Genomic DNA, 60,571 nt, shown 5'->3' with positions numbered 1-60,571 from the left:
TTTCCTCCTGGTTGTCGCAGGGATGAAAGATTCATGTCTTCCTCACATCATGTACTCTTTGTCTTCATGAGCCCCCCTCCCCTCCTCCAAGTCTTTTTCACATCCTACTTTGTTTGCATAACCTGACCTTTGCAGTTTTAGCCTTGCTCGCTCAACAGGATGCTGGCTATCTTGCAACAGCAGGTTCAGCAATTGCCTTTTTGTAAAACAATGTAAGAATGTAAGTTTCTAGGTTTGGTGAACAAACAGCGCTGAGCTTATCACAAAGGGACAGAGTGTACCCTCAGCAAATTTGCTGATGACCCAACACTGGCAGGGGTGGCTGACACACCAGAAGGCTGTGCTGTATTTCAGCGAGACCTGGAAAGGCTGGAGAGTTGGATGCAGAGGAACATAATGAAGTTCAACAAGAGCAAGTGTAGGGTTCTACACCTGGGGACGAATAACCCCATGCACCGGTACAGGTTACGGGTTCCCCTGCTTGAAAGACGCTCTGCTGAGAGGGATCTGGGAGTCCTGGTGGACAACAAGTTGACAGTGATCCAACAACATGCCTTTGTGGCAAAGGCGGCCAATGGTATCCTGGGGTATAATGTAATATAATATAATGGGGTGCATTCAAGAAAGACAGGGATCTACTGGAGAGAGTCCCGCAGAGGGCTACAGAGATGATCAGGGGACTGGAGAAACTCTCTTGTGAGGAATGGCTGAGAGAGCTGGGTCTGTTTATCCTGGAGAAGAGAAGGCTGAGAGGGGGTCTCCTCAATTCCTCAATGCTTATCAATATCTAAAGTGTGGGTGTCAAGAGGATGGGGAGAGACTCCTTTTTGGTGGTGCCCAGTGACAGGACAAGGGGCAACGGGCATTACTGGAAGACAGGAAAGTCCATCTCCACATGAGGAAAAACTTGTTTACTTTGATGGTGCCAGAGCACTGGAAGAGGCTGCCCAGAGAGGCTCTGGAGACTCCTTTTCCAGCAAAACTCAAAATCCACCTGGATGCGTTCGAGTCCAACCTGCTCTAGGTGACCCTGCTTTGGCAGGGGGGTTGGACTAGATGATCTCCAAAGGTTCCATCCATTCTCTTCCGTTCTATGATTCTGGGATCCTTTGATCTTCTATCATTTCAGTTGGCCAAAAGGATTCCCCACCAGCATCCAGGACAATGCCCCCAGATGCTGCCCTGTCTTTCACAATTGCTCTGTTAGAGCTTGCAGTTCCTGGCGCATGTCCTGAACCACCTCTGGCACCTCAAATGTCACCCGGTGCTTGCATCGGACAAGCTCCTTCCTGGCCTCTGTCTCCGTTACTCACAGAGCAGCTCAGATAAGGAGCTCACACGGATTTTGGGCAGCTGAGCTGAGGCAAGAGGAATCCACCTCCGGTGGGTCTGTGGGGTGCCCTGCAGAAGCTGAATGTCCATCTGGCCTCAGGAATACTGCTGAGAGCTGAGGTGCCTCCATTGACTTGGCTCCATCCCTGCCCTGCACCGGTGGGAATGATCCCTGGCCTGTCACTGCCTCCGTGCCCTGCCTGACAATGGGGCAGCAATGGGGTTTTTCCAGAGGGGAATATGGACACCTCCTGTAGGTCCGCACACCCTGGCAGAGCAATTCCCACTGCAGGAATCACTCTGTCCAGGGGTCAGAGAGGGACGGTCGGTGATGACTTCCTTCTGCTTCAAACTTTGCTCCCCAGGAGAGACCCCGCTGCCTTTGAGGAGCTGTCAGCCCTGGAGGCACAGGGACACCTTGAGGGATTGGGGCACGGCGGGGAGGAGGCTTCATTGACTTAAACATAGGAATGTGCTGACATTTCAGCTGGCCAAAGGCATGACCGACCAGCCTCCAAAATGATGACCCCAGACGCTGCCATTTCCCTCTGAATTGCTCCATCAGTTACCTGCAAGTGCCTTGGAGCACCTCTGGCACAAGAAATGTCACCTGTGCTTTGCATGGCTACAGGAGGAACATGAAATTCCTGCCTTCACTACCTGGGTGTGCTGTCTCCTAGTGGGACAAGAAGAGGGGATTCTTGGATCTAACTCTGTCTCTCACAGGGGAAATGACACTGCTGGAAAGAAGTGTCTCGCCCCACCTGAGGGAGAAAACATCAGTGCTGACTTCAGCTTGTTACCCAGCAGGTTCCCCTGGAGCCCCAGGGACATCTCTGAGGGAGCCCAGAGGGGACAGAGACATTGCCACCGTGTGCTGGTCCTCTGCTTCTGATCTGGGCCGGGCTGCTGGAACGGAGGGAGCTCCTGGCAAGCGGGCAGCTCTGCAGAGAGACAGCTCTGCCCAGGAGCAGCTCCTCCGTACAGCGCAGCAGGGCTGAGGGCACTGCCTGCAGGCAGCGAGGGCAGAGCAGGGAGGCAGAGAGAGGTAAAGGAGGTCTGGGGTGGGAGGACAGGAGAGAGCGCATCGGGGGAGAACCCTTCGCAGCCTTTCCCATGGTAAGTCTCTGGCTGTGGGGCAATGCGGATGAGTTCCTGGCAGTGCCTCCTACACCTGGCACATGCCATGGCTGATAGGAGCTGTCAGGATGGCTCTCCTGGCTTTTCTGGTGTGGAGGACGACATTGTGCTTCAGAGCAGGGATGCCCCACTGCACTTTCAGAGGGACAATGAAGGTCAGCTGCCTTTTCCCAGGGATGGCTCTGGGGTTTGAAGATAGGTGTGCAGGCAGGGGTGGGCAGGGCTGTCCTTGCCAGCAGGGTCCCTGCACCCCGGGGGCTGTGTGCCGGGGCAGGGACTCTGCCGCCTGCCAGGGTAAGCTCTGCGCCTGCCCGGGGAGCTCCCACAGTGCTGTGGGGAGAAGCTGTGGGTGGAAAGAGCAACTCCTTGCATGGCAGGGTTGTGCTTCTGCGAGGGAGAACTGCGTGGGTCAGGGCTGCTCACAGCTCAAGGACAGTGGCAGAGGACACTTTTCAAGAAGAACATCAAGGCAAGGGTACCTGAAAGGGAAGGATTTAGTGCTTTCAGTCTTCTGCTTTTCCTTTTCTGTGTGAGGAGTGAGACATGGACATTCATCTTCCCATTCTTGAGAAAGCACTGAGTCTCCAAATTTGGGAGGGGAATAATTCTGGGATTAAGAAAAATCAATGCCCTACAGCTTACAGATAGCACCCAGCATCACCTTTCCAGCCTTATCAGGGTCGGTCAGATGTTCCTGTTAGAGCCTGCACCCACAGGGATGCTCCTGGGCAGTCTTCTGCTGCCAGGAGGTGTCTGCGGGGCAGAGCTGAGCACACAGCATCTATGATGGGTTCTGTGTGCACTGCCGGGGAGGAGACGTGCTGCCAGAGAAGGATCTCCCAGCAGGGACAGCTCCAGGCAGCAGAGCCCTGGGCAGGGAGAGAGAGAGCAGCTCCCATGTGCCCTGGGAGGGTCATTCGGGCACCTTCCTGCCATCTCCTGTAATGAGGGCGCCTTCTACTGAAACCCCCCCGGTCTCCTCTCTGGCCCAGCAGAGCTTCTGACATCAAGGCTGTGGGGTTTCTGGCTGAGGTGCCTCCTCAGCCGCCACACACCAAGGAGGAGAAACTCCTGAGCACTGTCTATAGGTCCCTTTCCTCCCTCAGCAGGAGCGTTTCTCCATCTTCCCCTCCTGTCCATGCTGCTCTTCTTCTTACCCTCGTACTCTCTGGGGACAAGGGGGTTCAGGTGTGGCTCACACACCAACACTGCCATGCAGCTGTGTCCATGGGACCAAAGTCCTTCAAACCACCCAAACCTGTGGGGCTGTGGAAAATGCAGTGTGGAGCTGGGGGGTGAGCTGCCTCTAATTAGATCGGTAAAATTTTTGCACTTCTGAGAGTTTCCCTGGCATTCTCCTGCTCGAAATGCTGACCGGATTCTATTCATGGATTACTTATGAGAGAAATGGTGATGTTTAGAAGCAACCATGTCTTTAAAAGATGCCCACTGCTGTTGAGCAGGGGTGACTGCTTGGGAGCCCATGGGCAGAAGCCTCCTGCTTGTGTCTTGTTTCACCAGTACAAAGCAGAGCTCGGAACCTGGGGGAGTAAAAAGGTCCTGAAAGGAAGGAGGAAGGTCATGTGTGTTTGGGAAGAACAGAGGTAATGGGACACAGGGAATGTGAAGAGATTTGCTCAGAGCAGTTCTTACTTGTGAGTGTGGTTTCCTCCTTTGGCAGAACATCATGAGCAAAGGAATCAGATGTCCAACAGCAGCTCCATCACCCACTTCCTCCTCCTGGCATTCGCAGACACACGGGAGCTGCAGCTCTTGACCTTCTGGCTCTTCCTGGGCATCTACCTGGCTGCCCTCCTGGGAAAGGGCCTCATCATCACCGCCATCGCCTGCGACCACCGCCTCCACACCCCCATGTACTTCTTCCTCCTCAACCTCTCTTTTCTTGACCTGGGCTCCATCTCCACCACTGTGCCCAAAGCCATGTCCAATTCCCTCTGGAACACCAGGGTCATTTCCTATGCAGGATGTGCTGCACAGGTCTTTTTCTTTTTCATGTCAGCAGAGTTTTATCTTCTTGCTGTTATGGCCTATGACCGCTATGTTGCCATCTGCCATCCCCTGCACTACGGGACCCTCCTGGGCAGCAGAGCTTGTGTCCGCATAGCAGCAGCTGTCTGGGGCAGTGTTTTTCCCTATGCTGTGCTGCATACGGCCAATATATTTTCACTGCCCCTCTGCCAGGGCAATGCCCTGGAACAGTTCTTCTGTGAAGTCCCCCAGATCCTAAAGATCTCCTGCTCACATTCAGACTATCTCAGGGAAATGGGGCTTCTTGTGGTTAGTGTCTTAATAGCATTTGGGGGTTTTGTTTTCATTCTGGTGTCCTATGTGCAGATCTTGAGGGCTGTGCTGAAAATCCCCTCGGAGCAGGGACGGCACAAAGCCTTTTCCACGTGCCTCCCTCACCTGGTCGTGATCTCCCTCTTTATGAGCACTGGCATGGTTGCCTACCTGAAGCCCCCCTCCATCTCCTCAAAATCTATGAACCTGTTGGTGTCATTTTTCTACTCGGTGGTGCCTCCAGCAGTGAACCCCCTCATCTACAGCATGAGGAACCAGGAGCTCAAGGATGCCTTAAGGAAACTCATGACTGGTTTCTTTTCAGAAGCAGCAATGAACTGCCCATCTGGTTCTGCATATCACTCATGACATACCTCATTTCAGTCCGAGACTTACTTTTGGTATATTTTTCTTTTTGTTTCTTTGGTTTTTAGCTTTTCTGGGTTGTATTAATGCTGTGAACAAAAGAGAAGAGTCACCCTTTATACTATATCTATGTCAGCATCTGCCTGTCTTGTGTGAGCCAGAGACTTTGTGTAAATAAGAAGCTGCTCTCTGTGTGTTTAAACAAAATAAAAGACCCTCTGATGATTATTTTGTCTGGTATCCTTTCTCCGAGATCTTCTCTGGACCTGCAGGGGCAGCGTCTGTGTGCTGAGGTGGAAGGGGAAGGAGCCACCTGAGCTGGGTCTGCCTCCCAGCCTGACCAGCATGGCCCTGGGCACCTCAGCCCCTGGCTCTGCAGAGCCGCACCACCAGCTCAGGGGCTGTGGGACACCTGGGGAGGGGGTGCAGGAATGGCTGGCCTGGCCATCACAGATGAGCTCTCTTGGGAAAGTCTCTGAGGGGGATGGGCTGTGCTGGGAGCATAGCAGGCCAAATATGGACAGAGAAACCCTTTGCTGTGGTGGGGCAGCTCAGGGCAGGCTGCCCTGTCCCTGGGGCAAAAGGACCTTCCTGAGGATGCCCTGGGCCAATTCTCTCATGCCACTCTGGGCAGGAATGTTGTCATCTGGGGCTGCAAGCTGCCTGGGGAGGAGATCGCCTCAGCATGCCGGCTGGGTGGACATTCTCAGTGGCCTCCATGTGCTGCTGTGGGACCAGTCCCAATGGGGCTTCTCTGCTGGGCTGCGCTGGGGAGAGGGCAGGAGGTGGCCAGATTCAAGGAGGGTCTGGCTGGTGGGGCTAGCAATTGGCCCGGAGAGGAAAACCCCAGGGAAGAGCTGAAGTGTGGGAGTGTGCAGGCTGGGGTCACACAGCAGTGTCCTGGCACAGTCAGGCTCCTGCGAGAGACATGACGGAGCAGCAGAGCAGTGTCTGTGCTGTGCCTGTGCCCTCTGGACACCCTGGGGAAGTTGCCCTAGGGTCACCATCATGGGCCAGCCAAGAACAACCTCCATTTCCAGCATTGGATATCATCCCAACTCAGAGACGTTCTTTGTCCCTTCAGATAGAGGGACACCAAATGAGGAGGTCTAACTTTGCATTCTACAGATGAGACTTAAGCATGCACAGCGTGTGCATGTGGGGAGATGGACCCAAGTGAACACAAAAGCCATCAGCTATTCCTGGGGGTGCCATGAAGGCGAGTGCGACAGATGAGGTCACTTCACTTGGAGAGTAACATCCACTGGGAAAACACCTGGATGCAGCACTGGGATGTGCTTCCTTGAACCGAGGTCCCCATGTCCATTCCTCAGGAGGAGAGCAGAGCAGGGCGACACACCGCAGGGCTGTGGTGCCTCCCAGACTCTGGGGGTGGCGGCAGGAGGTCAGGAAGACACTGTAACCGCTGCCGTGCACTGCCTCTGCATGGGCAAGGGAAGGACTTGTGTCTCTGATCAGCCATGTGTGTATGAGGAGTGCCCGAGGTCAGCTGAGGTGTGGGTACCCGACAGAGATCTGACATTTCTCTGTGTGACTGCAGGAACAAATCCCCACCATCCCAGGGACGTTCACCTCCACTGCCGTGGACAGGCTCACTGCAACTGCTCATGTCTGCTATGCCACCCTGTCCTGTGATTCTGGATTATGCCCTCAAATGTGCCAGAGCAGCCAGACACGTTCAGAGGTCTATGGAGAAGGCAGATGTCAAACCCATCTTCAAGAAGGGCAGGGGTGAGGATTCGGGTAATTACAAACTGGTCAGCCTACCTCAGTCCCTTGGAGGGTGATGGGGTCCGTCCTCCTGCAGCCACCTCCAGGCAGTGGAAGGACAAGAAAGGCTTTGCTGGACCAGAATGGTTAGGGGAAACAGGGGCATGTTGTGTACCCGGCATTGTGCATGGCCTTTGACATCATCTCCTTATAGCAATATTGATGCTCTCTGGGCTGAAACAGTGGATGGTGTGGTGGGTGGGAAGTTGGCTAGATGATCAGGCCCAAATGTCCACAGTGGTACAAAGTCCTCCCAGAAGCCAGTCGTAACCAGAATCCCTCAGTGATCAGCATTTGGGCCAACACTGTTGAATGTCCTTATTACTGCCCTGTATGGTGGAGCCCCATCCAGGAAGAGGACATGGGTATGGGTTGGCATGTCCCTTCTGCCTGAGTATCTGAAGGGACAGCAGCAGGCAGATGGCTTGCCTACATCTACCCACAAAGCTGAAAGGCCAGCAGCAGCAGCCAGGGGGTTTAGAAGATCACAGTGAGGTCACTTCTATCTGGTCAGCTGAAAGGCCTGATGATGTAAGTCGCTGATGAGTGAGGTCACCTGCCTGGAGAGTGCTTTCTGAGATTTTTTTGTGCTTTCGTTGGAAGTGGGAAAATGCAGGAGAGAGAAAAATGCTGTATAATGCAGCTGGGAAAGTGGAGACTGGACAGGAGGAAGAAGAAATGTCCCTGCAAGGGTAGAGCTGTAGTGCAAGAGGACACCCAGAGAGAGTTGGTGACGATCCCATGGCTTTGTGTTCCAAGAAACAACCTGTTAGGGCACAGCGACATCAGTGAAGGTACAGAAATTCCCAGGGGAGAGCAAGGTGGGGAAGCAAGATGGGTGTCTACAGCCTGGAGGAAAACAGGGGCAGGAGCGGGACAACCTGCACTGGAAATGGCCAAGGCCGCTGGCAAAGCTGGAAGGCACAAACAGAACCCAGGTCTTTACCGTCTGGGGGATTGCATTTCTCTTGGCTACCAAGGGCTATGACATCATCCAGGTCTTAGCTCAAGTCCCCCATGAGGACCAGGACTCGCAGAAGGCCTCGTCTAATTCTTTCTCCTCCCCTGCAGATCAGCAGGTCTGTAGCAGACACCCACCATAGCATTGCCCATGTTGGTCTGCATGATAATCCTCAGCCATCAACTCTCAGCTGACTCATTGTCCATCCCCAAGCAGAGCTCCATGTGTTCCCGCTGCTCTCTCATACAGTCCCTTACTCTCCTGGTCCAGGCCTATAACCTTACCAGTACCAGAGTCCCAAGACCCCAAAGTTTCTCTTGCAGAAGCTTTGGACCACCTGCTCCCTCCACTAGCCAGCTCCCAGAGCCTATGGTCTCTCCGGTATCCAGTCATGGTCTCTCACATAACTGGCTCCCAGGTCTTGGTCCTACTGGCTGGCTTCTCCAGCCTCATGTTTGCCAGCAGTTACACACACTGACCCACCCAGCAACACGATAAGGATGCACGCTGGGCTCTCCATTTCTGCCCCCTCAGGTGCACAAGCCCCTGTGACTTGTCATCCCCACTCCAGTGGCTGGTGCTCATAGCTCCATACCTACCAAGAGCAGAGAGCCCCCTCACCCCAGCAGCACTTTGGTGGAATCTGAGAAGAAGACAGGAGAGGCTGGGCTGATCACTTTCAGGCCATGGCCACAAAAGGGGCTTTACCAGCAACCTCTTTAAACATAATGGGCTACTTTTAGCCCCTTTTCTTGAGGTTTTCTCAAACTTGTCCATTCCCAAACAACCTTCATTCCTCCTTTGGCATTTCCATGACACCTAATAGTAAGTCTTGAACAAGCCCCAAGTGCTGTTTCTGTCAACACGCAATGAGCGTCACACTCCCAGAGGCAGTAACCCTCACCCTCAGTCTGGAAGGTCACCCCTGGAAGCTCTCCCATTGACCTGTGTCACTTGGCCTGTCTGGAGTGCAAGTTCATTTTCCTCACAGCAGTCTGTGTGGTGTTGTATTTTGGGTTTCTGAGCCAAACACACCCAAACACACTGCTGGTTTTGTTGTTGTGTAGCAGTGCTTACACAGTGTTGAGGTTGGGGTGTTTTTGTTGGCTTGTTGATTTTTCAGATTTTTTTCCCTGGTCATGATGAGGCCGTTTCCCAGGAGGGCAGCCACGTAGATGCCCAGGAAGAGCCAGAAGGTGAAGAGCTGCAGCTCCAGTGTGTCTGTGAAGGCCGGGACGAGGACCTGTGTGATAGAGTTGCCACTGAACATTTATTTATTGGACTCTGAGCATGGAGCACTGTTGTAAAAGAAGAAAACAGTGACAAGACACAGCAGACTTCTTTGAGCCTCCATTGACTCAGCTGAATCCCTTCCCTCCAAACAGGAAAAGGAGATTGCTCACTGGCATTGTCTGCATGTCCTTTTTAATAAGAAATGAAAAAAGATATTCTTGTCCCTCCATCTGTCTCTGATTGAGAAATGAACTGCTGGACAGAAGTGTCCCTCCCAAGATGAGGGAGGGAACATCAGGGATGACTTCAGGCTGTTTCCCAGCAGATTGCCCTGGATCCCCAAGGACACCCCCAGGGAGCCCAGAGGGGGCAGAAATGCTGCAGTGCTACAGCCCAAATATGTGCTCTTGCCCTCAGGCAATGGCATAGCCAGGATGAGCTGGAACATGTGCTTTTTGACATCCATGGCATAACTGCCAAGGCATGGTGAGACAAGGCAGACCCTTGGGCGAATGGGATGGGAACTGGCTTTTCAAGAGAGACAGGCTGGAAGGATCTAGAGTGGGGTACCCCCAAAGCAATGAAGTTTCTTTGATGTATGGATCTCCTTCATGGTTAAGGCTACAAGTTGGGTGAGCCCTTGTGAATGAGGGTCAGAGGAAGGGACAGTCAAGGTGACATGGTGGTGGGAGACGAGGAACCTGCAGTGAAAGTGAGGAAGCTGTCACAGTCTTGTTTAAGGAACCCAATGGAAGTGTCTGGATGTAGGAGCCTGGGCCTCACTGGGGACGTTAAAGGCCCTGGCATTTCCTGGAATGGGAACACAGCAGTGTGAAAGAGTCCAGGAGGGTTCTGGAGTGTCTTGGGAGAGCTTCTCAGCACAGCTGCCAGACGGGCCAACAAGGGCAATGAAGCCTGGATGTGATCCTTGCCAGCGTGGAAGAGATGCTCAGGGACTTGAAGGTCCTTGTAAGCCTTGGCTCTCGTGACACTGAAACAGTTGCAACGCAGCTCCCAAGGAGAGTGAGGAAGGAAAGACAAATGCCAGACATCAGAGGAGCAGACTTCAGCCTGGTCCTGGGAGTTTGAGTGGGGATCTCATGGGTGGCAGCATTGAAAGGCAGCCGAGCTCACTACAGCTGGTCTTCAAGGACAGCATCTTCCAAGCACAGAAATGGTCTATATCAAAACTCAGCTGAAACTTCAGAGTCAATTCAAGGGCACCATAACGACCTGGTAGTACTTCAGGGACAGTGGAAAAAGAAGCACAGATAAGACGCTATCACTGCTAAAAAGTGGGCATAGATAGACCTGAGATACGTTGTGTGCTCTCTGACTGCATTATCCCCAGCAAGGTCTCCCAGGCCTCTGTGCCTCAAGGCAGGACTCTAGAGGAAAACAGCCAATGGTGGATAGGAATCAAAGCAGGGGCTACTTGAGCAAAGTCAAATGTTACCAGTCAGAAAGGAGCAGATGCATAATTCTGTACTTCCAGAGAGGGAGAGAAAGGGCCATCAGCTTGCTGGTGCATGTCCATGGCCTATGAACCAATAATGACAATTTACAGACCAGCATCAAAGTTGAGAATATGAAGACTTCTTACACAGTTCTAACACCAAGTTGTTTCAGCTTCTGCCTAACATCTTCCTTGATGCAGGTACCCACACAGAGGCGTCCACTGCCTCAGAGATACCCGTGGGTAGGTGATGCCCCCACATGGCCCTGGGAAAGGTGTCTCAGGGCAGCTGGGAGACTTTCTGGAGCAGGAGCTGGTGGACAGCTGTGGTAGGCCAAGGCATCTCACTTGAGACAACTCATTTCTCTCCCTTTGAGTAAAGGGAGTTCTTCACAATGAGGGGAATGAGAAACGAGTGCGTCTAGATGCTGGAGAGTCTCCTAAAGGTGCTCACTGTGAGCCAAGATTGAATATGGAGAAACAGAGGCCATTACAGGGAGGGCTTTGGGGTCTTCAGATCTGGGCTTGGCAGGCAAATGTGTTTTCTGTTGGTCTAAGGCCATCTGCTGTGAACAGTGGACTAGAGAGTAGGTAATGTAGAGTTCATTTTAAGCAGAAGAGTGTTTTTTATTTTTTATTGAACCATCTCCTCCTTTGTTGTTGTTTTTTTTTTTTTTGTATGACATTTAAGAAACATCCCTCTCTGTTGTGTGCAGCTTGTTCTCTAGGTAAAACAGGTGGATACTTGTGCCAATGGACTGCAGTGGAGGAAGCTTTCAGTAGCGTTTGGAGATTGCCAATATCACTTAATGTGTAAGAAGACAAATGAAGACAAGTGGGGAAAAAAGGAAGTCCTTCCTTATAGTTTTGTTTTATTAATGAAATATTGTCACGGTTGACATCTCTCACGTTAAGCAGATAAGAACTGAGGACTGAAGGAAATCATGGTCAGAGACCTGGCTTGAGAGCTGTGCATGTGAATGAGCCCTCTGGTGCCACGTTCCTGAACTGCAGATCCTGACAGACTGACCATGCCTCTGGAGAAGTAAAAGGCAGCAGCAAAGCTGCAAGTTTCTGAGGGTGGTAGTGAGCCCCACTGAGGGCCATCACTGGAGAGACCATGGAGGGAATGACCAGGAAAGGGACCATCCGTGGGGGCTGGTGAAGCAGGAAGTAAGAGGCACTGGTTACAGGTTGAAAATCCAATGTGTATGCGACTGTGAAAGCCCTGGATGTGTTTCATCAAGCTGGATGTTCGAGCCCTGACCCACTTCCCCTAGCAATGGGGATCCTTGCCCTCAGGAATGGGATTTCTTTCCCTCATGGGACACTCAGGGCTCCTCCTGGGGGCAGTGAGATGTGGGGGTGTGTAATGCCCAGTGTAGGACAATGCGAGGGATCCTCCTTGGCTCTATGGAGTAAGTGGGTGAGTGAAGTGGCAGGAAAGCACTGGTGCTGTAGGGACCTGGTGTCCTCTCGGGGTCCTGAGGGGAAGAGACAGCAGCCATAGTCAGTTGCACGAGGATTTCAGTTCTGTTGGGCAGTCCCAGCCCCCACAAAGGGGCCATCCCCATCACAGGCTGTCCTACACTGTCCTATGCCAGTGACTATTTTTCAGCAGATACTGACCAGCACCCCTGCGTCCCAACCTAACTCTGACCCGATGACATGCCAAGCTCTACTGATGACTCTCTGTCCTCACCGAGTATTGCACAGAGAAAATCACCATGTTTTGTGTCTCTGCTGCCCTGAGGGCCTGTGGTGGAGGTGAAGCTGATCTCAGGAAGGAAGAGATGATGTTGAGAGTGTCCTTAGTGTGGACATCATGTGGTTCAGGACCACTGTGAAAATCATTGGCCTGATTCATGATCATGCATCAATGGTTAAACACTGGAGGAGAGAAGAACCAGCAGAGTTAGAGAGCGAACGAACTCATTAGGAGACCCTGGTGTGATGTCCTTGCTGTTCATGCACTCTACTGGAGAGAGAAGGGACAGAGCTTGTGCCACTGCAGGGGTGGGATTCAGTCACTGGCCCAAAGGCACCCACTCTGTCTGAGATGCCCTGGGTGATGCCTGTCACACAGCCAGGCTGGGTGGGGACGGGGCTCCTTTACAGGACCTCTTCTGTCCCTGTCTGGCGCATGAAATTGTTCTGAACAGCCCTGGCACCTCCCTGAGCACTGCAGGACAGAATTTGTAAACTAAATTGAGGTTCCCCTGCCCTGAATTAGGTCAGGCAATGAAGGGATGCACGTGAGACAACTGCTATCGTACTCCAGGGACATGTGGAAAAGACAGCTGATGGAGAAGAGAAAGAGAGAGACTGAGCTCTGCCTGTGCCACATGACTCCATTTGGTCAGCTGAATCCCTCTAGGGGCTGCCCTGGGCAGAAGGAAGAGTTACAGGGGCACTTGTCCTCCACGTGGACACCTTCTGTCATTGAAGTTGGCCAAAGGGATTTCCCACCAGCCTCCACCAAGATGCCCCCAGTTGCTGCCCTGTCTCTATGAACTGCTCCACTAGAGCAGGCAGTTCCCAGCATGCCTCTTGGTCACCTCTGCCACCAAAGATGTCCCCAGGTGTCTGTGTCCGAACATCTTCCTCCTGCCCTCCCTCTCCATTACTTCACAAGGGAGCTGAGACCAGGAGCTCACATGCAGGAGCCGCTTTTGTGCCCTTGTGAAGTGAGGCCAGAGGAATGCCTCCTGCTGGGGGTTTGTGGAGGGCATGGGATGGAGCTAACTCCTGTTGTAGCCCCAGGGACTACAAACCCAGGCTAAGAAGCCTTCATTGACTCATCAGAATCTCTTCCCTCCAAATAGGAAAAGGAGATTGCTCCCTGGCATTGTTGTGGTATCCTGTCTAATAAAAAAAGAAAAAAGATATTCTTGGACCTCAACTTGTCTCTGATTGAGAATTGAAACTCCAGGACAGAAGTGTCTCTCCCCAGCTGAGGGAGGGAAAACAAGTGATGAGTTCATGCAGTTTCCCAGCAGGTTCCCCTGGAGCCCCAGGGACACCTCCAGGGAGCCCAGAGGGGACAGAAAAGCTGCTGCCCTGGTCCTCTGCTGCTGATCTGGGCCGGGCTGTTTGGCCGGAGGGAGCTCCTGGCAAGCGGGTAGCGCTGCAGAGAGACAGCTCTGCCCAGGAGCAGGGCTGGGGGCACTGCCTGCAGTCAGCGAGAGGAGACCTGCGAGGAGGAGAGAGCTTAAAGGCAGTTGGGAGTGGGGGGTGCTGAGAGCTCAATGGGGAAAGAATCTTCACCACCCTCTGCGTGGTAAGTCTCGGGGTGCCGGGCAATGCAGCTCTGTTTCCTGGAAGGACCTTCTCAAGCTGGTTCATCTGAGAGCTGCTGGGGTCTGTCAGGAGGATTCTCTCAGTTTCTGTCCTTTAGAGGAAGAGGATGTGCTCCAGAGCAGGGCTTCCCTGCTGCCTGGTGAGAGGGACAGCACCTGAGAGCTGCCTTCTGCTGGGGATGGCTGTGGAGGTGTGCGTAGGGGTGTGCAGGCAGGGGTGGGCAGGGCTGTCCTTGCCAGCAGGGTCCCTGCACCCCAGGGTCTGTGTGCCGGGGCAGGGACTCTGCCGCCTGAAAGGGTCAGCTCTTCACCTGCCTGGGGAGCTCCCACGGCGCTGTGGGGAGAAGCTGTGGGTGGAAGGAGTGACCGCCAGCATGGCAGATGCCTTCTGCTGTGGAGAGGAACCTGTGTGGATAAGGGCTGTTCCCAGCTCCCCATCAACCCCAGGACTTTTGCAGAGGGTCCTTCTCAAGAAGGACATCAGGGCTGCATTTCACTGAAAGGGAAGGAGTGTGTGCTTGGAAATTCCTCCTCTTGGCTGGCTGGGTGGGCAGTGGGAGGTGGGAATGGATTTCTCCTTTGTGGAGCAGGCATGCATACGCCATTTCTCTTTAGCACTTGTCTGAGCCTCTCCTGATCCCACGCAGACCCAGAGATGCCCCTGGGCAGTGCCCTGCTGCCAGGATGGGTCTGCGGGCCAGAGCTGGACAGAGTGTGGGATGGGGTCTATGAGTAATGACAGCGAGGAGGCATGGGGACAGAGAAATGCCCGGGCAGGGGGGATCCCGGCACCTCCTGTCCATGTCCTGCAGGGCACACGCCTTCCCTGGAGCCACCCCCTGCTCTCCTCTCCCACCCAGCCCAGCCTCTGCCCTGACAGCCATGGGGCACCTGCCCAGCGACCTCACCCTTGCAGAGGGGAAATGACCCAATCCCCGACCGCCTGTCCCTTTCTGCCGCCCTCAGCGGCAGCACTGGGGCATTTCTCCAGTTTTCCCCTCCTCTGTCTGCTCCCCTTCTTGTCAGCACTTGTCTTGCTGGGATGAGGGCTGGGGCTAAGCTGCAGTTAACAGACCAACCCTCTGGCTCCTGACATGACAATATGTCCATGGGAGTAAAGTCCCCTCATAATCTGTGGGCTCAGGGCAAAACAAATGACCCAATTCTCCCTTCCAGACACCCCACCCATTAGGACATTCAACTCCTTCTCGGAGGGGCTCGTGCTAGGCTGCAGCTGCTCTCCAGATGGGCACAGCGTTCCCGTGGCATCTCTGTGTTATCCAGCAGCCCCACGGAGGACACCCCTCAGTGCTCAGGTAATGGCAATGCTGCCGGGCGTCTTGGCGCAGTCAGCTGCAGGGAGTCCTCTGTGTCCCTGTCTGGGAGGGGAGGGCTGAGATCCTCCTCAGGTACGATGAGACTGGCTGAGGGGTTTGGAGAGGGGCACATGGAAACTGCATTACTCTGGTCCTAGCAGTGGCCAGTTCCTTCTCAGGGGAACATCTGAGTCCATCATCATCCAGCTCCAAGAGGTGCCAGCACAGGGCAGCTGAGAGCAGGGCTGCTGGACAGACCGACTGCCCTCACCCCACACTGAGGGACAGCCCCTCGGCCTCTCAGGACCCACAAGGCTTCACACGGAGTGCGGCAGAAAGTCCAACAATTTCTGCCATAAAACACTCCTTGGGAGCATTGGGGAAACAAGAACAGTACAAACAAAACAAAATCCCCACAGCTGTGCTCTGCAGTCAGGTGGACAGGGAGCAACAATGCTGAAAATACAGAGGGGTCTGGAGGACAAATCTTATGAGGAACGACTGAGGGAACTGGGGTTGTTCAGCCTGCAGAAGAGGAGGCTGAGGGGAGACCTTATCACCCTATACAACTACCTGAAAGGAGGTTGTAGAGAGGTGGGGGCTGACCTCTTCTCCCTGGTGACAAGTGATAGGGAGGAGAGGAAATGGGTTTAAGTTATGTCAGGGGAGGTTTAGATTGAATATTAGGAAACACTTTTTCACTGAATATGCTATTAAACTTTGGAATAGGCTTCCCAGGGAGGTGGTGGAATCTCCATCTCTGGAAGTGTTTAAAAAAAGGGTAGATGTGGTACTTGGGGACATGCTTTAGAAGTGGTTTTGTCAGGGTTGGTCAATGGTTGGATTTGATGATCTTAAAGGTCCCTTCACACCTCAACAATTCTGTGCTTCCATGATTCTATGAAAATCTCTTTGACATTATGAGTGGATTTAATCTGAGATCACGCCATGTGCCTATTTCTGCAGGGTATGACTGACCCCTCCAGAGCTCACAGCAGAGTTCTCTGCTCCCTGGGGAACCCTCAGCCATCACAAAGCAGAGCTCACAAGAGGGACGTGTCAAAGATCGTCTTTAAGAGGGAAAGGCAGTCTCTGATGCTTCAGAGAGACACGGAGCAGTCTTTCTTCTTAGTAAATTCTTCACTATCTTTGAACTGCCTTTTCTTTCTTGGACAGTGCCCAATGCTCAGAGGCAGCAAATGTCCAACAGCAGCTCCATCACCCACTTCCTCCTCCCGGCTTTTGCAGACTCATGCGATCTGCAGCTCTTGACCTTCTGGCTCTTCCTGGGCATCTACCTGGCTGCCCTCCTGGGAAACGGCCTCATCATCACTGCCATCACCTGTAACCACCGCCTCCACACCCCCATGTACTTCTTCCTCCTCAACCTCTCTCTCATAGACTTGGGCTCCATATCCACCACTCTCCCCAAAGCCATGGCCAATTCCCTCTGGGACACCAGGGCCATCTCCTATGCAGGATGTACTGCGCAGGTCTTTTTCTTTCTCGTCTTTATATCAGCAGAGTATTTCCTCCTCACACTCATGGCCTATGATCGCTACTTTGCCATCTGCCATCCACTGCACTACGGGACCCTCCTGGGCAGCAGAGCTTGTGTCCGCATGGCAGCAGCTGTCTGGGGCAGTGGGTTTCTCAACTCTCTCCTGCACACGGCCAATACATTTTCACTGCCCCTCTGCCAGGGCAATGCCCTGGACCAGTTCTTCTGTGAAATCCCCCACATCCTCAAAATCTCCTGCTCACATTCAGACTACCTCAGGGAAGTTGGGCTTCTTGTGATTAGTGCCTGTTTAGTCTTTGGGTGTTTTGTTTTCATTGTGATGTCCTATGTGCAGATCTTCAGGGCAGTGCTGAGGATCCCCTCTGAGCAGGGACGGCACAAAGCCTTTTCCACGTGCCTCCCTCACCTGGCCGTGGTCTCCCTGTTTGTCAGCACTGGCATATTTGCCTACCTGAAGCCCTACTCCATCTCCTCCCCATCCCTGGACCTGTTGGTGTCCTTTTTGTACTTGGTGGTGCCTCCAGCAGTGAACCCCCGCATCTACAGCATGAGGAACCAGGAGCTCAAGGATGCCCTACAGAAACAGGCTCAATGGAAAGTGTTTCACCGACAGTAACCTGCCTCCCCTTCTCTGCACATTGCCCACAGTTTATCGTAGGTCGTGAGTCTTCTTTTTTCTCTTGTGATAATCCTGCTTATAGATAATTTTCTGAGTTTACGCTACTTGTCTTGAGGCTCCATCCTATTGTGTCTGATCCTTGCACAACACTGTGTCAAGTGTGGCCTGTTAGATAATTGCTCTTCAATAAAAGGGCATCTCCCAAGTGCAGTGCCTGAAGGATGGGCTATTCCTCCAAAGTTCCTTCCAAAAACATGTTCAATTCAAGGTGTGTCTTCTCCTTGTTTTCTCAATTTTTTGGAGCTAAGCTCATGGTACTCTTGGGTTCCACTGCACCAAACGTTCTGGATTTGAAAGCGCTCTTCTTCATGTCCAATGGCATGGGAGATGGTCCATGAGCTCCCATTATCTCCTCAGTCTTCTTCACGCATGACAAGACTGATGGCATATACTAGACATTCTGGAAATGCATTGGAAGGGGGAGGAGAGGCGGGATTAGGGACTCAACACGTGCCCTTGGGCTAGAACGGATGGAGACTCAGAAGGTGAAAAAGACTCAAAGGTGAAGTCCAGCAAAATGAAGCCCTGAATCACTGTATCCACGCACAAGGACTCTGCAGTGCCGAGGGAGTCATGAGTGACTCAGCAGGCACAGGGAGGGGAGACTGGGGAGATGCAGGAACTGCCTGAGGGAACCCCAGGGCCAGGACTGCTGTGCTGTCCTGGGGCGTGGGGCTGACTGGGGAGAGAAGGGGAAAAATTCAGTCAGGGCTGGGGATCACGCACAATATGAATTCTGGAGAGGTAGAGAGTGACCAGCCTCTTTTTCCTCCTTCCCTCGGTGCCAGCACGAGCCCTGGGGCTGATAGGCAGACTGACCTCCTTGTCTGCCCCCCAGGAGCTGCTGTGCCCTTGGGAGGAGCTGGGGCTGTGCGGTGAGTGCCCAGAGCTCTGCATCAGCCTGTGGCGGGCAGTGCTGTGGGGCCAGCCCAGACTGGGCTGCTGGGCTGGGCTGTCCTGGGGAGAGGGCAGGGGAGGTGGGCAGAGCTGGGAGGGCTGGGAAGGGCTGGGAAGTGCCTGGGAGAGGACAACGCCAGTACTAGAGCCCTTTCCAGGGAAGACTGAGGCAAAGACGTCGTTGAGTATCTCAGCCTTCTCCATGTCCCAGGTGACCAGGTCTCCCCTTTCCTTCCCGAGTGGGCCCACATGTTCCCTAGTCTTCCTTCTGTCACCGACATACCTATAGAAGGCTTTCTTGTTGCCCCTGATGCCCCTGGCCAGATTCACCTCCACCTGGGCTTTAGCTTTGCTAACCTGATCCCTGGCTGCACGGACAATTTCCCTGTTTCCTCCCACACTACCTGTCCTTGCTTCCACCCTCTGTAGGCTTCCTTTTTCTCTTTGAGATTGAGCAGGAGCTCCTTGGTCATCCGCTCAGGTTTACTGGTGTCTCTGCCTGGCTTCCTCTTTGTTGGCATGCATCGCTCCTGAACGTGGCAGAGGTAGCCCTTGAATATTAGCCAACTTTCTTGGGCCCCTCTTCCTTCCAGGGCTTTGTCCCACTGTACTCCAGCAAGCAGATCCCTGAAGAGGCCAAAGGCTGCTCTCCTGAAGTCCAGGGTAGCGTGCTTACTGTGCGCCCTCCTCGCCACATTAAAGATCTCAGACTCTGCCATCTCAAGGTCACTGCAGCCAAGGCTGCCCTTGACCATGACATTCCCCACTGGCCCCTCTCTGTTGGTGAGAACAAAGTCCAGCATGGAACCTCTCTTTTTTGGCTCCTCTGTCACTTGGAGAAGGATGTTATTGTCAATGCGTTCCAGGAAACTCCTGATTTGCCTGTGCGCTGGTGTGCTGTCCTTCCAACAGATATTGGGGTGGCTGAAGTTCCCTCTGAGGACAAGAGCTTGTGAACGTGAGGCTGCTCCTCATGTTCTATAGAGGGCCTTATCCACTCGGTCTTCCTGCTCAGGTGGCCTCTTGCAGAACCCCCCTGTAACATCACCTCTCCGTGCCCTCCCTTAAATCTTGACCTATAAGCTCTCGGTTGGCTCCTTATCCTTCCCCAGGCAGAGCTCCATGCACTCCAGCTGGTCCTTGACATAGAGGGTGACACCCCCTCCTTGTCTCCCCTGCTTGTCCTTCCTTAAGGGCCTGTACCCATCCATTCTAACACTACAGTCATAGGAGCCATCCCACCATGTCGCTGCAATGCCGATTAGATCATAGTCTTGCAGGCTAGGGAGTTCCACCAAAACATGAGGAGCAACTTCTTTGTTTTGAGGGTGTCAGAGCACTGGCACAGGCTGCCCAGAGAGGTGGGGGAGTCTCTGACTCTGGAGACATTCGAAACCCTCCTAGACACCATCCTGTGCAATCTTCTGTAGCTGAACCTGCTCTGGAAAGGGGTTGGACTCGATGAACTCCAGACATCCCTTCCAACCACTCTCGTTCTGTGGGGTCTGTCAGTACCTAAAGGGGGCCTACAGGAAAGTTGGAAGGACTCTTTATCAGGGAGTGAAGCAACATGGTGTACATGGAGGTGCCCTTGCCCAGGACCAGGGGGGTGGGAACTAGGTGATCTTCAAGGTCCCTTCCTACTCTAACCATTCCATGAGTCTATGAGTCTACCTCTCCAGGGATCCCTCCTTCCACTCACACCTTCTCCCCACAGCAGCATGGGCAGCTCTGTGGGCAGGCTGAGTGGGGATCCTGGCAGGGGGCAAAGTCCCTGCCCCGGCACACAGGGGGCTCCCTGGAGTACGGGGACCCTGTTCTGAAGGACAGCCCAAGGTACCCCTGGCTACACACACAGCTTCCCACCCCTGAAGCCATCCCCAGGAGATGGCAGCCATCATGACCTTTGCCTCTGACGGTGCAGCAGGGAAGCCTTGCTTGGGAGCACGTCCTCCTTCTCCACCCGAGAAGCCAAGACAGACACCATGACAGCTCCTGTCAGCCATGGCATGTGCCAGCTCTGGAAGACCTGTCCAGGATACTCAGACTACTTTCTTGTCTAATTGTTAGGCAAGACATGCAGACAATGGCAGGCAGGGACCTCCTTTACTCCTGGTGGGGGATAGGATTCAGCTGAGTCAATGGAGGCATCTCATCCTGCGTTTCTATTGCTAGCACTGGAAGGGGACTCAGCTCCCTCCCATGCCTGGCACAGACCCACAGGAGGTGGCACTCCTCTTGCCTCACTTCAGGCGGGCATTAAAGAGGTACCTGCATGTGAGCTCCTTGTCTCAGCTGCCATGGTAATTAATGAAGATGTAGGGCAGGAGCTGGCTGTTCTGATGAAACCCCTGGTGACATCTGAGTGCCAGAGGTTGTCCAAGGACAGTCGAAGAGAACTGTACCTGTCCCTATTTACTGTTTTATTTGCAACCTATGCTGCCATCAACCCAAATGGTGTCCTGTAGCACAGGGAGAGCTCAGTTTCTCTCTCTTTTCCGTCGGCTGGGTTGACTAGATCTCCATCGACTATAGCGATGGTTTTCATCCCCACGTTGCCTCATGAGATTCCAGGCGGTTCCTCTCTTTGATGTCCCAACAGAGGCCTGTAGTTTTTGTGAGATGCCAAGGCTCTCACACACAGCTACATGTAGCTGGCAGGTACTGCACAGGAAAGCCATCCCTGTTCCGAGCCAGTGTGGGACTGAAACTCCAGACAGCCCTGCAGACAGGTTCGGTGCCTTTGTGCCAGCCACGGATTGCCACCACCAGAGTGTGGCAAGGTTGGCAGTAACGGTGCTGTTGTGGTGGGAGATAAGGAAGCCACTGTCAGGGTGAGGGAGTTGGCGTAGTCTTTTCTAAGCACCCCAAGGAAGCCTCTGGATGTAGAAGCCTGGTCCTCCATGGGGACTTTAATGACCCGGCATTGTCTAGAAGGGCAATGCCGCAGGATGCAAACAGTCCAGGCAGTTTTGGGAAAGCTTCATAGCACAGCTGCCAGGTGAGCCACCAAGAGCCATCCAAACCCAGATCTGATACTTGCAAGTAAGCAAAGCTGCTCAGGGACGTGAAGACTGGCTGCTGTGACCCTGAAATGGTGAGGCATGAGTTCCTGAGGAGAGGGAGAAAGGAGAGTAGAGAACTGCAGGTCATCAGTGGAGCAGACTTTGGCCTATTCTGGGGAGAGGTAGCCGGCATCCCATGGTCAGCGGCACTGGTGGGCAGCAAAACTAAGTATACCTGGTCTTCAAGGGCAGCATCCTCCAAGTACAGCAAGCTTGTCTATCAAAATTTGCTTGAAACTTGGAAGAGAATTCAAGAACTCAACACTATGTCAGGAACAGATGAAGAAGAAATAAAGATAATGTGTGGTCACAGCTTATCTCAGTAAGAGTAGGTGGAGACAGATGTACGCTTCACATCCTCTTTGCCTCATGTTTCACCAACAAGTTCTCCAGAGGAAACTGTAATTCCAGAGGAAAACAGCCTGAGTGAGACAAAGTGTCCTTAGCTGTCTGCTCCTTGTCCATGACATATGCAAAAAAAATATGATAATTTACAGAACAGCATCAAAGTTGTGAAAATGAAGACTTCTTACGCACTTATTACACTGAGGTCTTTTCTGCATATGTTTCAAATTCTACCTAACATCGTCGTTCAGGGGCTGATGCCCACACAGAGGTGCCCACTACCCCCCCATTTCCCAGGCACAGCTGAAGCCCCGATGTGGGACTGGGAAATGTGACCCTGGGCTGATGGGAGCAGTTCTGGACCTGCAGCTGGTTGACAGGCAGGGTAGGGCAAAGCATCTCAGTGAAGACAACTGATTTCTCTCCATCAGGAGAAAAGGAAGCCTGGACAATTGCACCCAAGCTGTCCAGCGCTGGAGGAGGAGGAGCAATGAGTGGGTCTGGATGTTGCAGAGTCTGCTTGAAGATGCTCCTGTAACCCAGACACCCTGGGGTTAGTGCACACTTGCCTATGAAAAATAGCACGTCATTCACTTTGTGTCTTTGCTTCCCTCTGTGAATGGAGGGAGCTCATGACTTCAGTGTGTGACTCACTGTGAGCGCATATGAACAAACAGACTCTGGTGCAGGGAGTGCTTTGGGGGTTCCTGGGATGCGTACTTGGCACAAAAATGTGTTTTCCTTTGGTCTAAGGCTGTCCTCTGTGGAGAGTGGGCTTCAGAGGAGGTAAGGTGGACTTCATCTACAACCGAGTATTTTATTTTCTGTTGAACCGTGCCTTCCTTTGGTCTCGTTTTTTGGCTATGAAGCAAATTCTGTGTCTGGGTGCAGTTCATTCCCCAAGTGAAACAAGTGGAAACTGGTGCCAAAGGGCTGAAAGCTGCAACTCCAGACTGTAGCGGAGAAAACTCGGATTTGAGGAAAGGCGCTGTAAGTCCCAGGTGGCTGATGAGAGAAACGTGGGGTTGGATGTGGAGACAAAGCCTGCCCGTAGAGTATCTGACATGCAGTGTCTTGACTACCCTACACAGTCCGACTCCGTTTGGAGAGGTCCAGTTTCAGTGTCATTTGGAAAATGCTGATATCAATGAAGATAAACACACAAATGAAGCAGACAAATAAAGAAAATGAAAGAAAAAGAAATCCTTTCTTCTTGTTATTTCTTATTTAAACCTTTTCACTTCCAAAATCTCTCTAATTAACCGCAGAAGAATTGTAGAATAAGAAAATTATGCCCAGAGCCTTGGTTTGTTATGGCATTTAGCATGTTAATGAGCCCTCTGGTGCCCAGTTCCTGAACTGCAGGTACTGAGAGTGGATTGAAGTGGTCTCTAGAGCAGTCAAAGTCAGCCTCCAAGGTTCTGAGGGTGTCAGCGGTCCCCACTGAGGGCCATCCCTATCTGTTCCTGAAACAGAAAGTAAAAAGCACTGTCTACAGTTTGGAAACCAAATGTGAAAGTGTCTGTGAAAGCCCTTGATGTGTCTCATCAAACAGAATATTCAAGTGCTGACCCCCCCACCCTAGGAATGGGGACTGTTTCCTTCAAGGGATGCTCAGGGCTCTTCCTGGGAGCACTGAGATGAGGGGATGTGCGATGCCAAGGGCTCTCTTGGAGGGTGGGGGAGGAGGCAACAAACCAGTGTGGCTGTAAGGAATTCGAGTCCTCTCAGGGGCTCCAGTGGAAGAAACCTCAGCCATAGTGGAAAGGAGAAAGATTTCAGTTCTGTTGGGGGGTCGTAGCCCCAACAAAGGGGCCATCCTTCCACCCCCCACCCCCCACCCCCCCCAGGCTGTCCTACACTTTCCAAACCTGTGCCTTTTTCTTTGCAGATTTCAACCACCACCCCTGCTTCCCCACCCCACACCCACCCCATGCTGGCCCAAGCTCTACTGATGACTCTCTGACTTTACTGACTATTTCCTCAAAAACAAAAAGCCATGATTTTCTGAGATTTTGCCAATGGCTGTGAGTTCCCCTTAACCTGTGCAGCTTCTTCTTAATCCCCTCCTTCTTTCTCCTCCACCCACAGGCCTCAACTGCCTTTAATTTCTGGGCTCAGACATGCTGTGAGGGATTTGCTAAAGCCATTAGCCACCACCTTGTTTCTCCCTGACAGCCCCCAAGCCTCTCACCCACACCTACATGGAGACAATCACTGCTGCTCAGGGCCCCTCACTCTTCAGAAGTGGCCTTGAGCTTCCTGGGTCTCCCTGGTGCTTATGATAAATTTCCTGGTTCTCTCCAAGAGCTCGTGATGAGCTGGCTTCTCCCTAACAGGGCCTTTGTGACTTTCTCTTATGAAATGGTGCTCTTTTTACGATCATCTGTGCAGAAAGGGTAGTCACAGAGAAGCACCAAATATAGCAAAACAGAGGCCGAGTGAAATGCTGTAAGAACTTGATGTCATTGTGGCAAGGAGTCTGTCCTGAGAAGGGCATCCAGCCTCTGCCGCTCTCTGGAGAGGCAAATGAGCAGGGTGCACGCCACCTGGGGACACAAAGGGTGACTTCTGCAAGACCACTCTTCATCTGAACTGCCAGGGATGTGTACTTCAGAATGGGATATCATGCCTTATATGGCAAACACTGACTGAAATGGCATTTCCAAGAGTTGTTACTACTACTTGGCGTACAAGTATCTGAAGGGTGGTTGAAGGAGGATGGAGCCAGGCTCTTTTCAATGGTTCCAAGTGACAGGACGAGGGGCAATGGGCACAAGTTAGAAGACAGGAAGTTCCGCTCAAATACACGGAAAAACTTCTTTACGGTGAGGGTGACAGAGCACTGGCCCAGGCTGCCCAGGGAAGCTGTGGAGTCCCCTTCTCTGGAGATTTTCAAGACCCGCCTGGATGCAGTCCTGAGTAACGTGCTCTAGGCAATCCTACTTTATCAGGGGAGTTGGACTAGATGGTCTCTAGAGGTCCTTTCCAACTCTGAAAATTCTGTGATTCTGTGATACAGAAGCAGACTACTGCTTTTGTTTGGTTGGTTTTTGTTTGGGGTTTTTTGCCTTTTTTTTTTTTTTTTCAGAGATACCGCCACTCTTTGTGAAATCACAGAATCAAAAACCCCTGAAGGATTACTGATTGAGAGAAGACCCACCAGGTTTGCATCTCAAGAAATGGGACACCAGAGGCCAAGGGAAGCATGGTTTGGGCACTCTCATGGGATTTGGGAAACTGAAGCATGGTTGTTTCTCTCTGTCTCCTGATACTCTGCCCTCCTCACTGAGATGTGTCATTAGTGACACAGCGTCTAGTTGGAGGCTTGTAAGAAGTGGTGTTCCCCAGGGGTCAGCACTGGGTCCAGTCCTGTTCAATATATTCACCAATGACCTGGATGAAGGCATAGAGTGTACCATCAGCAAGTTTGCTGATGGCACAGAGCTGGGAGGGGTGGCTGATATGCCAGAAGACTGTGCTGCCATACAGCATGACCTGGACAGGGTGGAGAGATGGGCAAAGAGGGATGTTATGAAGTTCAACAAAGGCAAGTGTAGGGTACTGCACCTGGGGAGGAATAATGCCATGCATTAGTACAGTTTGGGGGCTGACCTCCTGGAGAGCAGCTATGTGCAAAGGGATCTGGTTGTCGTGGTTGACAAGAAGATGACCATGAGCCGGCAATGTGCCATTGTGGTCAAGAAGGCCAATGGCATCCTGGGGTGCATCAAGAAGTGTTGCCAGCAGGTCAAGGGAGGTCATCCTCCCCATCTGCTCTGCCCAGGTGAGGCTGAATCTGGAGTATTGTGTCCAGTTCTGGGCTCCCCGTTTCAAGAAGGACAGGGAACTGCTGGAGAGTGTCCAGCAAAGGGCTACAAAGATGATTAGAGGATTGGAGCATCTCTTTTATGAGGAAAGGCTGAGGGACTTGGGGCTTTTTAGTCTGGAGAAGGAAAGGAAAAGCTCCAGCAGAGCTCCTGTCCTCGTTGGCTCCTCTACCACTTGGAGAAAGAAGTTGTTGCCAATACAATCCAAGAACTTCCCCGATTGCCTATGCCCTGCAGTGTTACCCTTCCAACAGATGTCAGCAAACTTGCTGAGGGGACATTCTGTCCCCTCATCCAGGACATTGATTAACATGTTGAGCAAGACTGGCCAGTACTGACCCCTGGGGAGCGCTGCTACTTACAGGCCTCCAACTAGACTCTGCGCCGAACACTATGCTATATCAGCCTCATTCCCCACAATATTCTTGTGTCCAGTTAGGACATTATGGTCTGATTGGCTGGATAAGTAGATGGGTAATAACTGAGAAGGATAGTCAGGCTTGGAGGAATGTGGTGAATGCGTAGTGTTCTGCCCAGAGGGATGTATCTAGTAGGGTTCCACCATGTTTCAAGAGCTTTTAGTTACCCAAAGGAGATGAGAAAATATTTTTTCATACCATTTGTAGATGACACCTCATTGAGGAGAGCAGACACTATATTAGGTTTCCATCCCAAGGGACCTAGACAGGCTTGAAGGACAGGCCAATAGTAACAACATGTTATCCAACAAGGACAGATCTAAAGTTCTTTCCCTGAGGTTGACTAAGCGCCTGAAGTGACAGAGGGCAGGGACTGCCTAGGTTGGTATCAGCACTGCAGGAAGGCTCTGGTGGTCCTTCAGTTTCATTAGGCAAAACATGGAGCCATCAGCAAAGGCCAAAAGCATCCTGGGCAGTATGAGCAGGCGCACAGCCGGTGGGAGTGATTATCGCCCTGGGCTTAGCACATCTGAGAACAGATCCAGAATCCTCCCCTAGGTTCTGACCCCCCGCAATGCCTGAGAGACACTGGTAAACTGGAGCCCGTTCAGTGGAGGGCCACCAAGGTGGTCAGGGTTGGAGCACTTGTGCTGTGAGAAGAAGCTAAAAAATCTGGGCTTGTCCAGCTGAAAGAAAGGAGGATCTTGGGGGAACATACAGCAGCATGTCCTGGTGCACAACAGGATGCCCATGAGCCAGCAATGTGCCTTGGTGGCCAAGAAGGCCAATGGGATTCTGGGGTGCATCAAGAAGAGTGTGGCCAGCAGGTTGAGGGAGGTCATCCTTCCCCTCTACTCTGCCCTGGTGAGGCCTCATCTGGAGTATTGTGTCCAGTTCTGGGCTCCCCAGTACAAGAAGGACAGGGATCTGCTGGAGAGGGTCCAGCAAAGGGCTACAAAGATGATGAGGGGATTGGAACATCTCTCTTATGAGGAAAGGCTGAGGGACTTGGGGCTTTTCAGTCTGGAGAAAAGAAGACGGAAGGGGGACCCTATCTATGCTTATAAATACTTACAGGGATGGTGTCAGGGGATGGGAACAGTCTTTTTTCAGTGGTGCCCAGTGATAGGACTATAGGGAACGGGCACAAACTTGAACGTAGGAAGTTCCATCTTAACATGAGGAGGAACTTTTTTCCTTTGGGGGTGGCAGAGCACTGGCACAGGCTGCCCAGAGAGGTTGTGGAGTCTCCCACTCTGGAGACATTCCAAACCCGCCTGGACGCCATCCTTTGCAACTGCTGTAGGTGACCCTGCTCTGGGAGGGGGGTTGGACGAGATGATCTCCAGAAGTCCCTTCCAACCCTGACCACTCTGTGATTCTGTGAAACTGGAGAGACATGGATTTGAAGGGTGGACTGTTTGGTGGATGAGGAACTGGTTGGATGGTCCAATCCAGAGGGTAGTGGTCAATGGCCTCATGTCCAGATGGAGACTGGTGACAAGTGGTGTCCCTCAGTGGTCCATACCGGGACCAGTACTGTTCAATATCTTCATCAATGACACAGGCAGTGGGACCGAGTGCACCCTCAGCAAGTATGCTGATGACACCACGCCGAGTGGTGTGGTTGACGCTCCCATTGACAGGATGTCATCCAGAGGGACCTGGGCAGGCTTAAGAAGTGGGCCCGTCTGAACAGCATGAGGTTCAACAAGGCCAAGTGAAGGGTCCTGCACCTGGGTCGGGGCAATCCCTGATATCCATACAGCCTGGGGGATGAAGGGATGGAGAGCAGCCCTGCCGAGAAGGACTTGGGTGTACTGGGGGATGAAAAGCTGGACATGAGCTGGCAATGCGCCCTCGTAGCCCAGAAAGCCAACGATATCCTGGGCTGCATCAAAAGAAGCGTCACCAGCAGGTCAAGGGAGGGGATTCTGCCCCTCTGCCCTGCTCTGGTGAGACCCCACCTAGAGTGCTGCTCCAGCTCTTGAACCCTCGGCACAGGAGAGACATGGACCTGTTGGAGTGGGTCCAAAGGAGGTCACAAAGATGCTCCAAGGGCTGGAGCCCCTCTGCTGTGAGGAAAGGCTGAGAGAGTTGGGGTTGTTCATCCTAGAGAAGAGAAGGCTCTGGGGAAACCTTATTGTGGCCTTCCTGTACCTGAAGGGGGCCTACAGGAGAGCCGGGGACAGAGTTTTTAGCAGGGCCTGTTGCCATAGGACTAGGTGTGAGGGCTTTAAACTAAAAGGAGGGAAATTTACACTAGATATAAAGAACTTTTTAACAATGAGGGTGGTGAGACACTGACCCAGGTTGCCCAGGGAGACGGTAGATGCTCCATCCCTGGAAACATTCCAGGCCAGGTTGGCAGGAGCTTGGAGAAAGCTGACCCAGTTGAATGTGTCTCTGCCCATGGCAGGGGGGTTGGACTAGATTGTGATAAACTCAGTATCGTTTGTTCACCAAACCTAAAAACTTACATTTCCACAAGAAGGCAACTGCTTAACAAGAGGTGGCAAGATGGCCAACATTTTATTGTGTAAACAAGATATGCATGATTGTGCAGGCAAGACTAAGCTGCAGGGTCAAGTTATGTAGACAAAGTATAATAAATTGTGAAAAGACTTGAAAGAAAGAAACCTTCACCCCAAGACCACTGGCAATACTAGTGTTTAAGATAATTTGTGTAATTTTAAAGGTGTTCGTTTAGTACTGCCAGAGTTTTAGAGATACCTATAGTACTTAGATAAATACTTTGAGAAAATGTTAGATGAAGAATCCTTATAGAATTTACTAACTCTTTAGAAAAAGGGGGGGGACTGAGTCAAAGATATAGTACTAATTAACTAGTAGTAATTCATAACCTAAAAGACAGGCCTGATAAAAAATGGACGAAGCAAGAAGTCTTGAGGCATTGCCAAGGACAGCTCCTGATAACAAATAAAAGAAGGCCTTGAAAGGCGGCTGAAACCAACCCTGCAGTCTGGACAGAGACCAAAAAGAAAAACTGAGTCTGCGCAGGGACAAAAGGTTACTTGAAGTGATGAAGAAGAATTTGCAGCCTTCATCCTCAAGACCCTCAGCAACCACCACCACAAAGCATTGCGCAAGCGCAGTTAGGAGGAGTTTATGAAAATGACTTCTTAAAGCTAATTTTAATACGAAGCGGGGATAGGTTATGCATATGTATAGCCGTATTAAGAGATCTTATGATTATGTAAAAAGTACCATATATATTTGAGAAGACCGCTGCATTGAGTGCGCGCCGTCGGTGGAGTGAGACTCCCGGGCCGCCCAGCGCTGTTTTGCTTGCTGCCGCTTGCTAATAAATACTCCAAATTTTAATTGACTCTGTCTCACGTCAATTTTGTGAGATCAACATATAACATAGATGACCTTTAATGGTCCCTTCCAACCCAAACCATTCTATGATTCTAAAAAGAGCCATTTTTTACTGGGAGGGGACCAAGTCTGTACTGGAAGGGTTTAATGAAATACAGTTTGAAATGGTACGGTGCCCAGTCGTACTGGGAGGGGATCAGAGGATCCAGTTTATACTGGGAGAGTGCTCAGCCTGTACATGGAGGGGTTAAAGAGGACCCGTTTGTAGTGGGAGGGGCCAAGTCTGTACTGGCAGGGGTTAAAGCAATCCAGTTTGTACTGTGACAGAGCGCAGACTGTAGTTGGAAGGGGCCAGGGGATCCAGTTTGGACTGGGAGGGTGGCCCAGTGTATCCTGGGAGGGTCTAAAGGGATAAAGTTTGTACTGGGACAGGGCCCAGTCTGTTTGTACTGAGACAAGGCCCAGACTCTGCTGGATTGAGTCAGAAGATTCCGTTTCTACGTGGAGAGGGCCCAGTCGGTACTGGGAGGAAACTGCGGGATCCAGTCTGTACTGAGATGAGGCCCAGTCTGTCCAGGGCTTTGTTGAAGCGATCCATTTTGTACTGGTACACAGAGTAGTCTGCACTGGGAGCTGGGCTGGGATCCACTTTGGACTAGGAAGAGGCTCTGACTCCACTGGGTGGAATTAAATGGATTCTGCTTATACTGGGACAAGGCCCATTCTGTACTGGGAGGGAATCAGGGGATCCAGTTTGGACTGGGACAGGGCCCAGTCTGTCCTGGCATAAGTTAGAGGATCCAGATTGTATTGGAGGTGGCCAGTTGGTAGTGGGTGGGCCCAGAAAGTCCATTTTGGACTCGGCATTGGCCCAGTCTGTACTGGGAGGGGTTAAAGGGATCCAGGTTCTATTTGGACAGAGCCCAGTCTTTAGTGTCAGGTGTTTAAGGGATCCAGTTTAGAATGGGACAGAACCCAGTCTGTACTTGGAGGGGTTAAATGGAGTAATCTCTATTTGTTGACAGTCAGTTCCGTACTGGGAGGGGAGCAGGGGATCCAGTTTGTACCAGGAGGGGACCCAGTCTGTACTGGGAGGGGGCCACAGCATCTAGTTCGTACTGCCACAGGGACCAGTCTGTAGTGGGAGGGGTTAAGGGATTTGGTGTGTACTGGGAACGGGCGCAGTGTATAGCGGGAGGGTTTAAAGAGATAAAGTTTATAATGGAATGGGGCCCAGTGTTACAGGGAGGGGGTCATGGGATCCAGTTTGTACTGGCACCTGACCCAGTTTCTGAATGGAGGGGATAAGGCGGTTGAGTTTGTACTGGGACAGGAACTAATTTTTACTAAGAGAGGATCTAGTTATCCAGTTTGTATTAGGAGAGGGCCCCATCTCTACTGGCAGAGATTGAAGAGATCCACTTCGTACTGGGTCAGGGCCCAGTCTCTACTGGGAGGGGTTGAGGAGATCCACTTTCTAGTGAGACAGAGCCCAGTCTGTCATAGGAGAGGTTAAAGGGATGCAGTTTATACTGGGACAAGGCTCAGTTTGTACTGGGAGTGGACTGGGGATCCAGTTTGTACAGGGACGGGGCCCAGTCTTCTTGGGCATGGTTAAAAGGGACCCATTTTGGACTTGAAAGGGCCCAGTCTGTGCTGCGCAGTTGCCAGGAGATCCAGTTTGTACTTGGATGGTGCCCAGTCTGCATTCTGTGGGGATCAGGGGATCCTACTGATACTGGGATTGGGCCCCGTCTATACTGGGACACGTTAAAATAATCCACTTTGTAGTGGGACAGGACGCAGTCTGTACTGGGTGGTGTTAAATAAAGGCCAAGAAGGCAGATATCATGGTGGGAGTCTGCTATAGACCACCCAACCAGGATGAAGAGACAGATGAAATATTCTAGAAGCAGCTGGGAGAAGTGTCACCATAGCCAGCCCTTGTCCTCGTGGGGGACTTCAACTTACCGGATGTCTGCTGGAAGTGCAATACAGTGGAGAGGAAACAGCCCAGGAGGTTCATGGAGTGCGTTGAGGATAACTTCCTGACGCAGCGGAGGAGGGAGCAGAGGAGGGAAGCACCCCGCTGGAGCTGTTGTTTGCCAACAGAGAAGGGCTTGTGGGGGATGTGAGGACTGGAGGCCGTCTGGGGCATAGTGATCATGAAATGACAGAATTTTCAATTCTTGGAGAAGTCAGGAGGGGGGCCAGCAGAACTGCCAGCTGTGACATCCGGAGGGCGGGCATTGGCCTGTTTAGGGGTCTGGTTAACAGAGTCCCTTGGGAGGCAGTCCTGAAGGGCAAAGGAGCCCAGGAAGGCTGGACATCCATCAAGAAGGAACTTTTAAAGGCACAGGAGCAGGCTGTCCCCATGTGCCGAAAGACGAGCCGTCAGGGAAGAAGACCTGGCTGAACAGAGAGCTTTGGCTGGAACTGAGGGGAAAAAGGGAGTTTATGACAGTTGGAAGAAGTGGCAGGCAACTCAGTTGGACTGCAAGGATGTCACGAGGTTATGCAGGGAGAAAATTAGAAGGATTAAAGCCCAACTAGAAATTAATCTGGCCATGCCATAGACAACAGTGAGAAATGTTTCTGTAAATACATCATCAGCAAAAGGAGGGCGAAGAAGAACCTCCGTCCTTTATTGGATGTGGAGGGAAACACAGTGACCAGGGATGAGGAAAAGGCTGACGTACTTAATGCCTTCTTTGCCTCAGTCTTTAAGCGTAAGACCAGTTGCTCTCTGGGGACCCAGCCCCCTGAGGTGGAAGACAGAGTTGGGGAGCAGAATGAAGCCCCCACAATCCAAGGGGAAATGGTGAGGGACCTGCTACATCACTTAGAAATACACAAGTCTATGGGGCCGCATGAGATCCACCCAAGGGTACTGAGGGAGCTGGCGGGAGTGCTCACCAAGCCACTTTCCATCATTGATCAGCATTCCTGGCTAACTGGAGTGGTCCCAGTTGACTGGAAGATAACAAACATGGCACCCATCTACAAGAAGGACCAGAAGGAGGACCTGGGGAATTACAGGCCTGTCAGTCTGACCTCGGTGCTGGGAAAGGTTATAGAGGAGATCATCCTGAATTCCATCATGCAGCACGTACAGGACAACCAGGCGATCAGACCCAGCCAGCATGGGTTTATGAAAGGCAGGTCCTGCTTGAGAAACCGGACCTCCTTCTATGACAAGGTGACCCACTCAGTGGATGAGGGAAAAGCTGTGGATGTTGTTTACCTGGGCTTCATTAAAGCCCTTGACACTTTCCCACAGCATTCTCCTGGAGAAACTGGCTGCTCATGGCTTGGACAGGTGTATACTTCACTGGGTAAAACACTGGCTGGACGGCTGGGACCAAAGTGTGGTGGTGAAAGGAGTTCAATCCATTTGGCGGCCGGTCACAAGCTATGTCCGGGGGGCTCAGTACTGGGGCCAGTTCTCTTTAATACCTTTATCAATGATCTAGACAAGGGGGTGGAGTGCCCCCTCAGTAAGTCTGCAGATGACACCAATTAAGGTGGGAATGTTGATCTGCCTGAGTGTAGGAAGGGTCTACAGAGGGGTCAGGACCAGCTGGACTGACGGGCCGAGGCCAAAAAAGTGGGGTTCAACAAGGCCAAGTGCCGGGTCCTGCACTTGGGTCACAACAACCTCATGCAGCGCTACATGCTTGGGGCAGAGTGGCTGGAAAGATGCCCAGCAGAAAAGGACCTGGGGGTGTTGGTGGCTGAATATGAGCTGGCAGTGTGCTCAGGTGGCCATGGAGGCCCACAGCATCCAGGCTTGTACCAGTAATAGTGTGGCCAGCAGGACTAGGGAAGTGATCATCCCCCTGTACTCGGTACTGGTGAGGCCCCACCTTGAGTACTCTGTTCAGTTTTGAGCCCCTCAGTACAAGAAAGACATTGAGGTGTTGGAGCATGTGCAGAGAAAGTCAATGAAGCTGGTGAGGGGTCTGGAGGACAAGTCTTATGAGGAGCGGCTGAGGGATCTGGGGTTGTTCAGCCTGGAGAAGAGGAGGCTGAGGGGAGACCTTATCACTCTCTACAGCTCCCTGAAAGGACGTTGTAGCGAGGTGGGGGTTGGTCTCTTCTCCCAAGTAATGAGAGATAGGACTTGAGGAAATGGCCTCCAGTTTCTCCAGGGGAGATTTACACTGTGTATTAGGAACAATTTCTTCAGCTAAAGGGCTTTCGAGCACTGGAACAGGCAGCCCAGGGAAGTGGTTGAGTCACCATCCCTGGAGGTATTTAAGGGATGTGTAGATGTGGCACATAGGAACATGGTTTAGTGGTGGATTTGGCAGTGTTAGGTTTGCAGTTGGCCTCTATGATCTTAAAGGTCTTCTGCAATTCTAAATGATTCTATGATTCTTTTGGGACTCTGGACTTTGTTTTGTCCTTGCCCCTTTTTGGGAGGCCAGGAGGTGTCACAGAATTTTCCTACACTCGGCCTTTCTCCCCCTCACACCCCACCACCCCCAGGAAGAGCCCTGAGCCACCAGTGAAGGGCAGGACCTGCCTTCCCAGGGCCTGGGGGTCAGGGTTTGGCCTTTCTGCTGCATCAAACAAGCCAAGGGGTTCCTCAGCATTACAGCCACCTGCACAGTGCCTCTGCCTACCTGCAACCACAGCCTCCAGTTATCTCCTCTAACGAGTCCCTGGGGGGGCTTTGGCAGTAACGACCCTCAGTGGGGCCAATCAAGGCTTCAAGGTACTTTGCTTCTGACTTGGACTTCTTGAGCACTTTGTTCAGTCTTCTCTCAGTGACTGAGGCTCATGGACTCAGCACCAAATACACCGTGGAGCTCATTGAAAGACAGAAAGCCCTAACAAGGTCTTTATCTTTCTTATCATTTTCTTCCAATCTTCAAGACTTGTACAGCCAATTAGAGAGGTTTCAGAGTGTAGTTAAGGAGGAGATTTCAAAGTGCACCTAATAAAAATGTCTTTCTTATTTTAAAGGATATAATGTGTTACTCATGATTATCGCTTATGATTGTGATAGAAGCATTCTCTGATTGTTCTGGATAGAGGATGTCCCTTCAGGAGGTCTGGACAGGGAGGAAAAGCAGTCCCTGGAGGTCTGACACTGTAGGACAGCTTTGCTCCTCACCTCCCCACCCTCCCCATTTCTGACATTGGCCACCTGGGACTGACACCACTGGTCCTTGCATCAGACTTCTCCACTGAAGTCTGCAGCTGGATGTCACAGCCCCATTGCCCCACCTCCCACCTGTGCTCCTCAGAGCCCTGGCTGCACCCAGGCACAGGAGAACTTTTCCTGGTTGTAAGAAAAGAAAAGTAAAGCAGAATTGGTTTTCCTACACAATAACACACACTCCGCAATCACATGCTCAAGACAAGCTCCCTCTCATGAGGCTGCCTTTCTACAAGGGAGTTCTTAGGAGAAATAGATTAGGAAGGCAGATAGAAAAGACAGATATAAACACAATTAAAGAGTTGGCCGAGGAGACAATTAGACTGTTGAAAGACAGGCAAGGTTTTAACTCCCTGAAAGTCAAAGGAGCAACACAGGTGAGAGGTATCTGAGTGCAGAAAGAGTAAGAGGAGGAGAAAAGTGGCGAAGAATGGAGAGGGCCTTTGCCCAGAGAGTCTGCATCTGCAAAGATGACTTTAGAAATGAACATTGTCTCAGGAGAAGTGTAAGCACCTGAGAGATTAGAGAAAGTACACACACTGTGTAACGGGGAGAAGAGTGGTAATGAGGTGACAGGGGAAGATCAATATTTCTTTGGAATATCCCTTTTGACAGGTCATGGGATTGGCAGAGGTCTCCGGTGAGAGAGGACAAGCAAGTGTAGCACCCGTCTTTGAAAGAGTCCAAACGTGCAACCCAGGGAGCCACTGGCTGTACAAGCTCACTTTGGTGAGGAGTGTTGGTCCGTCAGTCAGAGTCCTCCCTGGTGACACTTCTGGGCACCAACAACAGAAGCATGTGTCCAAGAACCATCAGCATGGATTTCATGGAATAGAATCATAGAATTGTTGAGGTTGTAAGGGACCTTTAAGATCATCAAGTCCAACCATCAACCTAACCTGACAAAACCACTTCTAAACCACGTCCCCAAGTTCCACATCTAGCCTTTTTTTAAACACCTCCAGGGATGGTGAATCCACCACCTCCCTGGAAAGCCTCTTCCAATGCTTGATAACCCTTTCAGTGAAAAAAAAATCCTAATATCCAATCTAAATCTCACCTGGCATAACATGAACCCATTTCCTCTCGTCCTATCACTTGTCACCAGGGAGAAGAGGTCAGCCCCCACCTCTCTACAACCTCCTTTCAGGTATTTGTATAGAGTGATAAGGTCTCCTCTCAGCCTCCTTTTCTCCAGGCTAAACAACTCCAATTCCCTCAGTCATTCTTCGTAAGACTTGTCCTCCAGACTCTTCACCAGCTTCGTTGCCCTTCTCTGGACCCGCTCCAACACCTCAATGTCCTTCTTGTACTGAGGGGCCAAAAATTGAACACAGTACTCGAGGTGGGGTCTCACCAGTGCTGAGTACAGGGGGATGATCATTGCCCCAGTCCTGCTGGCCACACTATTTCTGATACAGGCCAGGATGCTGTGGGCCTTCTTGGTCACCTGGGCACACTGCTGGGTCATATTCAGCCGGCTGTCCACCGACACCCCCAGGTCCTTCTCCCCCGGGCAACTTTGCAGCCCCTCTGCCCCAAGCCTGTAGCGTCCACGGGGTTGTTGTGCCCCAAGTGCAGGACCCGACACTTGGCCTTGTTGAACCTGAAACCATGTTGAACCTGAAACATTGTTGAACCTGTGCTTATGAGAATAAGCACAAAGAAAGAGCTGCCTGAAGACAGAATTCCATAGACTCCTGAAAGACAGGCGAGTTTTAACTGCCCGAAGCTCAAAGCAGCACAGGGATTGTGGAGAGAATCTGAATGATGAAAGAGGAGGGGAAGGGAAATGTAAAGCGTAATCGCAAGCACTTCTGTGCACGTGCACTACTGGAAAGGTGCCTTCAGACATGGTCAGGTTAGTTAGGAGAGGTGGAAATACATGGAAGATGAGGGAGATTAAATGCAGAGCCTGAGAGAGAGCCCTGACAATGCAAATAGCTGGGGAGCTCCATAGCTCTCCTCTTGCTATCAATGAACATTCTGAAAACTCCTCATTTGGATCTAATGGGAGAACACTAAATTTTTATTAAAAGTATTCATGTGCTTCAGGTGATGAGGTGGTGCTTATACACGTCAAAATGTCTCAGGCTTTCAGGCAGCGCTCTGCTGTCTGACCATCAGTACCCAGTGGTATCTCCAGAGGACCCCGTGTCTCTGAAGCACATGCCTGGGCCTGGCCGCTGTGCCAGAGGAGCTGCTGGAGACCAGAGCCCCTGGGAAGCTGCAGCTGGAGCCTGGGCAGAGGGTCCCAGGCACCTACAGTGGCACCACCGTTCTGTGTCCCTGCCACTGCATCCCACCCCAGTTTTATCATCACTTGCCTTTGCAAACAGAGGCAGCACACAAAATGCCCCAGAGATCAGTATCTGAAAACAGGACAGAACCAAGTAAGGAGGAGAACACCACCTACAATTTTTGATGCTTATAGTTTCAGGTGGCCATTTCCTTCACTCTACATCTTTCATTCCGTTTCTTTGTTGCCTTATCTTATTAAAATGTTCTTATCATTTCCATCATACTGGAACCTACAGCATTACGAAAGCTAATTTTTGTGTCTGGCACAGTCCCCAGGACAGCCCCAAAATAATTCCCTTCCCTGGACTGTTTATGCCACCTCCAAGTCTTGGCACAGAGTGAGTCCCACTCGGTGCTTTGGACCACTCTTGCCTGATGGAGGAAAGCAGGTGGTGTGGTTTAGGCTGGGCTGGACACTAAACAAATGACAGATACTGCCTTTAAGCTCTTTCTCTTCCCAGAAGAGAAGAGAGAAATAGAAGGAGAGATTTATGGGTTTTAAGGAAAACTGAAACTACTGTAATGAAGTATTAAAATAGAAACAAATGATAATAATATCAATAAAAAATGAAATATAAAGCATATATAAAAATCCAGCATCGAGCTCCCAGGGTAACGATCATGTCACTGGGAGACACTGGGAACATCCCAGCCTGGTTTCAGTGATGGACGGGAATGGGATTCCTGATCGGGATTCAGGAACACACCGATCAGGGTCAAAGGCAAACGAACACATAGAGTCCTCCTCAGACACTGTCCACTGAAGAAAGAGGGCTGACCCTTTGATCCCTCCGCTTTTATACTGAGCATGAGGCACTGTCCACTCCTCCCCGCAGGTGCGACCCGGCTACGCTGTTCTGCTTCCCACCCTCCAACGGGGCACATGACAAAGGTCACTGCCCTTGGGTGTTATAGCAATAAGTATAAGCAAGAGCCTCTCTGCGCATCATTCTGTGGCATCAACTACAAACATCAGACTTTATTGGCTAGAAGCAGACACTGTCTGAAGAATACCCCTTTAATTTCAGAGAGTGCAGGTAGTTAGAAAAGGCTTAGCTGAAAGGTAAAATTCTGAAAAAAATTGGTAATGTTTTACTTCAAAGCAGGACATCAACCCAGCTGTCAACAACTGGCTATAAGGAGACTGCAGGAGACCACGTTCATGAGGAATCTAAGGAAGAGTGGGCTAGATGAGGAGACAGTGAGGTAGATTGAGAGCTGAGTGTGTGACAGAACTCAGAGGGTTGTGGTTAATGGAGCAGTGTCAAGTGGGAGGACTGTAACCAGTGGTGTCCCCCAGGGGTCAATACTTGGTCCAATTTTGTTCAATATATTCATCAATGACCTGGATGAGGGGATAGAGTGTAACCTCAGCAAGTTCGCTGATGATACCAAACTGGGTGGGGTGGCTGACACCCCAGAGGGCCACGTTGCCATCCAGCATGACCTGGACAGGCTGAAGAGCTGGGCAGAGAAGAACCTAGTGAGGTTCTACAAGAGCAAGTGTGGGGTCCTGCACCTGGGGAAGAAGAATGCTAGGCACCGGTATAGGTTAGGGGTGGACCTGCTGGGAAGTAGCTCTGAGGAGAAGGATCTGGGGGTCTTAGCAGACAGTAAATTATCCATGAGCCAGTAATGTGCCCTTGTAGGCAGGAAGGCCAATGGCATCCTGGGCTGCGTAGGGAAGAGTGTGGCCTGTAGGTCGAGGGAGGTCATTCTCCCCCTCTACCCTCCCATCCTCCCTGAGGATGCGGAGAAGGCCGATCTATTGAATGCCTTCTTTGCGTTGGTCTTTACTACCCGGCCGAGCCCTCAGGAGTCCCAGGCCTTAGAGAAAGTAACAGGGAAAGAGGAAGACTTCCCCTGGGTTGAGGAGGATCAAGTGAGGGACCAATTAGGTCAATTAGATATTCACAAGTCCATGGGCCCTGATGGGATGCACCCGTGAGTGCTGAGGGAGCTGGCAGAGGTCATTGCTGGGCCACTCTCCACCATCTTTGAAAGGTCCTGGAGAACAGGTGAGGTGCCTGAGGACTGGAGGAAAGCCATTGTCACTCCGGTCTTCAAAAAGGGCAAGAAGGAGGACCTGGGGAATTACAGGCCAGTCAGCCTCACCTCCATCCCTGGAAAGATGATGGAACAGCTTGTTCTGGGCGTCATCTCAAAGCATGTGGAGGAAGAGAAGGCTATCAGAAGTAGTCAGCATGGATTCACCAAGGGGAAATCATGCCTGACTAATCTGATAGCCTTCTGTGATGGTGTGACTGGATGGATAGATGAGGGAAGAGCGGTAGATGTGGTCTACCTTGACTTCAGCAAGGCGTTCGACACGGTCTCCCACAGAGAGACCTGGACAGACTGGACAGTTGGGCGGAGAGGAATCTTATAAAATTCAATAAGGGCAAGTGTAGGGTGCTGCACCTGGGGAGGAATAACCCCATGCAGCAGTACAGGTTGGGGGCTGACCTGCTGGAGAGAAGCTCTGTAGAAAGAGACCTGGGAGTCCTGGTGGACAAGAGGATGACCACGAGCCAGCAAGGTGCCTTTGTGGCCAAGAAGGCTAATGGCATCCTGGGGTGCATCAAGAAGAGTGTGGCCAGCAGGTCAAGGGAGGTCATCCTCCCCCTCTCCTCTGCCTTGGTGAGGCCACACCTGGAGTACTGTATCCAGTTCTGGGCTCCCCAGCTCAAGAAGGTAAGGGAACTGCTGGAGAGGGTGCAGCATAGGGCTACCAAGATGATTAGGGGAGTGGAACACCTCTCTTATGAAGCAAGACTGAGGGAATTGGGTCTCTTTAGTCTGGAAAAAAGATGGTTGAGGGGGACCTGACCAGTGCTTATAAATACTTAAAGGATGGGTGCCAGGAGGATGGGGCCAGGCTCTTTTCGGTGGTGCCCAGTGACAGGACAAGAGGTAACGGGCACAAACTTGAGTATAGGGAGTTCCACCTAAACATGAGGAGGAACTTCTTTACCTTGAGGGTGGTAGATCACTGGCACAGGCTGCCCAGGGAGGTGGTGGAGTCTCCATCTCTGGAGACATTCAAAACCCGCCTGGACGCGTTGCTGTGCAACCTGCTCTAAGGTGTCCCTGCTCTGGGACGTGGGTTGGACTAGATGATCTCCAGAGGTCCCTTCAAACCCTATGATTCTATGATTCCCCCTCTACTCTGCCGTAGTGAGGCCACAACTGGAATACTGTGTCCAGTTCTGGGCTCCCCAGTTCAAGAGGGACAGGGAACTGCTGGAGCGAGTCCAGCGAAGGGCAACTAAGATGATGAAGGGATTGGAGCATCTCCCTTACGAGGAAAGGCTGAGAGCGCTGGGACTCTTTAGCCTGGAGAAGAGAAGGCTGAGGGGAGACCTTATTATGGCGTACAAGTGTCTAAAGGGTGGGTTGACGGAGGATGGAGCCAGGCTCTTTTCAGTGGTTCCCAGTGACAGGTCAAGGGGCAACAGGCAGAAGTTAGAACATAGGAAGTTCCATTGAAATACAAGAAAAAACTTCTTTAACTGTGAAGAAGGGTGACAGAGCACTGATCCAGGCTGCCCAGGGAGGCTGTGGAGTCCCCTTCTCTGGAGATTTTCAAGACCCGCCTGGATGCAGTCCTGAGTAATGTGCTCTAGGCAATCCTGCTTTAGCAGGGGAGTTGGACTAGATGATCTCTAGAGGTCCCTTCCAACTCTGAACATTCTGTGGTTCTGTGAGTCTGTGATAATGACAGGGGAGGGTGAGGTGGCACACAGGGGAATTTGCAAGGAACCACAAAAGGCAGGTGAAGGAGATCTCATTGGAATGGTGGGGGCTGTTAAAAAGGTGGTAGTTGTCTGCTAGGTGTGTGACGATTGTCCTGGGGGATATTCGCTGGCGTGTCCAGCACAGACAGCCCCAGTGAAGACCCTCTTCTGCCAGTCCTTCATGTCTTTCCCAGGAGTCCTGGCTGTGGGAGCACACTGCTTCTTGCCTCCGCCCTGAAAACCCACATAGTTATGCTGTACACTGGTATTTTCTTTTGAGCGGCACAACATTCTTGGGAATATTCTTGAGGACAACTTTGGAAGAAGACCTAAGCCTTCAAGCCCTGCCCTGAGGAGACCCCCTGGTACGCTGGAGGTGCTGTGAGGGAGGCCAGCTCTGTCAGAGCAGTGCTCAGTGCCTGTCCCTCCTGTGCTCACAGGGCTGCCACACAGCAGGACTAGGAGCTGCCCGAGCACTCAGCCTTACAGCAAGGCAAGGGCTCCGGAGGAGAGAGTGGAAGTGGCAAGAGAGCAGCTCTGGCAAGACCAAGGGCAGTGCTTCTGTGCTGGGACTCTTTCCCCTCCAGCTCTGCACACAGGCACTCCCCTGCAGCTCCACAGAATGTCTCAAAGGAAGGGTCTTGGGCAAGCAAGTCATAGAATCACAGAATGGAATTGTTTGGGTTGGAAAGGACCATTAAGATCATCAAGCCTAACCATCAACCTAACCCTGCGAAAACCACCACTAAACCATGTCCCTCAGCACCACGTCTACCCACCTTTTAAATTCCTCCAAGGATGGTGATTCCATCACTTCCCTGGGCATCCTGTTCTGATGCTTGATAACGCTTTCAGTTAAGAATTGTTTCTTAATATCCAGACTAAACATCCCCAGGTTAAACGTGAGGCTGTTTTCTCTAGTCCTGGAAGTTTCTTTATTTAGTTGAAATAGACAGAGAGCATGGGTCCTCATTTACACAGTCTGTGGGTCCCACAAATTTGGGTAGATGTGTGATTGGAAACAGCTCACACAGTGACATTTCATTTGAGACAACATTACACAAAGCAAAACAAGCAAATCCCAGAACAATCAAAAAAACAAAACCCAAGACAAAAAATACGGCAGATGGGCTTGGTCTATAATGAGATAGATTAGGAGTGATTTGCAGAAGAAGAGACTTTCTTACTTCAGAAAATCATCTGGTCATCAATTTCCACATTGCATCCTTGAGTTCCTGGTTCCTCATGCTGTAGATGAGGGGGTTCACTGCTGGAGGCACCACTGAGTACAGCACAGCCACCACCAGATCAAGAGATAGGGAGGAGATGGAGGGGGGCTTCAGGTGGGCAAATATGCCAGTGCTGAGAAAGAGGGAGACCACGACCAGGTGAGGGAGGCACGTGGAAAAGGCTTTGTGCCGTCCCTGCTCCGAGGGGATCCTCAGCACGGCCCTCAAGATCTGCACATAGGACAGCATAATGAAAACAAAGCAAACAAAAGCAATCAAGGCACTGAACACAAGAAGCCCAACTTCTCTGAGGTAGTCTGAGTGTGAGCAGCAGAGCTTGAGGATGTGGGGGATTTCACAGAAGAACTGGTCCAGGGCATTTCCCTGGCAGAGGGGGAGTGAAAATGTATTGGCCGTGTGCAGCACAGCATAGAGCAACCCACTGCCCCAGACAGCTGCTGCCATGTGGACACAAGCTCTGCTGCCCAGGAGGGTCCCGTAGTGCAGGGGTTGGCAGATGGCAACGTAGCGGTCATAGGACATGACAGTGAGAAGACAAAACTCTGCTGTAGCAAAGAATGAGATAAAGAAGACCTGTGCAGCACACCCCTGGTAGGAGATGGCCCTGCTGTCCCAGAGGGTATTGGCCATGGCTTTTGGGAGAGTGGTGGAGATGGAGCCCAGGTCAAGAAGAGAGAGGTTGAGAAGGAAGAAGTACATGGGTGTGTGGAGGCGGTGGTCGCAGGCGATGGCAGTGATGATAATGCCGTTTCCCAGGAGGGCAGCCAGGTAGATGCCCAGGAAGAGCCAAAAGATCGAGAGCTGCAGCTCCCGTGTGTCTGCGAATGCCAGGAGGAGGAAGTGGGTGATGGAGCTGCTGTTGGGCATTTGCTGTTCACTCTGGGCACAAGGACCTGCTGAAGGAGTGGAAGACATTGACAAGTTAAGGCAGACTTCTTTGAGCCCTTCCTGTGCTTTTTCCTAAAATATCATTCCAAAATGACTTTATTTTCTTTGTAAGCTTTTCATTCAGGTTTGTGCTGTTGAGGGCAATTTCCCTTTGCAATGTCGCTTTGCAATCTCCATTTCTCCACACTGTTCTCTCTCCCTGTGAAGCTGAGCAGAGAGGAATGCAGAAGGGTGGAGGGGCTCTCTGCTGCCTGGAGCTGTCCCTGCCAGGAGCTGTTGCTCTGTCCCCAGGTCTCCCCCTGCCAGTGCTGCCAGAGCCCATCCCACCCGCTGTGTGCTCAGCTCTGCCCTGCAGCCCCCTCCCAGCAGCAGGGCACTGCCCAGGGCCACCTCCCTCTGTGCGGGTCCAAAGGAGTGGAGCAGATCCAGCCTGATGCTGCAAGCAGAGGGGATGCTGGTGCTGTCTGTAGGTGGAGGAGTGGGTGAAGGCACCTGATGAGGTTTTTGGCAGATGTGGTGATCCCTCAGTGTCACAGTGACAGCTCCTTTCCCTTAGGAGAAAGCTGAGAGCAAAGAGCCTGGAAAGGTCTCTGTCTTTAAGGTAGCCCCTGCCTTGACTTTCCTCTGAACAGCAGAAGGACACTGCCCTGCCAGAGGTTGTGTTCTTTCCACCCACGGCTTCTCCCCTGAGAATCTCTGTGGGGAGCTCCCTGGGCAGGCGGAGAGCTGACCCTGGCAGGCGGCAGAGTCCCTGCCCCAGCACACAGCCCCCGGCGTGCAGGGACCCTGCTGGCAAGGACAGCCCTGCCCATCCCTGCCTGCACACCTATCTTCAAAACTGCAGAGCCATCCCTGGGAGAAGGCAGCTGACCTTCATTGTCCCTCTGATGGTGCAGTAGGGCATCCCTGCTCTGAAGCACATCCTCCTGCTCCACACCAGAAAAGCCAGGAGAGCCGTCCTGACAGCTCCTATCAGCCATGGCATGTGCAGGTGTAGGAGACATTGCCAGGAACTCATCCGCATTGCCCAACAGCCAGAGACTTACCATGGGAAAGGCTGCGAAGATGTCTCTCCCAGGGAGCTCTCAGCTATAGGAACGACACCCCAGACTGCCCTTATCTGAGACAGGGAGACCTGGGGACAGAGCAACAGCTCCTGGCAGGGACAGCCCCAGGCAGCAGAGACTCCCTTCTCTTGTCTGCCCTCGCTGCCTGCAGGCAGTGCCCTCAGCCCTGCTGCGCTGTGCAGAGTAGCTGCTCCTGGGCAGAGCTGTCTCTCTGCAGCGCTGCCCGCTTGCCAGGAGCTCCCTCCGTCCCAGCAGCCCAGCCCAGCTCAGCAGCAGAGGACAAGCCCACGGTGGCACTGTCTCTATCGCCTCTTGGCTCCCTGGAGGTGTCCCTGGGGCTCCAGGGAAACCTGTTGGGAAACAAGCTGAAGTCATCACTGATGTTTTCTCCCTCAACTGGGGAGAGACAATTCTTTCCAGCAGTTTCAATTCTCAATCAGAGAAAGATTGAGGTCCAAGAATAACTTTTTTTTTGGTTTAGTATTAGAGAGAACACGCAGACAATGCCAGGGAGATATCTCCTTTTCCTGTTAGGAGGGAAGGCATTTAGTTGAGTCAATGGAGGCTTCTCAGCCTGGGTTTGTAGTCCCTGGGGCTACAAGAGGAGTTAGCTCCATCCCATGCCCACCACAAACCCCCAGCAGGAGGCATTCCTCTGGCCTCACTTCACAAGGGCACAAAAGCGGCTCCTGTATGTGAGCTCCTGGTCTCAGCTCCCTTGTGAAGTAATGGAGAGGGAGGGCAGGAGGAAGATGTTCGGACACAGACACCTGGGGACATCTTTGGTGGCTGGGGTGACCAAGAGGCATGCTGGGAAGTGCAAGCTCTACTGGAGCAATTCAGAGAGAAGGGGCAGCATCTGGGGGCATCTTGGTGGAGGCTGGTGGGAAATCCCTTTGGCCAACTTCAATGACACAAGGTGCCCACGTGGAGGACAAGTGCCCCTGTAACTCTTCCTTCTGCCCAGGGCAGCCCATAGAGAGATTCAGCTGACCAAATGGAGTCATGTGGCACAGGCAGAGCTCAGTCTCTCTCTTTCTCTTCTCCATCAGCTGTCTTTTCCACATGTCCCTGGAGTAGGATGGCAGTTGTCTCACGTGCATTTCTTCATTGCCTGACCTAATTCAGGGCAGCTGAACCTCAATTTATTTTACAGTTTCCGTCCTGTAATGCTCGGAGAGGTGCCAGGGCTCTCCAGCAAAACTGCATGTGCCTGACAGGGACAGCAGAGGTCCTGTACAGGAGCCCTGTCCCCATCCAGCCTGGCTGTGTGACAGGCATCACCCAGGGCATCTCAGACAGAGTGGGTGCCTTTGGGCCAGTGACTGAATCCCACCCCTGCAGTGGCACGAGCTCTGTCCCTTCTCTCTGCAGTAGAGTGCATGAACAGCAAGCACATCACACCAGGCTCTCCTACTCTGTTCCTTTGCTCTCTAACTCTGCTGGTTCTTCTCTCCTCCAGTGTTTAACCCTTGATGACATGATCATGGATCAGGCCAATGATTTTCTCCTTCTTCACCAGCAAGGCCTCCCAGTTCCATGTGCATAAGAGGCAAAACCCTACGCAAAAGCCAGCAGTGGATGGAGATCAAGTCTCCGGGTACTTAGCTAAGGTCAACCCTTAGTAATCCATTGGACCAGATGGGACGAATCTAAAGATGTTGGGAGAGCAGCCCAATGTCACAAGAGGGCTGCTGTGATACATTTTGGAAGGTTGTCATGACTGAAGAATCCACATGCATTGTAGGGAAGTCACAAGCATTGGCAAAGCCTCAGAAAACCACAGTGCTGGCAGGAAGGAAGCAGGCACAGGCGTAGGAGTGTGTAGCTGTGGTGGGGATGGCCAGGGGCCTTGTTGGGGCTTTGACACCCCAACAGAACTGAGACCCTTGTCTGCTTAGCTATGGCTTCTGTCTCTTCCACTGTGCGCCATGAGAGGACACCAGATTCTGACAGCTCCAGTGCATTTTTTCTCCTCTCCTGCCCTCCACAAAGCCTGGGACGTGCACTACTGCTGGTCTGCATCTGGTGTTACACAGTCCCACATTGCATTGCCCCCAGGAAGTGCTCAGAGTATTTGGACTATTTAGAAGAGGCGAAGGATACACCTCCACAGGGGATGGGGCTCTGGGCTTGACCACTCTGCTTGGTGAAGCGCATCAAGGGCTTTCACAGGGGTCTTCACCTTTAAATTTCCTCCTGTACCAAGTGCCTTCAACTTCCTGCTTTACCAGTCCCCAGAGACAGGTGCTTTCTCTGCTCCTTCCCTCCATGGTCTCTTCAGTGTGGGGCGTCAGCAGGGCCTGGTAACACCCTCAGAAACCTGCAGGTTTGCTTCTTTTACTTCTCCAGAAGCCTTGTCAGTCTTTCAGGAGCTGCAGTTCAGGAACTCGGCCCCAGAGGGCTCATTCCCACACAAAACACCCGAAGGAACCAAGTCTGGGCATAATTTTCCTTTAGTCTTCAGTTCTGACGTGGCTTACTAGAGAGATTACAGACGTGCAGTCACAGTGAAAAGATGTCAAAGCAGAGAGAAAAAGGGAATAAAATGTTTGATTTTAACTAACCAGTTTTGTATTAATGCCAATGCATTTGGCTTAGAGGAATGTCTTCAAGTAGACTCTGCACCATCTAGACCCACGTGGATGGACTGGCACAGCTCTTGCACCATCCCTTGCAGGAGGAACCCCCCTCTGCTAGGCTGAGACATGCATCCAAGATGCAAACCTCTGCAGCACCCACTTGTCACAGGCCTCCAGGCAGAGGGTGATGCATTCCCCATGACCCTCAAAGCCTGCATCAGCTCTTTTTGCTTTTGCTCCCCAGCCCTGAAACTCTCCAGCCCATGGGAGCTTTGGCTTTGGCACCCTCCCTCCATGCAGGGCCAAGGGTTCTCAATTCCTCCTTGGCAGCTGCCCCTGCTTCCACCTCCTGCCGGCTGCCTTTGGGCCCTTTCGCTCACTCACTTTACACCAGCAGCCTCCTCAGAGGGATGTTTCTCTTCATAGCTATTCAGATAGACCATTCCTGTCCTTGGAGGAGGCTGTCCTGCACGGCCTATCAAATTTCCTGAGCTCCTTCACCCTTCAGAGCTGCTTCCCAGGGCACCGCTTGTATCAGTCTCCCAAGCACGTCAAAGTGTTCTCCTCTGGAGCCCGCCCATCTGTGCTCCGCTGCTGGCCTTCCTCACTCCTCTTTGGTCTGTGAAACCCCACTATTTCCTGGTCACGACAGCCAGGGCTGACACTGATGATCACATCCTGACCAGCTCTTCCTTGTTGGACAGGACCAGGGCCAGGTGAGCATCACCCTTCCTGGCCCACCTGGCAGCTCTGTTAAGAAGTCATCTCAAGATCCTCCAGACTGTTGGCACGCTGTTGCTTTGCCTGGCCAGTGAATTCCAGGACACTTACAGGTCCCCATGGAACCTGCTCATGAACCTGGAGACTTCCCCAGGTTGTTGTGAGAAGAGGTTTTCTGCCTCCTCTCCCTGATCAAGGAGTGGATAGCTGCCAAGACAGTGTCACCTGGACTGACTTCTCCTCCCATCCTCTCTCACACCAGCTACCTCAACATGTTGCCCATCTCGTCGAGGCGCTCCATAGATCTGAGCTGCTCTTTCACACAGGGGCCATCCCCCCATCCTCATCCTCCCTGCCCCTCCCTCCAGCAGAGCCTGTACCCTTCCATTGCAGCACCCCAGCTCAGAAAACTGCCCCACCTGATCTCATTTCACCCCAAAACATCACCATGCTGTGACAAGACATGGGGCTCCTCCTGGCAGTGCACATTTGGGCTGCAGCCCCTCAGCTGTGGCACCAAGTTTCAGCGCAGGGAAACCTGAGCGCTGGTGCTGACCCGAAGACCCTCTGTACACCGAGCAGTTGGTGCTGCGCTGCGCTGGGCTGCACATACGGCATGGCCTTCACACCTGCACTGTGCTGCACAGGGCTTGTGGCTGCAGGACAACCTCAGCAGTGTATTGGCACACAAGAGCCTGCAGGCAGGTCCCACTCTGTACCGGACAATACGCCTCCTGCGTGGCCTGGCCTGTCTGCAACGCTGCAGCAAGAAGTTCTCATGAAAACATCGTTGCTGTTTAACTGCAGAGATGAGGAATAGTGTTGTTTCCTTGTAGACCTCTAGAGATCATCTAGTCCAACTCCCCTGCTAAAGCAGGATTGCCCAAAGCACATTACTCAGGACTGCATCCAGGCGGGTCTTGAAAATCTCCAGAGAAGGGGACTCCACAACCTCCCTGGGCAGCCTGGGCCAGTGCTCTGTCACCCTTCTTCACAGTTAACGAAGTTTTTTCTTGTCTTTCAATGGAACTTCCTATGCTCCAACTTGTGCCCATTACCCCTCGTCTTGTCACTTGGAACCATTGAAAAGAGCCTGGCTCCATCCTCCTTCAAACCACCTAAGACAAGTATCTTCAAGATACTTGTACGCCATAATAAGGTCTCCCCTCAGCCTTCTCTTCTCCAGGCTAGTCCCAGCTCTCTCAGCCTTTCCTCATAAGGCAGATGCTCCAAGCCCTTAATCATCTTAGTTGCCCTTCGCTGGACTCTCTCCAGCAGTTCCCTGTCCCTCTTGAACTGGGGAGCCCAGAACTGCACACAGTATTCCAGTTGTGGCCTCACCAGTGCAGAGTAGAGGGGGAGAATGACCTCCCTCGACCGACTGGCCACACTCTTCCCTATGCAGCCCAGGATTCCATTGGCCTTTTTTGCAACAAGGCAACATTGCTGGGCCATGGATAATTTACTGTCTACCACAACCCCCAGATCCTTCTCCTCCAAGCTACTTCCCATCAGGTCCGCCCCTAACCTATACTGGTGCCTAGCATTCTTCCTCCCCAGGTGCAGGACCTTGCACTTTTGAATCATAGAATAGCATCACAGAATTGTCCAGGTTTGAAGGGACCTTTAATATCATCAAGTCAGATTATGAACCTAATACTGCCAAAACCACCACTAAACCATGTCCCTAAGCACAGCATCTACCCATTTTTTACATACCCCCAGGGATGGTGATTCCAGCAATGGTTGGGCAGCACACACCTTAACAGGAGAAGGAAAAGCTGTACGCGCAAGCCAAGCGAAAAGAGCAAGCAGAGCATGCCCCACTTCCCAGGGGTGGGCAGTTGTTTAGCCACTTGCTGGGGGACAGAGCCTCAGCACGCGTAACGCCGGCTTGGGAAGACAAACCCCACAACAATGAACAGCACCCCTGCCTCGTGCATTTGCCCGGTTTCCATTGCTGAGCACGACCCCCTTTGGTATGGAAGAGCCCTTTGGGCAGCGGAGGTCAGCTGTCCCGGCTCTCTTCCCTCCCATTTTCCTGCCCCACTCCCCCCCAAAGCCTACTGACTTTTGTGGGAGGTGCTGGAGAGAGAAAGCCTTGGTGCTGCGCGAGCAGTGTTCAGTGACAGCCAGAAGCCTGGTGTGGTCCCAGCACCGGTTCAGCCACCAATGCAAAGCACAGCCCTCTATGGGGGCTGCTGCAAAGACAGTGAACTGCATCCCAGCCAGACCCAGTGCAGTGACGCCTGGTCAGAAGAGGTGTCTGGGTCTGGCCTGAGGGCAGGGACAGGGGAAAGGAGAAAACACAGTGAGGACAAAGAGCAGAAAGGGCATAAAGGGGAATTTCTAATGAGTTAAAGGGAGGAAAAAACCTGCCACGCTACCGGATCAGTGCTGGCTCAGGAGAAATTGCTGATCGACGTCATCCAACTGTCAAGTTGTCCCTGCTCAGACCAGACTGTGGTGCTAGAGACCTCCAGAGATCCAATCCAACCCGAACCCTGTAGGGGGAAGGGGCTTGGTGGTGGAGGCAGGGGTGGTGGCCACTGTGGTGGAAGCATTGCTGGCCTTTATAGTCTGTGGTTGCCCTGTCCTCAGTATCACACAGTGAAGGAGTTCATCCTCAAAAGGAGGCTTTGCTCCACAGGCACCAGCAGTCAAACCATCACAGGGATAGCACAGAGAATTCCTCAGAAACACTGCTGGGCATTCTAAAAGCACAGCCTAATAAGGGTTGGAAGAGGCCTTGTGGTGGTGCAATCCCCCACCTGCTTCCTGGGCCACTTGGTCCTCGGTGCGATTCCCCCTCCCTGGGCCACATACACACCTTGGATAAGGAAGGCGTGGATTGTGAAAGGCAGTGGACATTGATCACCTCCTGACAGCCTAGAACACCTGTACCTGAGTCATGGCCCAAAAGGTAGTGGACCAGAGCGTTCAGGCACCCCTGGTGTCCCTAGCTCCTGCTTCCCCTGTCGCTTGGGATTGGTAATGACAATTAACCTCCCCCTGACAGCCTAGCACATCTGTATGTGTGCTGTGGCCCACAGAGGGGGGGGTGCCAGAACTTCAAAGTCTAGCAAGTTTTGAGCTTGCGTGACTGGTGGAAAGCACCAGAATATTTCATTGTGTGATCGGGCAGAAACGGAAAAGTAACTGACAAAAGTCAATTATCACAGACCCTATAAACAGCCACTCAAAGCATGACCCTTTCAGCTCTCCTGGATCGCTCCAGGCTGTGACGGGTATGTGCCCGCAGTTGGGACACCTCTCAGGGCGTTTAAAGACCATCTGACGACAAAGCCAACTAAGGGCCAGGGTGAAGTCAAACTTCCTGAGTTATCGCCTGTTGAGGAATGACAATGCATTGTATTTATTCTAAACTTGAGAAGAGGGAAATTGTAACTATGGGATAGCCTCTTTCATCCACCTCTCTCGTTAGCTATGCATTTGAATATACACATTTGCCTTCATGAGTGGGAGTGTCTATATATTTCACTGGATGCAAATATTTCTGCCTGTGTGTCTGTGTGTTTTTCCTTTTGGGCATGTCCAGGAACTCCTTGTTCATCCATGCAGGCCTCCTGGCTTTTCTGCCTGCCGCCTTCTTTGTAGGGATGCATCGCTCCTGGGCTTGGAGAAGGTGATCCTTGAATATTAACCAGCTTTCTTGGGCCATTCTTCCCTCCAGTGCTTCCTTCCATTGCACCATACCAAGCAGATTCTTCAAGAGGCCAAGATCAGTTCTCCTAAAGTCCAGGGTGGTCAGCTTGCTGCGCACCTTCCTCGCTGCCTTGAGGATCTCCAACTCCACCATTTCATGGTCACTGCAGCCCAGGCTACCCTTGAGCTTGACACTGCCTACCAGCCCCTCCTTGTTGGTAAGGACAAGGTCCAGCATAGCTCCTCTCCTCGTTGGCTCCTCTACCACTTGGAGAAGGAAGTTGTCATCAATACAATTTAAGAACCTCCGGGAATGCCTATGCGTTGCTGTGTTACCTTTCCAACAGATGTTTGGGTGGTTGAAGTCACCCATGAGGACCAGGGCCTGCGAACACGATGCCCGCCACCCCTATCTGTCTATAGAGGGCCTCATCCGTTCAGTCTTCCTGCTCAGGTAGTCTGTAGCAGACCCCCACTATAAAGTCCCCTGCTCCTGATTGCCCTTTAATCCTTACCCATAGGCTCTCCGTCAGCTCTTGGTGTCTCAAGGCTGTCTGGGGTGTGTGTCACACACTCACTTGGAATGGGGATGGCTTTCCGTTAGAGGGCCATCGCTGCCCCTGCCCAATGCATGTAGCTGTGTGCCAGAGCCTCGGCCCCTCACCTAACTCCATAGGCCTGTGTTTGTCCTTCAAAGGAATAACTGCCCCAAACTGGATGAGGTAATGTGAGAATGGTCTTGGCACATCCATCATTATGGCCACTGGAGATCTAGTAAACCTGGCTGAGGAAACTGAGGCTGAGGGAACCTGAGCTCTCCCTGTGGTACTTTACTCCATTTCATCAGGGGCATCCCTGCACAGGCTGCCCAGAACATAACCAACAGAGACAGTTTCTGTCCTCCTAAAAGCGGGCATCTGATGGCATTGCATTTGGCCAAAGATTCCCCACCAGCCTCGAAGACGGTGCCCCCAGATGCTGCCCTGTCTCTCAGCATTGCTGCACTGGAGCCTGCAGCCAGCTCCAGGGATCTCGGACCACCCCTGGAACTTCAGGTCTCCCCAGGTCTGTGCACCTGATCACATTCATCCTGGCCCCCATCTCTGTTAATTAGCATGGAAGCTGAGCCAAGGAGCTCCCATGCAGGTGTCTATCATGTGCCCCCCTGGCCGGAGGCCAGAGGAATCCCACCTCCTGTGGCTCTTGTGCCACCACAAACCACCTTGATCCAACCCTTTCCCTTCCTTTGGTCCTTTCCTAGACAGCCCATGGCAAGTCTTGCACAGGCCCCAAATGCACTTTCTGGCTTCCCATCATGAGTCTCTGCCCCCGAGGTAGAAACCCCGATCGTCAGGTGGTGAGGTCATCCTGGCAGGCTCTCCCATTGACCCACTTGGTGCATTGTTCCCACAGACCTGTTTGATCTTCCTTTGAATTAATGTTTTTCCTGTTGGGTTTTTGAATTGTTCCTCTGAAAAGATGGCAATTCTTGTTCTAGAAATGGCCGTTCTTTCTTTTTTATGGCAGGGTGTGGGACAAGGTCAGCTTAAAATGCCTGCATGGTGTAGGTAGGTATTTACAGCTTGTAGAGAAGGAGTTGGGAATATCAGAATCCAAGAATCATAGAGTGGTTTGGGTTGGAAGGGAACTAAAAGATCACTTAGTCCAACCCCCCCACCCGCCCTTCCATGGACAGGGACATCTTTCACTAGTTCAGGTTGCTCAAAACTTCTGTCCTCGGACACTTCCAGGAATGCGGCATCCACAGCTTCTCTGGGGAACCTCTTCCAGTGTCTTGCCACCCTCACTGCAAACTCTTTCTTCCTTATAGCCAAAGTAAATCTACCCTCTTTCAGTTGAAAGCCATTGCCCCTTCTCCTGCTCCTACAGGCCTTGGTAAAAAGTCACAGTCCATCTTTCTTGGTCTATGACCACTATGTTTTCATCTGCAAACCCCGTGGAGAGTGCCCAGAGACCGCCAAATATGGGGTTTGGAGGCCTCAAGCACATGACCATAGAGGCTGAGGGCCGTGGGCTGACTGGTGTGGAGACTGAGGACAGGATAGGAGTAGCCTGAGAGTGCTTGCAGGGTGGTTTCAGAGCTGGTGGAGCTTTTCTTCCTGGTGCAAAACAGCATGAGGAAGAAATAATGGCACAAAGTCCAGACTGGACACGAGGAGGAAGACATTTCCTTCCAAGGGCAGTGCTGTGCCGTAACACATAACCCAGAAGGAGTCTGGATGAGCCCAAGGCTTTGTGTTTCAGGGAAGAGCCCGGGAGGACAGAGAGAGAGCATTCAAGGAAGGTGACAGCAAGGTGGGGCAGCCGGGGAGGATGGCTACAGCCTGCAGGGAAAGAGGCACCAGTGAGGTGAGACCGTAGGACAGCTTGTGGTGGAGATGACAGGGGGATGTGGCAAAGCTGGAAGAAGCCCCCTGACACAGCCAACCTCTTCACGTCTCTGGTCATGGCTGCTGTCTCTGCCACTCATGCCCACGGGACCCATTAACACCACAAGAAACTTTGGAGTTTGCATCTGACTTGGAGTCCCTGAGAGGTTTCTTCAGGTTCCTCTCAGGTCTGAGGTTGATGGACTCAGCACCAAACCCACCACAGGGGTCATTAAAGTGCGGTGGGCTGGTGCTGTGCTGCTGAGCTGGGCCGGGCTCCTGGGACGGAGGGAGCTGCCGACAAGTGGTCTGAGCTGCAGAGAGACAGCTCTGCGCAGGAGCAGCTCCTCTGCACAGCGCAGCAGGGCTGAGGGCAGTGCCAGGGGACCTCAGGGAGATGAGCGAGGCAGAGAGAGAGCTTCACGGTGGTCAGGACTGGGAGGAGGAGTGAGAGCTCACTGGAGGAGAAATCTTGGCAGTGCTGCACAGGGTGAGTCTGTGGGTGCAGGGCAATGCCGGTGGAGCTGCTGAAGGCATCTCCTAATGCTGGAATAACCTACAGGTTCTGGGATCTGTAAGGGGGGATGGAGGGCTCTTGTTGGGAGATGTGAATATGTGTGAAGGTGGGTGTGCAGGCAGGGGTGGGCAGGGCTGTCCTTGCAAGCAGGGTCCCTGCACCCCGGGGGCTGTGTGCCGGGGCAGGGACTCTGCCGCCTGCCAGGGTCAGCTCTGCGCCTGCCCGGGGAGCTCCCACGGCGCTCTGGGGAGAAGCTGTGGGTGGAAGGAGTGACCCCCAGCATAGTAAGGTAGGGATGAGCAGGTCAGGGCATGGTGCTTCTGCTCTCAAGAGAGTGCAGCACGGGTCAGCTCTACCTCATGCCATTTTTCAGAGGACCTGTGGGGCAGCACACCGACTCAGCAGCATCTTCCCCTTTGCAACCACATCAGGTTTGCTGTGAACTGTTCTTTAGCCCCCGCACACTCAGAGATGCCCCTGGTAGCGCCCCGTCCGTGGGAGGTGTTTGCAAGCAGAGGTGGGTGCACAGCAGTAGGACGGGGTTTGTGAGCACTGAGCGGGAGCTGAGCCGGGGACAGGGAGACGGCTGCCAGCAGCGGAGACACGGGCAGGGAGTGAGAGGGAGCTACTGCCTGAAACACTGGCCAGGGGGATGTGGGCACGTCCGTGCTGTCCCGGCAGCACAGGCACCTTCCCCTGGGCAGCTCCTGCCTGGTCTCCGTTCCCAGCCTGGGCACAGCTCTGCCCTCCAGACCACGGGGTCTCGGGCACGCATTGTCCCTGCAGCAGCCAGAGCTCAGTAAAGGACGAACCCTGGATTGCCATCTGCTTTGCATGTCCCTCCTCCCTTGTCAGGAGCCTTGTGGCACTTCACTGCCGTCCCTCCTGCCTGAGCTGCCCTTGTTCTCATCATTGGATAAACTGAGTCAGTGTGGGGGGTGGGGGTTGCAGGTGGCAGATTCGGCTCCCATTCAGATGCCGACCCTTTGGGTCCTGCTCTGCAGTCATGTCTATGGCAGCAACGCGCCCAGGTCTCCTCCAGCCAACTTCAGGACATTAACTACTTCCGCGGGAGTCCTGCGGGGCTGCAGGGTGCTCTCCAGAAGGGCACAGCTCTCCCATAGTCTCTCTGTGCTCCCTCGTATCCACATGGAGAAGACATCTCAGTGCTCAGGCCATGGAAGTGCTGCTGGGCAGCTGTACGTGGACAGCTGCAATGATCCCTCCTGGTCCCAGTCTGGGAGGGGAGAGATGAGAAAAGGCAATGAGTCTGTATATCTGCCCTTTGAGCCTGGATTCCTCTCCTCTTCGCAGTGTCCTGATTCTTTTGATGGGAACACCCGAGAGGGATCCTTCTCCAGCTGCAAGCTGCCAGCACAGGGCAGCGGAGAAGAGGGCTGATGGGCAGAACAGGTCTCCTCTGTCGGCACTTAGGGATCATCCCTTTGCCTCTCAGCACCCACAAGACTTCACCTGGAGTGCATTAGAAATGTCAGGGATTTCAGCCATCCCAAACCCCTCAGAAATGGGGCAGGTGCAACCAGAACAAAATAAAGAAAACAAAATCCCCTCTCCTCTGCTGTGCAATTGGGCAAATTTCAGACAACAATGTATAAAAGCTCTTTGATATAACACGATTACATTTAATTGGAGATCGCCCTGCTGCCCTAGTTCCCTCTTGCTGCACAGCAAGGAGTAATTCTTGGGAGCCCATTGCAGAGTCCCGGCTCCCAGTGGCAGCCTCAGCCAGCAAAACCCAGAGCTCAAGTGAGGCAGATGCAGAGAGGTGCTCCTGGATAGAGAGTCTGAATGTGGGGCTGCAAAGAGACGTGCAATACACTTAGCTGGGAGAAGTCTGGCCTGACTCAGTACTGCCTTTTCCTCCTTAACAGATAACCACAGTTAATAATAACAGATACACAGAGGAAGCAAATGTCCAACAGCAGCTCCATCACCCACTTCCTCCTCCTGGCATTCGCAGACACACGGGAGCTGCAGCTCTTGACCTTCTGGCTCTTCCTGGGCATCTACCTGGCTGCCCTCCTGGGAAACGGCCTCATCATCACCGCCATCGCCTGCGACCACCGCCTCCACACCCCCATGTACTTCTTCCTCCTAAACCTCTCTCTTCTTGACCTGGGCTCCATCTCCACCACTGCGCCCAAAGCCATGGCCAATTCCCTCTGGAACACCAGGGCCATCTCCTACCAGGGGTGTGCTGCACAGGTCTTTTTCTTTTTTTTTTTCATGTCAGCAGAGTTTTGTCTTCTCACTGTCATGTCCTATGACCGCTACGTTGCCATCTGCCAACCCCTGCACTACGGGACCCTCCTGGGCAGCACAGCTTGTGTCCGCATGGCAGCAGCTGTCTGGGGCAGTGGGTTTCTCTATTCTCTCCTGCACACGGCCAATACATTTTCACTGCCCCTCTGCCAGGGCGATGCCCTGGACCAGTTTTTCTGTGAAGTTCCCCAGATCCTGAAGCTGTCTTGCTCAGACTCCTACCTCAGGGAAGCTGGGGTCCTTGTGGTCAGTGCCTGTCTGTTCTTTGGGGTTTTTGTTTTCATTCTGGTGTCCTATGTGCAAATCTTGAGGGCAGTGCTGAGGATCCCCTCGGAGCAGGGACAGCACAAAGCCTTTTCCACGTGCCTCCCTCACCTGGTCGTGGTCTCCCTCTTTCTCAGCACTGGCATGTTTGCCCACCTGAAGCCCCCCTCCATCTCCTCCCCATTCCTGGATCTGATGGTGGCAGTGCTGTACTCGGTGGTGCCTCCAGCAGTGAACCCCCTCATCTACAGCATGAGGAACCAGGAGATCAAAGAAGCATTGAAGAAATGGATTCTATGGGTTCACCTTCAGCAGCAGTAAGGTACACGTGTCTCCTCACAGGCTGTTCGTAGCTCTTCTCAGGGCAGGATTAGGCTTTAATTGTTTTTCATCTGTGATGATCCTGTTCGTACAGGAATGTTTGTATTCACTCCACATCTCCAGAGGCGTAACCCTACTGTGCCCAATAACAGTGACGCCTTTGGGAAATGTGTCATCACAGTGTCAGAACTGCCTTCCTGAGGAGCATCTCTGTAATAAAAGGGCAGCTCTCTCTATTGCATAAAATCGACATAAATTAGGAAAATGAAATGTAAAATGTCATTGTAATTGAAGCAACCAAGGAAACCTGCTGCTGCTTGAGCCCTTTGTACTGCCCCCAGACGTATTTAATTATTTACCTCATATTGAAGTAGAGAAATAGTAAATAGACATGATTTATCTACGATTCAATTAAGGAACTAACCAGCAGACAATGGAGCATTGTTGATAAGCAGGGGATTCCTGTCAAGAGAGCCATGAACTGTGGGCCTGCTCAGCAAAGCGAGAAAACCGCTTGGAACTGCCAAGATGAGAGGAGCAGTAGGTAAAAGGTAATTCCGGCAGGGGGAGATCACGACCATCGACTCAGTGTCTGCATAACCAAATGATAACTCCTACTCAAAAGAGGACACTGGAAGAAGACGACAGAGTTTGTGCACTAATTTACATGGGAAGCAAAGAAATCTTGACCAATCCTTCAAGAGAATAACAATGAATATGTATTAATTGTTTGAATATGCAATAATCAATGCATAAAAGTGGAGATTTCTGAAAGCAAGGTGTGCTCGCGTTTCAGGCTGAGTACCCCATTTCTGCGCATTAATGGAATAAACTTGGAAATACCTCTGCTCTGTGTGTTATTGGCTTGCTCACCGGGTAAGGAACCCAGATTTGGGATAACAGGAGGGTGCCATATGGAAGTGAAATAAGTTTAGTTTTGACTTTGAGGCAGCAGCAGAAGGAGGATGTGCAGTTCAGTGCTGGGACATGGAGCTAAATAGAGGATTCAAAGGAGTCTATGGGCTGAGACGTCTTTGGTGTCTGAGGAGCATTAGGAGGGCTTTGGAAGAAGTTGCACAGGTTATGGGGAACTCACAGCCATTGGCAAAAGCTCAGAAAATCATGGCTTTGTTTTTGAGGAAATAGTTGGTGAAGACAGAGTCATCAGTAAACTTGTGACAGCATGGGGCCAGAGTGGGGTGGGGAAGCAGGGGTGGTGGCTGAAATCTGCAGAGAAACAGGCACAGGCATAGGGAAGTGTAGGACAGCCTGTGGGGGGGATGGCCCCTTTTTTGGGGCTGGGACACCCCAACAGAACTGAAATCCTTGTTCTTCCCACTATGGCTGCGGTCTCTTCCACTGAGGGCCCTGAGAGCACTCCAGTTCCTTACATCAATGGGGCCTTATTGCCTCCCCCACCCTCCAGAGAGCCTCAGAGGTGTCCTACCACTGTTCTGCCCTTGGCATCACACACCCAGAAACTTGGGGCTTTGTTGCTGACTTTTACTTCTCAAGAGGCCAGTTCAATCCACCCTCAGTACCTGCTGTTCAGGAACTTGGCACCAGAGGGCTCATTAACCTGCAAAATGCCCTAACAAGCCAAGTCTCTGAGCATAACTTTCTAAACTCTACAATTCTTATGCGAGAGATTTCAGAAGTGAAAAAATATAAAAAATGAAAGAAAAGAAAAAAAGATTTCTTTTTCTTCTACTTTTCTTCATTTATCTGCTTATGCATTAAGTGATATCAGCAATTTCCAAATGATATTGCAACTGGACCTCTCCAAACGGAGGCTGAATGAGTAGGTGTTGAGGTTTGGTTGGACTGGCCACTCAGGCAGAACGAGAGATGCTCTCCCCTACCGAGAAGAGGCACGAGAGAGAGAAAGGGACTTATGAGTTTAGAAGGAACTAAACTATGTTACTGAAATATTAATAATAAAATAACAAGAAAATAATGAAATCTATACAAAACTGTGTCAGGCTCCCGAGATGACAATCACGTCACTGGCTGGCACTGGGGAAGTCCCAGACTGGACTCAGTAATGGATAGGAACTGGATTCCAAATCTGGATTCAGGATCAGGATCAAAGGCAGACGAACAGACAGAGTCCTCCCCAGACGTCGGCCATTGAAGGAAGAGAGAGAACTGAGCCTTTGATCCCTCAGGTTTATACTGAGCATGAGGCAGATGGGATGGAATACCCTGTTGGTCAGTTTTGGGTCACCTGTCCTGTCCGCTCCTCCCTGCAGGTGGGACCCCACTGCGCTTTTCTGCTTCCGACCCTCCAACAGGGCAAGTGACAAAGTTGGTTGGCCTTGGTTGTTATAGCAATAAGTGTGATAAAAACCTCTCTGCATACCATGCCTGGGCATCAGCTGTAAACATAGGTCTGATCACTCTGAGAGCGAACATTGTCTGCACAATATGCTGTTAATTTCAGTAGTGAGAAGAGGCCTGGCTAAGAAGCAAAGTTACTGAACAAAGCTAGTCCTGTTGTGCCTCAAATCAGGACAACAAGCTTGCTGTGCTTGAAGGATGCTGTCCTTGAAGACCAGGTATACGTAGCTTTGCTGCCCACCAGTGCTGCTGACCATGGGGTACCCACTACAACTCCTCAGAAAAGGCCAAAGTCTGCTCCACTGATGACCGGCACCTGCAGTCTTCTCTTCTCCTTCCTCACTCCCCTCAGGAGCTCGTATCCCATCATTTCTGGGTCCCAACTGACCGTCTCCACATCCCTGAGCAGCTCTTGCTTGCTTGTAGTATCAGATCTGGGTTTGCATGACCCTTGTTGGCCCATCTGGCAGCTGTGCTAAGACGCTGTCCCAAAACTGACTGTTCTCTTTGCATCCTGCGACGTTCCCCTTCCAGAAATTGATGAGTCATTAAAGTCCCCATGGAGGACCAAGCTTCTCCTTCCTTGGGGTGCTTAGAAAAGACTATGCCAGCTGCCCCACCCTGATGGTGGCTTCCTCATCTCCCACCGCAATATTCCCTTTACTGGCACCTCCTCTGACCCTCACTCACAAGGCTTCACCCAACTTGTCACTTGCCATACATCTCCATACATCAAAGCAACTTTGTTCCCTCACTTTGAGGGAACCCCACTCCCAATCCTTCCATCCTGTCTGTACTGAAAACTATGTACCCATCCATTGCAGCACCCGAAACCCAGTAAGTCTCTGGCAGCAGGTCAATGCAGATGAGTGTCTTGGACAGGTCTTCCAGAAGTGGCACATCCCATAACCAACAGGAGCTGTCATTGTGTCTGTCTTGGCTTCACTGGGGTGGAGAGGGAGGACGTGCTCCAGAGCAGAGCTTCCCTGCTGCGCCATCAGGGGGAAAGGTCATGATGGCTGCCTTCTCCTGGGGATGGATTCAGGGGTGCAGCTGGGGTTGCCCCAGGCTGTCCTTCAGAACAGGGTCCCCGTACTCCAGGGAGCCCCCTGTGTGCCACGGCAGGGACTTTGCCCCCTGCCAGGATCCCCACTCAGCCTGCCCACAGAGCTGCCCACGCTGCTGTGGGGAGAAGCTGTGAGTGGAAGGAGGCATCCCTGGAAGGCTAGAATCATAGACTCATGGAATGGTTAGAGAGAAGGGACCTTAACTATCATCTAATTCCAACTGCCCTGGGAAAGGAGACCTCCCACTAGAGCAGGTTGATCACCGCTCCATACAACCTGGCCTTGAACCAGGGTTGGGGAAACCACAGCTTCTCCGGGCAACCTGTTCCAGTGCCTCACCACCCTCAGAATTAAGAATTTCTTCCTAATATCTAATCTAAATCTACGCACTTTCAGTTTAAAATGATTACCCTTCGTCCTATCACTACACTCCCTCATAAATAGTCCCTCTGCACCTTTTCTGTAGGCCCCGTTAGGAACTGACAGACTGCTATAAGGTCTCCCCGGAGCCTTCTCTTCTCCAGGCTGATGGACCAAAACTCTCTCAGCCTGTCCTCATAGCAGCGGTGCTCCAGCTCTCTGATCATCTTCGTGGACTCCTCTGGACCCTCTCCAACAGGTCCATGTCCTTCTTTTGTTGGGGCCTCAAAGTTGGATGCAGTCCTCCATGTGAGATCCCATGAAAGCAGAGTAGAGGGGCAGATTCACCTCCCTCGA

The 60,571-nt window shown here is 52.1% G+C and overlaps 2 protein-coding genes across 2 annotated transcripts; both read left to right on the top strand.

Annotated features, from left to right (window-relative positions):
* Window positions 1–450: 450 nt before the first annotated feature.
* LOC309684226 (olfactory receptor 14A16-like) lies at window positions 451–55,475 on the top strand (the record flags this gene model as incomplete). Its single annotated transcript, XM_082500165.1, has 4 exons — window positions 451–577; window positions 4,226–4,557; window positions 4,723–4,982; window positions 55,472–55,475. The coding sequence occupies 4 exons, from the start codon at window positions 451–453 to the stop codon at window positions 55,473–55,475; spliced, it is 723 nt and encodes a 240-aa protein (XP_082356291.1).
* A 36-nt stretch (window positions 55,476–55,511) lies between these two features.
* On the top strand, window positions 55,512–56,447 carry LOC309684225 (olfactory receptor 14I1-like; the record flags this gene model as incomplete). The annotated part of the gene is made up of 2 exons (XM_082500164.1): window positions 55,512–55,828; window positions 56,174–56,447. 2 exons carry the CDS (start codon window positions 55,512–55,514, stop codon window positions 56,445–56,447), a joined length of 591 nt encoding a protein of 196 aa, XP_082356290.1.
* Window positions 56,448–60,571: the final 4,124 nt, after the last annotated feature.

The sequence above is a fragment of the Vanellus vanellus genome (assembly GCF_965231255.1).
Source record: "Vanellus vanellus genome assembly, contig: HAP1_SCAFFOLD_45, whole genome shotgun sequence".
NCBI classification, from domain to species: Eukaryota; Metazoa; Chordata; class Aves; order Charadriiformes; family Charadriidae; genus Vanellus; species Vanellus vanellus.
This window is presented reverse-complemented; position numbering and strand designations above follow the sequence as displayed.